At 42.2% G+C, this 57,943-nt stretch overlaps 2 protein-coding genes across 2 annotated transcripts; both read left to right on the top strand.

The window, feature by feature from the left end:
* Window positions 1-29,144: 29,144 nt before the first annotated feature.
* LOC112221476 (homeobox protein aristaless-like 3) lies at window positions 29,145-41,943 on the top strand. Its single transcript, XM_042304240.1, is given in 5 exon segments — window positions 29,145-29,605; window positions 39,123-39,400; window positions 40,452-40,559; window positions 40,756-40,938; window positions 40,941-41,943. Coding segments are annotated over 5 exon segments (1,110 nt in total). The 5' UTR covers window positions 29,145-29,241; the 3' UTR covers window positions 41,118-41,943.
* Window positions 41,944-51,247: 9,304 nt separating this feature from the next.
* Window positions 51,248-56,846, top strand: LOC112222409 (RNA-binding protein 15-like). Its single transcript, XM_042304218.1, has one exon. It carries the CDS (start codon window positions 51,397-51,399, stop codon window positions 53,998-54,000), a length of 2,604 nt encoding a protein of 867 aa, XP_042160152.1. The 5' UTR covers window positions 51,248-51,396; the 3' UTR covers window positions 54,001-56,846.
* The last annotated feature ends 1,097 nt before the right edge of the window (window positions 56,847-57,943 follow it).

Raw genomic sequence — 57,943 nt, 5'->3', positions numbered from 1 at the left:
CTGGTGAGAGGTGGGTAGCGAGATATCAGTAATCAATTGTAATCACATACTATTTCTTCTTAATTATGGTCATTCGAGGACAGTACATTTTCATTTGAGACCCAAATCGGTTATTAACATGTCATAGGTGGGTTGCAAGATATGAGTAAACATTCAGAATTATACACTATTTCTTCATAATGTTGGTCGTTCTAGGTCACTACATTTCTCATTTGGCTCTCGAGCTTAAAAATGCAAAAACTTCTGAAACAGCAGATGAATCAGTTAACAGACGTTTTTATTGATTAGCATCTGGGATAATGTATCCAAGTCTTTACTGTGTTGTAGTGTTAACAAATTGCATATCTGGTTTCATTGGACATCTACATAGGTTTTGAAAACTAATTATCACTAATCAACGGCTTTGGATGAGAAAGTGTCATTCTCAGAACGTTCAACTGTATTTGCCTAAGACCTAATATTGAATTGCACCCAACCTTTTGCAGTTGAACGTTCTGAGAATGGCACATTCTCCTCCATTTGTAATTGGTAAATAATGCTTCCGCATTGTGCTGTTTATTTCTGATAGTTTTCAAAACCTTTGTAGATGTCCAGTGAAATTAGATATGCAAATTGTTGACACTACAACACAGTAAAGACTTAGATACTCTAAGGGGTGCGTGCGTACTGGCGGCAGAGAAGTCAGACACAGGAGAGCAAAAACTGTGTTTCCAACGGCGCAGTTTAATAATAAAAACCCACCGGAAACCAGTACAATCAATAAATGGGTACAAAACCCGACCCACAACAGACATAATGTGCACAAGCACGTACAATAAACAATACCGGACAAGGACATAGGGGGAACATAGGGTTAAATACACAACATGTAATTGATGGAATTTAAACCAGGTATGTGGGAAGACAAGACAGAACAAATGGAAAATAAACGGTGGATCGGTGATGGCTAGAAAACCGATGACGTCGACCGCCGAACGTCGCCCGAACAAGGAGACTCCAGCCAAAGACAGGAGTCACAAAAAGAAATAGAGATCAAATTAATAACTAACCTTTGATGATCTTCATCAGATGACACTCATAGGACTTCATGTTACACAATAGATATAATGTTTTGTTAGATAAAGTTCATATTTATATCCAAAAACCTCAGTTTACATTGGCACCATGTTCAGAAATGCCTCCAAAATATCAGGAGAAATTGCAGAGCCACATCAAATATCATAAATACTCATCATAAATTTGATGAAAGATACATGTTTTACATAGAATTAAAGATACACTTGTTCTTAATGCAACCACTGTGTCAGATTTCAAAAAGCTTTACGGCAAAAGCACAATATTCAATAATCTGTGAACAGCATTCAGCAACAGAAGGAAGCCATTCAGTTACCCGCCAAAATGTGCAGTCAACAAAACTCATAAATAGCATTATAAATCTTCACTTACCTTTGCTGATCTTCGTTGGAATGCACTCCCAGGACTCCCACTTCCACAAGAAATGTTTGTTTTGTTCGGTAATGTCCATCATTTACGTCCAAGTAGCTATTTTTGTTAGCGTGTTTGGTAAACAAATCCAAAGTCAGGAAGCGCGTTCACTAAAAGCAGACGAAATGTCGAAAAGTTCCGTAACAGTCAGTAGAAACATGTCAAACGATTTATTGACTCAATATTTAGGATGTTTTTAACATAAATCTTCAATAACTTTCCAACCGGAGACTTCCATTGTCTTCAGAAGTGCGATGGAACAGAGCCCCCTCATGTCAACGAATCATAATGACGTCATTGATCTTCAGGTCGTAGCTCTAGAAACAGGCCGGATTTACAATTCGTATTTACAATTTGTATGGAACTCACTGAAGTCAAGTTTTCACAGTTCCAAGTTAACAGTTGTTTTGAGCGCAGCACAAATCATGCTTCATTGACAGCATGGCCAATGCTGAATGTTTATCATTTTAAAATTGGAAATTAATCCAAGATTTGTGACCACACAGCCACACCACTGAATAGCAGGCTAGTGATTGCTTTGCAATGCTTGCAGTTAGCCACTGTCACTGATTCCTTCCATACCACTCATTGTTGAATTTACAATTTCCAACTTGTTGTGTAATGTTCATGTCCAATGGCTGATGAGAACCAATGCGTTTCATCTATAATTTATCTTCAGGATTAAAAAGGATTTGCCAGTGGATTGCCAACTTGATTCATGATGATGACTGCTAGCCACGATTTTGAATGTATGATGTTGACATGATCACTCCAATCAAAGCTACTGTACATATAACGTGATTTGACATAATTTAATTAGTGGTCAATGACCTTGAGCCTTCGGGGATGGGCACTTCTAATGTAACTCTATAGCAGCACCAAAGGGGCTAGAACTTTCTAGCTCTACCCTTAGACTTGATGGTGACGTTGTGTTCCCATGAGTGACAGAACACTGTGCCAATGACGGTGCAACGCTCCGTATTTTCTGATGGCTTGCTCCACCACCACAGGAAGCACTGAGCTAGGCTGAAAAACCTGCATTTTGGAGCTGCCATAATCATGAAAACAAAAAAGATACCATGTTTTTATGCAGGCTTTATTAACTCGTATTTTATTTTACATTGTTTGCAAACTGATATGTGACACGTATTAATTCCAAACTAACATGCAAAACAGACAAGCCCCCCCCCAAAAAAAAAATGATGGGTCGCCACTGCGTGTAACTACATATTAAGAAATTGTTCTCAGTGTAGGGCTATTAGGTTGTTTTTGTGCTCTCAAAACAGTGAGTTTATAAAAGTTCTTCCTCAAGAGAATTGTATTATTGAAAATGAAAGAGTTGGGAATGTTGTTCAATTGTCATATTAATGCTACATGTACTATCAATATAGAATACAACATATTTTCTAGATGGTATTTTGGGGATTATTTTTCGCAAATGTTTGGTCACGACTGAGACAACCTGGTTCAATTTAGGTCCCGAGGCAAAACCAGTTCAGACCCACTGCTGAGATTCGAACTCAGGATGTCCTGTTAACCGTTAATACATTATTGATTGCGCGTCTGAAAAGCAACACATATTTTTATTGAAACCGAATCTTATTTATTTAACCCATATCTTTGTCCAGCAAAAGAAAATATCCTGAAAGTTTAAGAACCTCTGGACTAGCAAATTAATCAAATGTATTAACCTACTATGAGCTGAAGGACTGTGTCCAATAGCAGGGTTGTCTCATTAGTTAGTTAACTTACAGTTACTAGAACAGGCACATGCGTGTGTCCGTGTGTGCCATCGCCCGCATATTGATTTTGTATATCCACACCAGACGCAATCAGGACACGGAGGTTGAAATATCAAAACAAACTCCGAACCAACGATATTAATTTGGGGAGAGGTTGAAAAGAGATTAAATATTTGTGGCAATTTAGCTAGCTAAATCAGATGTCCTGATCGCGTCTGATCTGGATGGGCAAAATCAACATGTGCGCGATGGCGCATGCGAACGCCTGGTCGAGTCAGCATGTTAGCCTTACCAGTTAGATTAAACGGAATGTTTTAACTTCAAAATACAGCCCATTTGCCAGGACATCGCAATGCTGTGACTCGGATTTAAATCCGGGGTTGCAGAGTACTAACTACTATACGATCACGGCGAGCTACCAGAGCTTGATTGTAGAGATGAGATACTGGGCTACTCAAACTGGCACTGTGACATGTACAAGCTGGCTAAATGCTTGAGTTGTTAGCCAATTCAGCTAATGTCACAGTTTGTAGTTAGATTTACAGTTTAGATTTACACAGTTAGTGCATTTTAATTCATTCGAAAAGAGCCCTTTTGTCGTGACATTGGGAGAATCTCAATTGCATTACTCCTCACGTTCACTTTCCTCTCTCCTTCCCTCCTTCTCAAAACTCCTTCTCCCCGGGTGAACATATTATATTTTTTACCCCCTTTTTCTCCCCAATTTCATGATTAGGATCTTGTCTCATCGCTGCAACTCCCCAACAGGCTCAGGAGAGGCAAAGGTCCCAAAACATGACCCACCAAGCCACGCTTCTAACCAACCACTCAACCCAGAGGCCAGCTGCACCAATGTGTCACAAGAAACAACATTCAACTGACAACAGCCTGCAGGCACCCGACCCACCACAAGGAGTCTCTAGAGTGCAATGAGCCACGTAAGGCCCAACCAGCCAAACACTCCCCTGGGCCAATTGTGTGACACCCTATGGGGCTCCCGGTCATGACTGGGATCGAACCACAGGCTGTAGTGACACCACAACACTGCTACGCAGTGCCTTGGATCACTGCGCCCCTCAGGAGGCACACATTTAGATTTTTGACCTTGCACTAAACATTTGATTCAAATAACCAACAAATGATCAAGCTTTGATTATTTGAATCAGCTGTGTAGTGCAAGGGTAAAAACCCAATCTTGCACCCATGAGGGGGAGGTCATGGGCAGCTACTATGATCTGGGGGAATTTGGCAGGGTTGCCTAGTTATTTAGCTTGCACAGCAAGTTTTAACTAGTTCAGAATACAGCCTTTTGGCCATGACATTGTGTAATGCAACGCCATGATCAGGACTCAAATCTGCTGCAGCCACAAGACAGAGTACTAACCTCTATACTATCACAGCGAGCTACCTGAACTTGAGCATTAGAGGGAGATATTGGGGAACTCAATAATACAGTGATGTAGACAAGCCACAGGGGAACACTCTGGCTGAATGTCAAAGTTAGCTTGTTAGCTAGCTCACTTAAAAGGAGTCCTCCTCGCCTCCTCAAAACCCATTGGATGAGAAAGCCAGAGATTCCACCCCTCTAACCTTCTCCCCCAATGAGATTCAAACTCAGGAGTTCCTGTTTTCAAGACATGTAATTCAACCAGCTAAGCCACAGCGCTCACAGTGTAGGTACATTATATTTTGTGAGTGGGAAAACCACACATATTTTGAATCGAAACAGAATCTTATTTATTTAACCTAAATCTCTTTCCAGAATTTATTTTTAGAAAACAAAAATCCTAATATTGGAATTGATACGGACACCTTCGATTTGACTAGCAACAGGGTTTCTTAAACTATGGGTGTAAACCCAAAGTGGGCCTTGAGCATGTGAGAGGTGAGGCGCGAGATATGAGTAAACATTTCTAATCACACACTATTTCTTCTTAATTTGGGTCGATCGAGGACAGTACATTTCTCACTTGAGTCTCAAGCTGGATAACCTGAAGAAACTCTGATATAGAGAGTTAGGCCAGGTTCTAGAACGGCCGCCATGTTAGCGCCCATATAGATCTTTGTTCATGAAATGTTGGTGATGTAGCAATATGTCATGTTGGTGATGTAACAATATGTCATGTTGGCGAATTAACAATATGTCATGTTGGTGAATTAACAATATGTCATGTTGGGGATGTAACAATATGTCATGTTGGGGAATTAACAATATGTCATGTTGGAGATGTAACAATATGTCATGTTGGTGAATTAACAATATGTCATGTTGGTGAATTAAAAATATGTCATGTTGGTGATGTAGCAATATGTCATGTTGGTGATGTAAAAATATGTCATGTTGGTGATGTAAAAATATGTCATGTTGGTGAATTAACAATATGTCATGTTGGTGAATTAAAAATATGTCATGTTGGGGATGTAACAATATGTCATGTTGGTGAATTAACAATATGTCATGTTGGTGATGTAACAAATTGTCATGTTGGTGAATTAACAATATGTCATGTTGGTGAATTAACAATATGTCATGTTGGTGATGTAACAATATGTCATGTTGGTGAATTAACAATATGTCATGTTGGTGATGTAACAAATTGTCATGTTGGTGAATTAACAATATGTAATGTTGGTGAATTAACAATACGTCATGTTGGTGATGTAACAATATGTCATGTTGGTGAATTAACAATATGTCATGTTGGTGAATTAACAATATGTCATGTTGGTGATGTAACAAATTGTCATGTTGGTGAATTAACAATATGTAATGTTGGTGAATTAACAATACGTCATGTTGGTGATGTAACAATATGTCATGTTGGTGAATTAACAATATGTCATGTTGGTGAATTAACAATATGTCATGTTGGTGATGTAACAATATGTCATGTTGGTGATGTAACAATACGTCATGTTGGTGATGTAACAATATGTCATGTTGGTGATGTAACAATACGTCATGTTGGTGATGTAACAATATGTAATGTATTGATGTTCCCGATTAAATGACCCACTGTAAACAAGCAGAACAGAGCAGCAGATTTAACAGATGTTTTTATTGATTAGCATCTGGGATAATGTATCCAAGTCTTTACTGTGTTGTAGTGTTAACAAATTGCATATCTGGTTTCATTGGACATCTACATAGGTTTTGAAAACTAATTATCACTTATCAACGGCTATGGATGAGAAAGTGTCATTCTCAGAACGTTCAACTGCATTTGCCTAACACCTAATATTGAATTGCACCCGACCTTTGGCCCTGAGAACAACTTAAAATATTCTATCCATGGACTCTACAAGTTGTAGAAAGTTCCACAGGGAAGCTGGCCCATGTTGACTCCAATTCTTCCCACAGTTGTGTGAAATTGGCTGGATGTCCTTTGGGTGGTGGGCCATTCTTGATACACACGGAAAACTGTTGTGCGTAAAAAAAACAGCAGCGCTGCAGTTCTTGACACAAACCGGTCACCTATTACCATAACCCCTTCAAAGGCACTTAAATCGTTTGTTTTGCCCCTTCACCCTCTGAATGGCACACATACACAACGCATGTCTCAATTGACTCAAGGCTTAAAAACCCTTCTTTAACCTGTCTCCTCCCCTTCATCTACACTGATTGAAGTGGATTTAACAGGTAACATCAATAAAGGATCATATCTTTCACCTGGATTCACCTGGTCAGTCTATTTCATGGAAAGAGAATGTTTTCTTAATGATTTGTATACTCAGTGTAAATGGCTCTGTGCTGGAGGCTGTAGCAGCATCCAAAGAGATGACCTCAGCTATCCTGCAGTGCTGGGTTTACACAGCTGCCTCTGATTGGCTAGGAACAAAGGCCTGCGATGGCTGCACCCGCGTTTGGCAAGTACGTAGCTACACAGAGCTACAGTCAACCCAAACCCAAGCCCAGACCAGAGGCTATTGAGCTGCACTTTATCTAGATACTAACCATCCTATTCCCTCTCTCCTTCTACCAAGCTGGCTCTCTGCCTCTGCCCCAAAACAAATATGACTGAGTGGTTTTTAAACAATATGGAATCGTTCTGTCAAAGAGAGAACTTGCTTTCGTTATATTCTTGGCTCTGTAGGCTGAGCACCTCCCAATCATGTCATGTAGACAGAATGTGAAGATACGGAATAAGGCGTCGTTATAACAGTGTCAGGTTTCAGTTGAGGAATTGTTATAACACTGTTATAATAAAGTATCATCAAGCCTCCTACTTGATCCGAGCATCTGACAGCAATCTCTATCAGTCTGTAAAAGGAGAAAGAAGAAGTCATCTCTTTCTTTTAGGCCTTGTTTAGACTCATATACTGAACTGTACTATCTTCCTGTATTACGTTTCAGCTCTGCAGATAGAGAGCGAAGCACAAGAGCCCACCCCCATAGTGGTTAGAGCGTTGGACTAGTAACTGAAAGGTTGCAAGATCGAATCCCCTGAGCTGACAAGGTAAAAATCTGTCGTTCTGCCCCTGAGCAAGGCAGTTAACTAACTGTTCCCCTGAGCAAGGCAGTTAACTAACTGTTCTCTGGGCACCGAAGACGTGGATTTTAATTAAGGCAGCAGTTCTTGACACCTCTCTGATTCAGAGGGGTTGGGTTAAATGTGGAAGACACATTTCAGTTGAATACATTCAGTTGGACAACTGACTAGGTATTCTCCTTTCCCTTTCCATAGGGCACTACTTTTGACCAGGGGCTTATGGGTCCTAGTCAAAAATAGTGTACTACATAGGGAAGTAGTGCATTACATAGGGAGTAGGGTGTCATTTGAGACTGACTTCTATAGGGCACAACTTTAAATTAGCCATTTTCTTTTATCACATTTTCCTTTTATACTTAATCTTGCTGTAAAGGAAAGCAGGGTGTTAAAAGCAACCCACAGTTCGTCTTCAGGGTAGGCCTATCATTCCCCAGATTCAAATCAAATTGTAATTGTCACATTGATTAGGCCTGCCACCGCTCTGTATCCCACCCCGACTTTGTTGACTGTCCTCCACCAGCCTGACTTTTGATTGCTATTTGTGGCTAAATAATTGCAAGGAGATTCCTGTGTAAAATTGATAATTTTCCTCAAATGTTTAAATTGTATCATAGCTTTTAGGGGCCAAAATGAGTCTGGGACATTACAAATTATCCAGAGAAAAACGTTCTTAAAAACATCACTTGTTGTGCAGCAAAGTGTTCCTGTTGTTGTCAGCACGAGTCCTGGACGCTCAGCCTGGAGTTGAGAAGAAAAAAATACGCAAGTAATTATCAGTGTTAACTCTGTAGACTTCGTAACGATTTATCCCGAATTTTGCTGACAGTGTTAAGCCCTGTTTCAATTCTTTATTCTCAAATATATAAGCAATATAACAATGGTCCCCAGGAACTTGTTCGCGTGAGGAGTGTTCTCAAGTGATGTCCGTCCCGAGACCGCGGGTGAAGCTTTAAGCACGTTTGGCTGTTTACCATCGCTGCATTTCGATGGCCTGTTATGAAAATATCACCCCTAAATATTGAAGACACATTCCACAACACTAGTAAAGGCATAACATTTTAATGTTTAGATGAGACATTTGCCCAGTTTCAGATGATTTAACCAATTTTACAAACTTTCTTATAAAATAATTACAACATGATTAGACTATTGTAGGCCTAATATAGTAGGCCTAACTGAGTACATTGCAATGGGTATTGCAATATTGTCACACTGCTGGATAATTACACAGTAATAAGTCCTGTTAAAACATATTTTAACTCTTGACTTGCAGCCTATTCAACAAGTTATTGTAATAGTCTATTTTATGCTATTTTAGTTTCTATGACAATTTTATATTCTCTCTAACAGCAACGTCCTATGCTGTTATGCTGTTTCGATATTTAGATCAAATTTGAAAATAATTTGGAAACATGTATGCGCTTCTAATATAATTATCTTTAGTCTGTACTGAATAATCTTCTAATTAATTATTTCTGAAATTACTGTAAGCACATTTGAGTGTATTCAAATCCATGTAGGCTTACATTTACAATAGGCCACTGCAAAAAAAGCAACTCAACAAAAATGAAATCTCTCTCAATAGTGTCCCCAGTTGAACTTCGTTTGCTCGCTATATTTTACAAAGGTTTAATCGTTTTCATCATACATTATGTTCAGCCACTCTGTGATAAATCATTGGTGTGGTAATGATGGCAGAAAACTGCCATGAATGTCGTGTAGCGCTCTGAAGACGCTAAAGCCTAGAGCTCATCCGTTCTGCCACGTCAATATAAAGAGACTCTCTTTTCCTCTCATTCATGACTGGATGAATCAGACAAATATGGCTCCCGAAAATAATGTTTGATTGTGTTGTGAAATGTCTAGTCTGAAAAGCTTGTGACATTGGAGCCAGAAACAGATATACCACTTCATTATTTAGATTTAATGTTTTTCTTCAGAGTTTATTTGATCACAGTGATGTTTTTGATAGCCAACACATATTTTCAATCAGTATGGCTATATATTTATTATAATATTAGTTAATCATTTTTGTTCATTTTTGTTGGTTTATTTATTTTAGAAGACACTTCCCTCTGTATTTTAGGCCTGTATTTGGTTGTAACAATTATTAATGTAATTTTAATGCACTTCTACATGTGGATGATGCTTCCTCTCTTTCTGTTTTAGGCTATTCTCTTAACAAGTCCTGAAAGGTGATTTAATCCTCTCCTTCCACAGGTGCTGCTCTCAGTACTCTTTCCCCATGTGTAATGGCTTAAGATGTTCTACCAGTACCTTGTATCCGGGGGAAGAGGTGAAGCGTGACAACAGGTTGGAGGTTAGAATAGGAGGACCCGAGAGGAGGTTCCTGTCCTCCGGCCTAGGACGCCTAATCAAAATCCCATGGCCTTGCATCCTCACTCTCTTGCTCTCTCTCTCTCCCACACACACACACACACACACACACACACACACACACACACTGTTCTGGCTCTACTGCAGCTTCATGGTCATTGTTGGTTTGTTCCTCCGACCACCTCTAATTCAATCATGTCCCTCGGGCCATGGGGACGTATCGCCAGAGGTCCAATCCACTATAAACACATTTAGGGATGATTTATTTTTAGCTTTAGCGCGGGTCCACTCAGTACTCTCCTGTGTTCGGGCCTAGCTAACCGCAGCTACCCCAGATGGTTCTGCTAAGGTGGCTGTTTATGGATTCTTGCAGATTGTGGGTTGTAAGTGAAGAAAGGGTTTCTCTCTTTTGGCCTGTCCTTCATTAGGAGAGAGGTATTTATCACAATCGGACTGACTGACGGAGCTTAACCCTTCTGGTCCTCCACACACAGCACTATGCTACTGTTCAATGATGCAGAAAAAAAAAAAGGTTTTACGTCGTTTACATGGAACAAGAAAATGTAGTCAGAGTATCAGTTACCTTACGCAGCTTCCTCCATAGCTCAGAGGCATGTGGCAGGGTCTACAGTCAATCACGGACTACAGGAAGAAACCCAGCCCAGTCACGGACCAGGATGTCTTGCTCCCAGGCAGACTAAATAACTTTTTTGCCCGCTTTGAGGACAATACAGTGCCACTGACACGGCCTGCAACGAAAACATGCGGTCTCTCCTTCACTGCAGCCGAAGTGAGTAAGACATTTAAACGTGTTAACCCTCGCAAGGCTGCAGGCCCAGACGGCATCCCCAGCCGCGCCCTCAGAGCATGCGCAGACCAGCTGGCCGGTGTGTTTACGGACATATTCAATCAATCCCTATACCAGTCTGCTGTTCCCACATGCTTCAAGAGGGCCACCATTGTTCCTGTTCCCAAGAAAGCTAAGGTAACTGAGCTAAACAACTACCGCCCCGTAGCACTCACATCCGTCATCATGAAGTGCTTTGAGAGACTAGTCAAGGACCATATCACCTCCACCCTACCTGACACCCTAGACCCACTCCAATTTGCTTACCGCCCAAATAGGTCCACAGACGATGCAATCTCAACCACACTGCACACTGCCCTAACCCATCTGGACAAGAGGAATACCTATGTGAGAATGCTGTTCATCGACTACAGCTCGGCATTCAACACCATAGTACCCTCCAAGCTCGTCATCAAGCTCGAGACCCTGGGTCTCGACCCCGCCCTGTGCAACTGGGTACTGGACTTCCTGACGGGCCGCCCCCAGGTGGTGAGGGTAGGCAACAACATCTCCTCCCCGCTGATCCTCAACACTGGGGCCCCACAAGGGTGCGTTCTGAGCCCTCTCCTGTACTCCCTGTTCACCCACGACTGCGTGGCCACGCACGCCTCCAACTCAATCATCAAGTTTGCGGACGACACAACAGTGGTAGGCTTGATTACCAACAACGACGAGACGGCCTACAGGGAGGAGGTGAGGGCCCTCAGAGTGTGGTGTCAGGAAAATAACCTCACACTCAACGTCAACAAAACTAAGGAGATGATTGTGGACTTCAGGAAACAGCAGAGGGAACACCCCCATCCACATCGATGGAACAGTAGTGGAGAGGGTAGCAAGTTTTAAGTTCCTCGGCATACACATCACAGACAAACTGAATTGGTCCACTCACACAGACAGCATCGTGAGGAAGGCGCAGCAGCGCCTCTTCAACCTCAGGAGGCTGAAGAAATTTGGCTTGTCACCAAAAGCACTCACAAACTTCTACAGATGCACAATCGAGAGCATCCTGGCGGGCTGTATCACCGCCTGGTATGGCAACTGCACCGCCCTCAACCGTAAGGCTCTCCAGAGGGTAGTGAGGTCTGCACAACGCATCACCGGGGGCAAACTACCTGCCCTCCAGGACACCTACACCACCCGATGCTACAGGAAGGCCATAAAGATCATCAAGGACATCAACCACCCGAGCCACTGCCTGTTCACCCCGCTGTCATCCAGAAGACGAGGTCAGTACAGGTGCATCAAAGCTGGGACCGAGAGACTGAAAAACAGCTTCTATCTCAAGGCCATCAGACTGTTAAACAGCTCCACTAACATTGAGTGGCTACTGCCAACACACTGTCAATGACACTGACTTTACTCCAGCCACTTTAATAATGGGAATTGATGGGAAATGATGTAAATATATCACTAGCCACTTTAAACAATGCTACCTTATATAATGTTACTTACCCTACATTATTCATCTCATATGCATACGTAGATACTGTACTCTATATCATCGACTGCATCCTTATGTAATACATGTATCACTAGCCACTTTAACTATGCCACTTGGTTTACATACTCATCTCATATGTATATACTGTACTCGATATCATCTACTGTATCTTGCCTATGCTGCTCTGTACCATCACTCATTAATATATCCTTATGTACATATTCTTTATCCCCTTACACTGTGTATAAGACAGTAGTTTTTTGGAATTGTTAGTTAGATTACTTGTTCGTTATTACTGCATTGTCGGAACTAGAAGCACAAGCATTTCGCTACACTCGCATTAACATCTGCTAACCATGTGTATGTGACAAATAAAATTTGATTTGATTTGATTTGATTTGAATGGACTTTGGTGGGTTTTACCAGGGGCAAATCTGAAATGTCATCCTATTTCCTAAGTAGCATTATGTTTGGCCTGAGACGGTGCCATTTTGGACACAACGCAGCATTGATGTTTTACTGGCAGACGGATGTGTTACTGGCAGACGGAAGTGTTACTGGCAGAATCTAGAAAATAACACACTGTAGCCCGTCTCTCTGATGTAGTCATCTGTGAATGAATCACATTCACTGATTCACTGGACCTCAGTGCCTCAGTGTATTTGGCCTCATTTGAATAAAAGGTCAGAGAGAGGACAGAACACCCCATGTCTCCCCTCTCCCTTCATTCACTATTCTCCACACAAAACCAACTACAACTCCTATTTCCCAGCCTGCACCTCTCTTCCTGTCTGAGTGCTGACCCAGGGGTCGGTAGCTGCCAGTCACGTCCCTCAGCTGGCCTCCGAGCCTCTCCTCTCACGAACCGCTGACCACAGACTGGGCTCTGTGAGGGGACCTCTGAAGGAAAGGCCCAGGCCGGTCATATGGGATCATCTCTGTGCATTCATGGTGTGTAATTTAATTACCCCTTCCCTCCTCTTTCTCATGTTTCCTTCTCCTATCCTAATGCAAACCCCAGGTTGGACCGACCGTCACCCTGGTCTGTAGTGAGAGGAAGGGCTTCAGGGGCTGACAGCCAGACAAAGACAGACACATGTTGACAATGTGTATACTCAGGCCCTGACAGAATTTGGGTTAATAGTGGGAGTCTTGTATGAGGATCGACTGACGAGCAGCTTGTCAACTCTCCATCTACATGCTGTTGGAGGATCACCCACCGTGTCCATGGAAGGAAGAGGTCAGCTCTGTTGCTTTTCTTTCTTTGCAATTCAATGTGATACAATAGGCCTGTTAACGTCCCGCCTACTCATCCATAACCTGCTGTACTACTCATTCATAACCAGAGGATATGCAAACCTTTGACCTCCTCTCTTTGTGCTTTGACTGTGTCGCATTATTTGAGCAATTGTCTGAAAAAAACTAGTGCCTTGAGATGTGTGTGTGTGTAGAGAGAGTAAGACAGACAGAGAGAAAGAGAGGGGGGCGAGATAGAGGGAGGAGAGAGAGAGAGGAGGGGAGAGAGAAAAATAGAGAGAGAGGGAGAAATTGAGAGAGAGAGAAATAGAGAGCGAGTGAGAGAAATAGAGAGAGAGAGAATGAGAGAGTGAGAGAGAGAGAATCACAACAATAACAAGAAAGTGAATGCAAAAGAGAGAGACAGGAAGCAGCCTATGGCCTGGGGCTACTAGGGTGAGAGGGAAAGGGCTCAGAAGGTTGGGGTCACCCTACTTGGCTGTCTGTTTGTCTGTCTGTGCCTTAAAGCCAGGACTAAGACCACAACCATGGAGGGCAGCAAGGAAGTGGAGAGGGCCAGGACAAGGCAGGGGGAGGAGAGTGCAGGGGAGCCCTTATCCAGTATCGGGCAGAGAAGGGGGAAGGGGCAGGAGAAGGGAGCCCTGAAACTCCCAACAGGCTGAACTGATTTCCTGTGTGGTGTCATGCCAAGGGTAGGTTCAGATCAGAGAACCGACCGGGACTTTAGGCTTTAGAACCCAGTGACGTGTGGTGAGGTCTGAGGCCGTTTTGGCACTTTCTATTGAGCTTCTTAAAGGCTCATAATGCAGATTTCTGCTGATGTGTTTATTGCTATAACACGACCACAAAGATAATCATCAAACAACCACAACCAACCACCATACAGCAGCAGGTAGGTGGTGTAACCATTACACAAACATTCACATAGCTTGTGCCCTACACAATTGCCCTGCACAAACAGGCGACTTTCAGCACCACAGACAGCAACCCAAATGCCAGTGAGTTGGCCTAGTTGTAGACAGTGACCCAAATGCCAGTGAGTAGGACTACTTATAGACAACGACCCAAATGCCAGTGAGTAGGACTACTTATAGACAATGACCCAAATGCCAGTGAGTAGGACCACTAGTAGACAACGACCCAAATGCCAGTGAGTAGGACTACTTATAGACAACGACCCAAATGCCAGTGAGTAGGACTACTTATAGACAACGACCCAAATGCCAGTGAGTAGAACTACTAGTAGACAACGACCCAAATGCCAGTGAGTTGGCCTAGTTGTAGACAGTGATCCAAATGCCAGTGAGTAGGACTACTAGTAGACAGTGACCCAAATGCCACTGAGCAGGACTACTAGTAGACAGTGACCCAAATGCCACTGAGCAGGACTACTTATAGACAGCGACCCAAATGCCAGTGAGTAGGACTACTTGTAGACAACGACCCAAATGCCAGTGAGTAGGACTACTTGTAGACAGCGCCTAGTAGTCACCCCTACTGATTGTGCTACACACTTAGTGGCCAGTTTATTAGGTACACACATCTAGTACCGGGTCAGACCCTCCTTTGCCTTCTGAACAGCCTGAATTCTTCAGGGCATGGAAACGTTGCTCCATTGGTATTTTTTTATTTCACCTTTATTTAACCAGGTAGGCAAGTTGAGAACAAGTTCTCATTTACAATGCGACCTTAGTCAAGATAAAGCAATTCAGTTCGACACATACAACAACACAGAGTTACACATGGAGTAAAACAAACATACAGTCAATAATACAGTAGAAAAATAAGTATATATACAATGTGAGCAAATGAGGTAAGATAAGGGAGGTAAAGGCAAAAAAAGGCCATGGTGGCAAAGGAAATACAATATAGCAAGTAAAACACTGGAATGGTAGATTTGCAGTGGAAGAATGTACAAGGTAGAGATAGAAACAATGTTGTGCAAAGGAGCTAAATAAATAAATACATACATACAGTAGGGGGAGAGGTAGTTGTTTGGGCTAAATTATAGATGGGCTATGTACAGGTGCAGTAATCTGTGAGCTGCTCTGACAGCTGGTGCTTAAAGCTAGTGAGGGAGGTAAGAGTTTCCTGTCACGGCCCCTCCTCTGCAGTGCAGGGGCGGTTCCTCCTGCAGGCAGAGGAGGGTCATTAGTGATTGGAGTCACCTGGGCTCAGGGCATTTAAACTGCTTCACTAACCACTCTTGTCTCTCTCTGCTCCTCCAGGTATGATCCTGTTGTGTTTGTTCCTTTGTAGTTTTACATAGTTTTCACTCAGTCATTCACACACACAGATTCACGCATCCCTGCACTTTACATACACCTTACATTATGATACTTTCACACCTTATTCCTTTTTCTTTGTTTAAAGTTAATAGTTTTGGTTTACAATAAATAACCTTTAAATAACCTTTTTGATTGGCCTATACCTGTTGTTCGTGTCCCCTCATTTTTGCCACAGGCTATGAGCTGGCCTTCAGAGATTCAGTTTCAGAGATTTTTGTAGTTCGTTCCAGTCATTGGCAGCAGAGAACTGGAAGGAGAGGCGGTATCAAGGGTATCAAGGGACCTAAGGTGAAAACATTCTCCACACCATTACACCACCAACCTTAATCTACCTTAATCTATGTACACTAAGATCAGGCAATTATGGGCAGCTGAATAGCATGTCCCTCTGGGGAATCTAGTCTCAGGGAGACCTGATGCAGAGAAAAAAAAATGTGAATGATCATCAGCATAGCTAGTCCAAACCTAGCTCTTACCGACCTAGCTCTTACCGACCTAGCTCTTACCGACCTTGCTCTTACCGACCTTGCTCTTACCGACCTAGCTCTTACCGAGTTGGTCAGTAGGAATCAATAAAACATTGAACATCAGAGTATCAAAGACACAAAAAAAGAACTACTAACACACAAAACTGTCAATGGATTTAAGGAAGGGGTAGTTCTGCTCTCTCCTTCCCCTGGGATGTGGCAGAATAGGTCACCGGTAACTCAGTGGGTGGCCAAGCACTGCTGTAGAGGCCATGCATCAGGCCATTGACATGTTTCAGGAACTATTAAGACAGAGACAAATCAAGAATAACCATTAAGTTCATTAACCTAGCTACTACAGAAAACCTGTCTTTACTAAGTTAGACTTAGCCCAGCAAGTACATTGATTATTTTTTCCCTCATCAATCTGGCAGCCAGGCAGACAGATGGAGAGAGATAGACAGCAAACCACAGAAGAATATTAAAATATGTGGTTTTCGGTGATGTCACGTGTGCTCCGGCCTCTAGGTCACCAGGCTGCTCGTTATGGTGCACACCTGTCACCATCGTTACGTGCACCTGTGCGTCGTCAGACTCACCTGGACTCCCATCACTTCCTTGATTACCTTCCCTATATCTGTCACTCCCTTTGGTTCCTTCCCCAGGCATCATTGTTTCTGTTTCTGTGTCATGTCTGTGCGTTGTTCGTGGTTTCTTGTTTTGTACATGTTACATTTATTTTATTAAAACACACTCCCTGAACTTGCTTCCCGACACTCAGCTCACTTGTTACAGGTGAAGGCTTTATGGGATAGCTAGCAACTTGTAAACAATTACCCATTTATATTATCTTAAGGATTGGCCCCTTTTTTTGTTGTTGCCTAAAATGACATACCCAAATCTAACTGCCTGTAGCTCAGGTCCTTAAGCAAGGATATGCATATTCTTGATACCATTTAAAAAGAAACACATTGAAGCTTGTGGAAATGTTAAAGGAATGTAGGAGAATATAACACATTGATCTGGTAAAAGATAATACAAAGAAAAAAACAACTGTTTAAAAAAAATAGTACCATCGTCTTTGAAATGCAAGAGAAAGGCCATAATTTATTATGCCAGCCCAGGTGCAATTTATATTTTGGCCACTAGATGGCAGCAGTGTATGTGCAAAGCTTTAGACTGATCCAAGGAACCATTGCATTTCTGTTCAAAATGTATCAAGACTGCCCAAATGTGCCTAATGTGTTTATTAATAACTTTTCATGTTCAAACTGTGCACTCTCCTCAAACAATAGCATGCTATTATTTCACTGTAACAGCTACTGTAAATTGGACATTGCAGTTGGATTAACAAGAATTTATCTTTCTGCCAATATCAGATATGTCTATGTCCTGGGAAATGTTCTTGTTACTTACAACCTCATGCTAATCGCATTAGCCTACGTTAGCTCAACTGTCCCGCAGGGGACGCACCAATCCTGAAGCAGTTTTAAGCCAATTATATTATGACTGTTGCCTCCCGTTTAACTTTATTGTGATGGTAATGTAATTTGTTATAAAGTTAGAGAAACAAAGTTTAGAAAAAAGTAACTGAAGAAAACATGTTTTATCACCTGAAACAATACAGTTATCCTGTCTTAAATCAAATCAAATGTATTTGTAAAGCCTTTTTTTACATCAGCAGATGTAGTAACAAAGTACAGAAACCCAGCCTAAAACCCCAAACAGGATGCAATGCCGATGTAGAAGCATGGTGACTAGGAAAAACTCCCTAGAAAATTAAAAAAAGTAATATCTGCCAAAATATACTGAACAAAAATATAAACACAACATGCAACAATTTCAAATATTTTACAGTTACAGTTCATATAAGGAAATCAGTCAACTGAAATAAATTCATTAGGCCCTAATCTATGGATTTCACATGACTGGGAACACAGATATGCATCTGTTGGTCAAAGATATCTTTTTTTTTAACGGGCGTAGATCAGAAAACCATTGAGTATCTGGCATGACCACCATTTGCATCATGCATCTCCTTTGCATAGAGTTGATCAGGCTGTTGATTGTGGCCTGTGGAATGTTGTCCCACTCCTCTTCAATAGCTGTGTGAAGTTGCTGGATATTGGCTGAAACTGGAACACGCTGTCGTACACGTCCAACCAGGGCATCCCAAACATGCTCAATGGGTGACATGTCTGGTGAGTATGCAGGCCATGGAAGAACTGGGACTTTTTCAGCTTCCAGGACATGGGGCCGTGCAATATCATGCTGAAACATGAGTTGATGGTGACGGATGCCATCGATGAAATGCAATTGTGTTCATTGTCCATAGCTTCTTCCTGCCCATAACATAACTCAACCACCACCATGGGGCACTCTGTTCCCAACATTGACATCAGCAAATTGCTCGCCCACACAATGCCATACACGTGGTCTGCAGTTGTGAGGCCGGTTGGACGTACTGCCGAATTGTCTAAAATAACGTTGGAGGCGGCTTATGGTAGAGAAATTAGCATTAAATTATTTTGCTCTAGTGGACATTCCTGCAGCCAGCATGCCAATTGCACGCTCCCTCAAAACTTAAGACACCTGTGGCATTGTGTTGTGTGACAAAACTGCACATTTTAGAGTGGCCTTTTATTGTCCCTAGAACAAGGTGCACCTGTGTAATATTCATGCTGTTCAATCAACTTCTTGATATGCCACAACTGTCAGGTGGATGGATTATCTTGGCAAAGGAGAAATGCTCACTAACAGGGATGTAGACAAATGTGTGCACTGTTACGTTCCCCAGATTATGTGTTGTAGTTTGTGTATTTACATGTGTTTATTTCAGGAAATGGCTTCCTGAAATCCCTCAAGCAGCTGATTGGTCGACTCCAGGGCTAATTGGAGAGCTGACCCCGCCCCCTCGTCAAGACGCAGCTGTCTCCAATTACCCATTCCTTCTGACACTATATAAAAGCCAGTGTTCTGTTCAGGGGGGCAGATCTCTTCTTTTTGGAGGTAGAGATTTTGCTGAAGGTAGGGATTGCTGAGGTTGATTGTGATAGAGGTTGATTGTGATAGAGGTTGATTGTGATAGAGGTTGATTGTGATAGAGGTTGATTGTGATAGAGGTTGATTGTGATAGAGGTTGATTGTGATAGAGGTTGATTGTGATAGAGGTTGATTGTGATAGAGGTTGATTGTGATAGAGGTTGATTGTGATAGAGGTTGATTTTGTTGGAAAGTGGTATGTTCTGTGAGTTTGTTGCTCAGATAGAGCTTATTTGACATCCTTTTGTTTCTTAGTTTGTTTAAAATTGTTTAATATTCTGTATCATTTGTTCCCAGGGGGGAAGGGGAAGGCACCTAGGGAGTGTTTAGGCAAGAGGCCCGCGGGCATACATATACCCGTAGCATATTCGCTGTCTAGACACACTAGGTAAGACCTGGGCGGACCACCCCTTGTATTTTGGTTAGGGCACCAGGTGGTGCTAAATTAGGTAAGTAGTGGGTAGGCAGGTAAAATAGGAGAGGGGGGGGCTTTGAGATTTACTTTCTTTGCTTTGGTTCCGTCCAGCCCCTTTTCCCCATATTACTGTGTAAAGGAATAAAGTCCTTGTAAACGGTACCACATTCTGCCTGTTGTCATTCTTACTTGCACCTACAGTCCATACCTTTTTCGCTTCACAGAGAGTTTAGTTGTAGCAGGGTGTTGCGTTCCCTCTTCATAGAGGCGTGCGTAACATGCACAACATTGGAGGGAAATAAGTTTTTTGTGCATATGGAACATTTCTGGTTTCTTTAATTTCAGCTCATGACACATGGGACCAGCACATTACATGTTGCATTTATATTTTTGTTCAGAGTGCGATCTCTGACGAGAGATCTCCATCTTGCGTTGCAAACACTACACATCTCCATTCAGTAGCGGGGCAACTCTGTGAAGATGGCGTTCGGTGTGTGAAGATATACAGTGTAATGAAATATGTTGTGATGTGTACAGGGCATTAGCCAGAGCGCTAATGTTAGCTAGATAAAATTAGCCAGCTAACTAGCTAGCAAAACTTTTCTTGACGTTCTTCTCACCAACAAACCGTCGCTTTACTTACAAAAATAAAACCAGAATGCAGGAGAACAGGAACTACCACTTAGCAGTCTTTTTTTTTTTTTTTTTAACTCTTTAAAGTTTAAACTGTTTTTAAAGTAACGTCCCTTTTTCAGGACCCTGTCTTTCAAAGATAATTTGAAATAACTTCGAAATAACTCGAAATAACTTCACAGATCTTCATTGTAAAGGGTTTAAACACTGTTTCCCATGCTTGTTCAATGAACCATAACCAATTAATGAACATGCACCTGTGGAACAGTCATTAACAGCTTACAGACGGTCGGCAATTAAGGTCACAGTTATGAAAACTTAGGACACTAAAGAGGCCTTTCTACTGGCTCTGAAAAACACCAAAAGAAAGATGCCCAGGGTCCCTGCTCATCTGCGTGAACGTGCCTTAGGCATGCTGCAAGGAGGCATGAGGGCTGCAGATGTGGCCAGGGCAATAAATTGCAATGTCCGTACTGTGAGACGCCTAAGACATCGCTACAGGGAGACAGGACGGACAGCTGATCGTCCTCGCAGTGGCAGACCACGTGTAACAACACCTGCACAGGATTGGTACATTCGAACATCACACCTGCAGGACAGGTACAGGATGGAAAAAAAACTGCCCGAGTTACACCAGGAACGCACAATCCCTCCATCAGTACTCAGACTGTCCGCAATAGGCTGAGAGAGGCTGGACAGAGGGCTTGTAGGCCTGTTGTATGTCAGGTCCTCGCCAGACATCACCGGCAACAACGTCGCCTTATGGCACAAACCCACCGTCGCTGGACCAGCCAGGACTGGCTTTTTGTCTCACCAGGGGTGATGGTCGGATTCACGTTTATCGTCGTTTATCGTCGAAGGAATGAGCGTTACACCGAGGGTTGTACTCTGGATCGATTTGGAGGTGCAGGGTCCATCATGGTCTGGGGCAGTGTGTCACAGCATCATCGGACTGAGCTTGTTGTCATTGCAGGCAATCTCAATGCTGTGCGTTACAGGGAAGACATCATCCTCCCTCATGTGGTACCCTTCCTGCAGGCTCATCCTGACATGACCCTCCAGCATGACAATGCCACCAGCCATACTGCTCGTTCTGTGTGTGATTTCCTGCAAGACAAGAATGTAATTGTTATGCCATGGCCAGCGAAGAGCCCGGATCTCAATCCCATTGAGCACGTCTGGGACCTGTTGGATCGGAGGGTGTGGGCTAGGGCCATTCCCCCAATAAATGTCCGGGAACTTGCAGGGGCCTTTTTGGAAGAGTTGTGTAACATCTCACAGCAAGAACTGGAAAATCTGGTGCAGTCCATGAGGAGGAGATGAACTGCAGTACTTAATGCAGCTGGTGACCACACCAGATACTGACTGTTACTTTTGATTTTGACCCCCCCTCCCCCCCTTTGTTCAGGGACACATTATTCCATTTCTGTTAGTCACATGGCTGTAGAATTTGTTCAGTTTATGTCTCAGTTGTTGAATCTTGTTATGTTCATACAAATATTTACACATTAAGTTTCCTGAAAATAAATACAGTTGTTTTCCAGCTGCGTTGTTGTATAGCCTATTAGGCGTTTTGTCCCAATAGGCAGTATGGAATGTTGACGGATGTGCTCGAGCAAGCAGGCTACAACAGAGATCTATTGCTAAGCGAGGCATAGATTCCCAAACCAAGATTAAGCTGGAAATTATATGCCTACCTCATTATTTAGCTACTGATATTACAATTAAACATTTCAGCACACATTATGTTAATGCATTATGTTAATTGCTTAAAAGCTTTAAGGGAAAATATAATTGTCATATTTTCAGGGATAAATTCAGGTGCAATTATTTTTGACTAATTATTGATGGAAATGCTTAGGGTCAGTGTCCATTTGGAAGACCCATTTGCGGCCAAGCTTTAGCTTCATGACTGATGTCCTGAGATGTTTCTTCAATATATCCACATAATTTTCCTGTGTCATGATGCCATCTATTTTGTGAAGTACACCAGTCCATCCTGCAGCAAAGCACCCCCACAACATGATGCTTCCACCCCCGTGCTTCACGGTTGGGATGGTCTTCTTCGGCTAGCAAGCCTCCCCCTTTTTCTTCCAGACATAATGATGGTCATTATGGCCAAACACGTCTATATTTGATTCATCAGACCAGTGGACATTTCTCCAAAAAGTATGATATTTGACACATGTGCATTTGCAAACCGTAGTCTGGCTTTTTTAATGGTGGTTTTGGAGCAGTGGCTTCTTCCTTGCTGAGCGGCCTTTCATGTTATGTCGATATAGGACTAGTTTTACTGTGGATATAGATACTTTTGAACCTGTTTCCTCCAGCATCTTCACAAGGTCCTTTGCTATTCTTCTGGGATTCATTTGCACTTTTTGCACCAAAGTACGTTCATCTCCACGAGACAGAACGTGTCTCCTTCCTGAGCGGTATGACGGCTCCTTGGTCCCATGGTGTTTATACGTGAGTACTACTGTTTACACAGATGAACGTGGTACCTTCAGGCGTTTGAAAATTGCTCCCAAGGATGAACCAGACTTGTGGTGGTCTGTAAAACAAATTCTGAGGTCTTGGCTGATTTCTTTTGATTTTCCCATGATGTCTAGCAAAGAGGCACTGAGTTTGAAGGTAGGCCTCGAAATACATCCACAGGTACACCTCCAATTGACTCAAATTATGTCAATTAGCCTATCAGAAGCTTCTAAAGCCATGACATCATTTTCTGGAATTTTCCAAGCTGTTTAAAGGCACAGTCAATTTAGTGTATGTAAACTTCTGACCCACTGGAATTGCTATACAGTGAATTATAAGCGAAATAATCCTTCTGTAAACAATTGTTGGAAAAATTACTTGTGTCATGCAGAAAGTAGATGTCCTAACTGACTTGCCAAAACTATAGTTCGTTAAAAAGAAATTTGTGGAGTGGTTGAAAAAAAAGTTTTAATGACTCCAACCTAAATGTATGTAAACTTCCGACTTCAACTGCATGTCACATATCAGTTTGCAAACAAGTAAAAAACTTATTACATAATTGAGTTAATACGTGTTTTTTTTCACGAGTTTGCCCCATCAACATTTACATGCTAAAATCACTAAATGAAGCTACCAGATATCATTAATTAAACAACCATGTTTTAATTGTACTGCAGTTTTACTGTATTTTAAAAGCAGGGAATTTTTGTAAGGGTATCCTGTATTATTGTGCATGTTTATCTTAGGCTATGTGTTGGTAGCCTAGAACAAATGTCATGGAAGTGAATGTGCACCTTTCAATTGGGTGGACTGCAACTACAATAAACCATAAAGCCATAGCCTGTAGTAAATAAAAAGTGTTTACGGTATCAGGATTCTCTAAATTAGGGACCATCTCTGATAGCTATAGGACTGCAGAGACCGTCACAAATATTTACTTTCTAATGACCTAGCAAATTCGATGACTTTGATGTGAAATATGTCATATGTCATATTTATTTTTATTTCAACTGGCATTCCATCACCTGCTGAATAAAAAGCTCAAATGGCCCTACTCCTGAAAAAATTAATCGGGGGGGGGTAAGATGAAGTGGACTCAGCCCGAACATAGCCCCAGGGAAGTGGGGATGCTGAGGGTGTTGCAGCCCCTGATAAATCAAAATAATAATACAAATAATAATAAAAAGCTTACAAATATTTTAATCATAGAATTTGTGAACTAAGGCCTTTATTACTCCTGTGAGCAGACAAAAGTACTCATCAGCAGGATGCATGTTTTGGAATATTTTAATTACGTACAGGTTTCCTTATTTTCACTCTGTCATTTTGGTTTGTGGAGTAACTACAATGTTGTTGATCCATCCTCATTGTTCTCATATCACAACTACTAAACTCTGTAACTGTTTTAAAATCACCATGAGCCTCATTGTGAAATCCCTGAGTAGTTTCCTTCCTCTCCGGCAACTGAGTTAGGAAGGACGCCTGTATCTTTGTAGTGACTGGGTGTATTAATACACAATCCAAAGTGTAATTAATTGATTCACCCTGAGTTCTTTTTAACACATTTACCAATCGGTGCCCTTCTTTACGGGGCATTGAATAACCTCCCTGATCTTTGTAGTTGAATCTTTGATTGAAATTCACTACTTGATTGAGGGACCTTACAGAGAATTGTATGTGTGAGGTACAGAGACGAGGTATTAATTCAAAAATCATGTTGAGCACTATTATTGAACACAGAATGAGTCAATTTAACTTATTATGCGATTTGTTAAGCAAATTTGGGCCCGAGTATCATAAGCCGGAGCCCAGAGTAATATAATTATGTCGGAATCAGGAAGAGCTCACATGAAGCCCAAAAACACTATGCACATGTTTATATAGATTGGTGGGTCAAGGTGGGTCAATGTGGGTAAAGGAGGGTCAAGGTGAATCAAGGTCAAGGAGGTGGAGGGGGTCAAGGGGGTCAAGGAGGGTCAAGGTGGATCATGGTGGGTAAAGGGGGCATTTGGATGTATAGTACACTCTTAGAAAAAAGGTGCTATTTGGCTGTCCCCATAGGATAACCATTTGAAGAACCCTTTTTGGTTGCAGGTAAAACCATTTTCTACAGAGGGTTCTATGTGGAACCAAAAAGGGTTCTCCTATGAGGACAGCCAAATAACCCTTTTGAAACTCTTTTTCAGCCAAAGAACCCGTTTGAAACCCTTTTTTTCTAAGAGTGTATATACCTCTGGGTCAGGTAGGACTCCCTGCAGCATATACAAATAGAGACCTGGCTAGGATTCCCTGCAGCATATACAAATAAAGACCTGGCTAGGATTCCCTGCAGCATATACAAACAGAGACCTGGCTAGGATTCCCTGCAGCATATACAAACAGAGACCTGGTTAGGATTCCCTGCAGCATATACAAATAGAGACCTGGCTTAAGAAACCCCTAGCCTAGGCCAACAACACAGTGCACAGAGGTACACAAAGACTCATATTTCCCATAACCCTCAACAACGTCCTCTCTCTTCCAACATTATCCTCTCTCCTCCTCTCTCTTTAGGCAAGATTTGTGAAAACCCTGTTGTTACCTGAGGAAATACTCCAGAGATCATAGCAGCACAGAGATTTCCCTCCTCTTACTCTGCATATCTGGAATGCATTTACTCAGCTGGGTTTTTGAGTTCCAGAGCTCTCTGTCGCCTCAGGCTGAGTGGACATGGTTGTCATGAGATTTAAGCAACAACATTTTAACCGTGTCCTCCTGTTTCTATCTTAAAACGTTTATTTTCCTTCTCATTTCTCTATAACAATCTTAAAGTCCCAGTGCTGTCAAAAACGTGATTTTCCTGTGTTTTCTAGATATTTTCACACTGATGTTGGAATAATACTGTGAAAATGATGATAATGACATTTTAGTGTAATAGATGTTTGAAAAGACCACCTGAAATTTCAGCCTGTTTTGGTGCGATGGAGTTTTGGCCTTCCTGGTGACATGACTAGTGGTAAATGAGTTAATAGACCAATAAGAAAGCGCTCCAAACCTCTCTGCCAATAACAGTTCGTTTCCAATTTTCCCCTCCCCACTCAGACCACTCCAAGACAGTCCTAGCAAAATTCTTGCTTGAGAAATTTCTCTCTGCTAAGAAGCTTTTTTAAAACATTTTTTTTAGAGTATAGTACTTCATTATTGCCCAGAAATAATTTCATATTGAGATTTTTTTTTTTTTAAACATCCGCATTGGACATTTAAAGCAGCCAGTCTTGTTAACTTGTTAAATAATCATGTCTTTGTAATTTGTGTGAGCAACTTTTAGAACCAGCTCGCACTATGGCTTTGCATCATGACTGCTCCTTTTGGGTCCATAGGGTAAAAGCTAAAAATGCAGATGTTTGTTTGTGAGTGTTGCATTGACATTTAATTGTGTTATCAAATGACCAACTTGGGAGTGTGGCTGGTTGTGGATCATCAAATAGGTTGGTGGAGGCTGTAGTCTGCACAGAAAAGTGAATTTAGGCATAGTTGTTAGTAATACAGTATAAACTAGACTAGAAACTAGAAAACGAGTTATTCAATGGTAGACATGTTTTTCCTATAACTGCACACGTCATGCAATGTTGGTCTGTTATAGTGAAGTGATACGCTCCCCTTCTCTGTCGACAGTTGTACTTTTTTGGCCTCCACACTAAATAAAACGACGCTTATGTCCCCTGTATAGCCAAATGGACCGGGTGTTTACACACTTGTCCATCAGTTCAGGCTCCATGCGGCCTCCATAGGTATTCAGAAAGATTATGAGACGTCTTCAAAACCAAAGTTGCCATTTCTGAGCTCCGTAAGTGCACCGTGTTTAGAGATGGAGGCGCAGATTAGAGATCCCATGTCAACCTCAATAGTCAGATTCCTTTAATCTTACAGGCTACAAGTCTCTACAAAGTAGTCAAACTGTGTGTGTTTTATATTTTAGAGTGAACATTTTAATCAGAAAATGAGTGCATGTATGTCTTGTTTGCTCATGCGTCAACTTTATTTTGCCAATCCTGTAGCTATTATTTCTTTTAGAAACAATAAATAATAGTTTACCCTGGACTGCCATAAAAACGTTTTCATTTTAAGAGCGTGTTTATAGGTCTATTTGTATAGTGACATTTTGTTTGTCACAGTAAAGAGGTAACTTTTTCAGTATTTCCAGTAACTTTATAGTTGTTGTCAAAAACTCAAGTTCCAAGCACAATTTCACTAGAAGCTGACGTTATTCAAGGTTCCTTCCATTCACATTGAAATATATTTTGAATTAATTGAATTTGAAAGCTAACTGGGAAGCATTTAATTTTTACAGTGTCCTAAATTGGTTAATCTCTTCTCGTTCAGTTGTATAGGCCTAAAAATTATTCCCTTACAATCTAATATATGTTCAATGAAATCAAAACTTCGGTGATTTTACACTCCAATTATTAACTAAAGTTTCAGGTAGTGGCGATGCCCACCTGCACTATTTAGCCTCGAAAATAGGCAACAAAAATTGAGTGATGTGCTTATTATAAAGTATCCTATATAGCCTAGGCCCTAGTGATCTGACAACTATTTAACGAACCTTTTTTAAATAAAGTCTTTATTTTCAATGTAGCCTATTATGGCTAGTGATTTACGATGTTTTGGTGTAAATACTGTTTCATTAGGCCTAATGAATCAGAGTATTTGTATGTTATATGTTTGATCGTGTTCCACGGACATTTCTAACACGTGTAGGGTCTTTCTAATGTATCTGGTTAATTTAATTCGATATTTTGAATTGGTATTCTGAATATCTTCCGTTTCTATTTACCTCGGACCTTTGAAATAATCAACTCCCTTTTTGTTTTGACCTTTCTGATTTGCAATTCTCCAATTGCAACTGAGTTATTGCAAAACATTTGTTAAATGTCCTTTTATTTGATGCCCGATTTGATTCCGTGCTATTTCCTTTATAAAACCTATATATAAATGAATACAAGCAAACGCCACAAGAATGCAAGAAATAGCTATATTGATTTTTTTTTTAAATCCCCACAAATAGTATTACCATTACCCAACTAAAACATGTAATAAGATCAACAATTTCACACTGACAAAATGAAATGTTGGTCTCATCATATCGATATATTTGACAATATAGACTAGGGAAAGAATATTCACACTGGTCTTAAAATATTTTGTTAATTACATAGCTATTATTGTTCTTATCATTATGAAAACAAGTTTCTTGTAGGCCTTAGAAAACAGAGGTTGCACATGACCGACGCTGTCAACACGCTCAGATTGGTCCAGAGACTTTGGCACATAGAAGTGGTCAAAAATAATTAATTGAGTGTCCGTTTTATTTGTACTATATGCATTATTCAACTTCCCCAGAAGTAGATGGTCAAATCCTGTTGATATTGCTTGAACGATTGGTTCTATGATGGCCTGCGTTTTATTCAATGATGGGCAAAAAAAAACACAAAAAAAAGCTATCGCATTACTGTTATCTGGTCTATTTAGCAGATTTTCGGTAATATTTATCTTCAACCAAAATGCTTTAGTTCAATTTTGTTGAAAATGTAGCCATGTCGTTTCAATGTTCTTTTTTTTTTGCCTAACAAATGGTACACCATTATTTTTCTTCAAATCGCTCAATCTGTTTGGGCAGTGTTATCCTGAAATGATGTATCTAATGCCATTTAGATTAGAAATGCGTACAAAAAAACAACATCGAATTTTATGGTTGCTTATAAATCAAGCGTTGTGCATGCATTAGCCAATAGATTATGATCCAAACTAATACAATAGATATTCATAGATATCCCCTACATTCGCTGACCTCAATCACTATAATTTACTGTTACATTGCCATTTAATAAACCCAGGTAATGTAACAAGAATGTTACCTGTAAACCCAGTGGAAAAAATTAGGGCATCATTGGCAACATTATTTTCCTTGTGCGTATTTGGCCATTTAGCACTGAACATAACAAAAGGCCTGGATCTGTGCGTAATTCGCCTTGCGTAAAATGCTCTCTCTATCCCTGCCCCGATTTGTAATATGTTTGCTTTTGCAACAAAATGAAAGAGGAGTTCGATTGTTAATTGTAGCGACAGGAATCACACGTGATTGAATTATTGGCGGATCATAGGCCTATCTGCCCGCTGTCCCGCCTGGTCCTCCCTGTTTCACGGGTCTTTGTTCCTGATCTCCTAAATCCCACCCATTTGAAATGAAGAGAAGAAGAAAAAACCCACTCTCTCGGGCTCGCACAGGCGCCTTGCTTTCACTGTAACCGGTAGTCGTTAAAGTGCGTTCCGGACCAACCTCATGATGGAGACGGATAGTTGTTTGTCTTTCTCTTCGCAGCCAAACCGGACACCACCAGAGAACTCACCGGGTTTGGAACAGCATAGTTCCTCGGGTTCGTTTCTTCCCTGTGACGAACTTCAGAAAAACGTACACCTTCCTCTCGCGCACCGCCTGAGTCTCCGGGGTCAGGGTGACTTCTACAGCTCGAGCTCCATGGGACGATTTAATGACGGCGCGCCCGCGGACTTTACGCACGGGGCAGCTCCCACGAACCCTCGCGCCTCGCCCAACAAACATAGCAAATATATGGAAAATATGAATCAGGATCAAAATGGTTTATCAATAAGCGGGAAGGGCTCGTTTTATGAAAACAACTCCGAGGGTAAGTGGAGATTTTATTTTTTTGTAAATTAAAAAATTACGGCCATCAGTGTGAGGCTAACTGTGAAAAGGATATAGCCTCTACGAAAATAGGGGGAAATGCAATAATAATACTCACAATAATTATAATAATTATGTATTTACCTAAATGGTATAGGCCTAACTGAATAATGTTCTATTGCGTGTGGAAACCGTTTGACTTGTCAAACATTATGCAATATCCATTCTGAAGAAGATACATACCCGTGATAAGATAATTGCGACCAACATTTGTTGTCAGCTACTTCAAATTGTTTCAAAATTACATTTTCACCTATTTTGTAGACCAGTGGATAAATATATTTTCAGGGTTTCTTTGGCGCTGCACATAGCCTATGCATGTGTTTCAAGGGCTTGGATAAAAACTTTGTTAACACTGTAAACAATATTGTGCTAGTTCTACCTTTTTTAAAAGTACGTAACTATTTACATCAGCTTTTTTAGTATTTCCAACATGAGGTATTCTGATGTATAATATACTTCACTTTTGCTGTTTCACAAACACTAATAAATTAAGTCCAGCGTCTAAAAAAAGGGCGTAGTTCCAACAGAAGTGTATTAATTCCCAAACTGTTATTATTCGTTAGATCTACTTCCTCTTTTTGATCAGTTTACTTTCAGTGATCATATCTTAATGTTGATTTGTTGTTGTTGCCATTTTAACACACTTTATTACGCATTGCTGAACACGGAAGTGGAGGTGGAACTGCAAGCATAGTAAGATGCTTAATGTGCCTCCAGCATGAAGTATTATGCGCAGTTATGCGCATGACCTTGTATAAAGTGGGAATGGGTCATCTCATTTTTCAACGTAAATTTGCATATAATGTTGTTTAAGAGTATAATAAAAGTAACAACAAAAAAATGTATTACCTACAAAATTGAGCTACACGGCAAGTACTCTCAAATTCTTAAATTGAGAGTAAATATCAAGACAAAAATTGTAAATTAAACAATACATTAAATTGAATTAACACATTCAAATATTGAAGTAAAACCAAGAACCTGCGTTTTTATGTGAAAATCCTACATTTTTTGGGGTTGGGGGGGGGGGCCTGAATCATTATGTACAGTCTAATGATCGTGATTCCTTTTCACCAAATGTCTGTTTTTAATTGTTCACCTAATTATTTAGCTTGTTTTCTATCATTTAGGATAACGTTCCAAAGGACCATCAAAGGACGGGTGTTTATTAGTCCACACAGCAGGCCCCGGCTGAAGAAATCCCTCAAAAATAACGGAATGACTTTGTAGATCTGGGCCTCGTTTCCCAGTTGCGATGTAATTTAACCATTACGATGATCGTACCAGTTGCATCATTATTTACGAGCCAACTTTCTAAGTGTGTCCCAAACAAACAAGTAGAGAGTACCTTCGCTAAGTGCATCGTTAGACCATGTGTCGTGTGGTTAGTAGGCCTATTGATTGGATCGAAAGAAAAAGCCGCGCTGCTGTCGGATCAGCTTTCTCCATTCAAATATTACTTTAACATTCGGATTATTCCACAATACTGACGACGGATTAGCTCCTAGAGAGATATTACCATCTATGGCTGCAACTATTGAGGTGGCGTATTATGTTTACCCGATAATAATGCACTAAATCACATTGGGCACATGTTGTTACACATGAAACATATTGAGGCAAAAAAAAAATACAGACAGTAGCCTAGTGGCAAAATAAAGCTCAATATGATTGAAATATATCGACCCATTTAGGCTTAGCCTATTTACATTTCAATGTTGTCATCACGGTTTTCGTTTGAAGATTTGTTTTATCTTTCACTTGTTTGTAACAATTGCAAATACTTTGGCAACTTTGTATTTGTAGTCCACTTCGCTCTGAAGTTATCAGCCGTCAAAGTCAGACAGATACCCAGCCTAAACACAGGCAGGACAGGTCACCCGTGATGCAAGTCAGTATTCAACGGTCATCCATGTCTGGGGACATCGGGAGGCAACAATGAGCGCTGTTACCTTCAAGCATCTGTCTTTGATTCCAAAGGTTACACTTTCGAATCAGGCGATAGAAAGTTGTTTTTGGGATGTTTTTTTTTAAGCCTATCCCAAACCTTAGCCCTTACCTGAATTTACCTGAAGTCAGAGTTAATACCTAAATTAAGATTTCGGAATATTGCCTAAACTTAACTCTAACATACTGACCACTCCGCTCGCGTTACTAGCTGAGATGTCTGTGAATAAAGTGACGCGGAAGGGCCAAAAACATCTAATGGTGCACTTTGGCTTCTCTGTGAGTGGTCTGGATCACTCGTATACGTGTGAACATTTTTAACAGCAACGTTACTAACGAAGGTTCTGGGAAACAGCTCGGCTACTAAAGATACATCGTAAAATGGTTCTAATTATGATCTATCTTAACGCTACGAAGGCTCTGGGAAACGAGGCCCTGAATGCTGCTATGCCTTTGTAGAGCGAACATCTTGAATTTGGCCTGTTATTTTGTTCCTTGTGAGCTCCTTTTCAGAATTTAGTTGTTTTGGTGAACCTAATATCCCCAATGTTGCGCTTTCGAATTATTAGAAAATAAAATGTGAATCAGATGTTAAAACACGATTTTAAAGTCATGGAATATTATAGGCCTAGACGACGACTACAAAATAATATAGCCAGCCCACCGAAATTGGCAAGGCCGACTCAAATGAATGTGCAACGACATCAAAAAACGTCATTATTTTAGCCTGAGCGGTCTAGGTGCGTGATTACGGCGTCGGTGGAGGGAGCTTCCACCGTGCCATACACATCTTATAAACACACCAATCATATGCATTCTGTACAAAATACAGTAATAAACGAAACAAACAAAAACCAAATACAACTTGAGTTCATTTTAAATTGAGAAGGTTTCTTAATCAAAATGTTCTGTTTTGTTTCTGAAGCGCAAAAAAAAGTTACACATTTCCTAATTAGATTCTCAATATGTGTTTTATGCAACAGGCCCTATTTGCAAATATTGACTCTGGAAGACCCTGTCCTTTTTTTTTATTTTTTTTTTACATCATAATATTTTTCAGGTGCAATATTATCTATTATATTTAAGCACATTCAGAACATTCTCTAAATAATAATAAACTTAAAGAACTAGATTAACTTAAAGATAAAGATGATTTTCTTCGGCCTGAGACATGCACCAACACAGCGTTCCAAGTTGAAACACTTTAGTAAACGTAATATCCCGTGAACTCGAGTCTTAGGAAATGACGTGGTTCTTCAGTATTATTTATTGACATTTGTAATCTATCCTCTAAAGTTGCCTTTATTAAGGGATGTGAGTTCTGTTAAGGACAGTGATATATCTGTGTGTGCAGAATAACATACAGCAGTCCGATTCATGTTATTGCCAAAGACAACCGTGGATAGAGATACTCTATCTCTACAGTTAATCTTCATCTAGATAATAGCATGGTCTGATTTAAAATGAATACTTTTCAATTTCTTTGGTCTTGAATTAATACTTTCTATACACATGCAAACACACACACACACACACACACACACACACACACACACACACACACACACACACACACACACACACACACACACACACACACACACACACACACACACACACACACACAGTGATTAGAGCGTTGGACCAATAACCGAAAGTTTGCTGAATCGAATCCCTGAGATGACATGGTAAAAAAAAACATGTCATTCTGCCCCTGAGCAAGGCAGTTAACCCACTGTTACCCAGGCGGTGTGTCTGTCGATTAACCCTTGTGTAGTCTTAACATTATGTATACTCCCCTTGTCCTAAGGGTAAAAAAAAATGACCCGCCTTCACTAAAATAAAGCAGCTTAATTGAATGTTAAACCCCAAATCTATTTTGCATGAAGAAACTTTGTGAATATCTGGGTTTTTCCCTCTTCACAATGCAGAAAGACTGCACTTAATCAGTGGACACCCCTTGTTTCTATTACAACACACCTGTCATAATTGTTTGCTGTTGAACATAGTGGCGGGTCATTTTTTACCCTTAAGACAACACAAGGGTTAAGGCAGCCCCTTGCTGAAGACACATTTAAGTTGTATAACTGACTAGGTATCCCCCTTCCCCTTTCTGTTGTACAACTGACTAGGTATCCCCCTTTCTGTTGTACAACTGACTAGGTATCCTCCCTTTCCCTTTCTGTTGTACAACTGACTAGGTATCCTCCCTTTCCCTTTCTGTTGTACAACTGACTAGGTATCCTCCCTTTCCCTTTCTGTTTTACAACTGTACAACTGACTAGGTATCCCCCTCCCTTCCTTTCCTGACTTTCTGTTCCTGTTGTACAACTGACTAGGTATCCCCCTTTCCCTTTCTGTTGTGCAACTGACTAGGTATCCCCAACTGACTTATCCCCCTTTCCTTCCTGTTGTACAACTGACTAGGTATCCCCCTTTCCCTTCCTGTTGTACAACTGACTAGGTATCCCCCTTTCCCTTTCTGTTGTACAACTGACTAGGTCTCCCCCTTTCTGTTGTGCAACTGACTAGGTATCCCCCTTTCCCTTCCTGTTGTACAACTGACTAGGTATCCCCCTTTCCCTTCCTGTTGTACAACTGACTAGGTATCCCCCTTTCCCTTTCTGTTGTACAACTGACTAGGTCTCCCCCTTTCCCTTTCTGTTGTGCAACTGACTAGGTATCCCCCTTCCCTTCCTGTTGTACAACTGACTAGGTATCCCCCTTTCCCTTTCTGTTGTACAACTGACTAGGTATCCCCTTGACTAGGTCTCCCCTTTCTGTTGTGCAACTGACCCTTTCCCTTTCTGTTGTACAACTGACTAGGTATCCCCCTTTCCCTTTCTGTTGTACAACTGACTAGGTATCCCCTTTCTGTTGTACAACTGACTAGGTATCCCCCTTTCCCTTTCTGTTGTACAACTGACTAGGTCTCCCCCTTTCATTTGTACAACTGACTAGGTATCCCCTTTCTGTTGTACAACTGACTAGATATCCCCATTTCCCTTTCTGTTGTACTGATACCTAGTCAGTTATACAACTTAAATGTGTCTTCAGCAAGGGGCTGCCTTAATCGACAGACACGCCGCCTGGGTAACAGTGGGTTAACTGCCTTGCTCAGGGGCAGAATGACATGTTTGTACAGAAAAAAGTTTTAAAGGTATCAGAAATACATCAAAACACAATCATATTGAAGTATAAAACCCCTGCCAACTAATATCAACACATATTGCCTTGTGCCTTGTAATTCTGTTACCAAACACCCACTTAACTTTAAGATATATTTTAGTTTCTCTCGCTCATGAGGAGGGAGGATAATGAAAGTTCACAGGAGTAACAAGTAAAGGTAGACCTACCAATCAATTATAGTGATTTTACTGATATCAAGTTTGTTTATGAATAATTAAGTGATTCAAACTTGTAATTCTGTTACCAAATTGGCAACGGAATTACCAAAAAGTAGAGTACTGTACAGTAGAGTTGAGTACAGGACAGTACAGTAGAGTTCAGTACTGTACAGTACAGTAGAGTTCACTACTGTACAGTAGAGTTCAGTACATTAGAGTAGAGTACTGTACAGTAGAGTAGAGTTGAGTACAGTACAGTAGAGAAGAGTACTGCACTGTACAATAGAGTACAGTTCAGTACAGTAGAGTACAGTATTCAGTACAGTAGAATACTGTACAGTTCAGTAGAGTATAGTACTGTACAGTTCAGTACAGTAGTGTAGAGTACTGTACTGTACAGTATAGTAGAGTCCAGTACAGTAGAGTCCAGTACTGTACATTAGAGTTCAGTACAGTAGAGTAGAGTTCAGTAGAGTAGAGCACACTAGAGTAGAGTACGGTACAATGTACAGTATTGGACATATTTACTGTACTGTACTGAACTCTACTGTGCTGTGTTGTACTGTACTCTGCTATGCTGTGACGTCCAAACTTGTGAAACATAGACATTTATGATTGGTTCAGATTTTTCAATGTAAATTGTCCAAAGTAGTCCTTGTGCATAGTGCACAGTTTGTTCAACTTTAAAATCAATGTTTTTTGTATGGCATACATGTCAAAGTGAAAAATCTGTGTCAAATCGCAATTCTGTTACAATGGAATTGCCCTTTTTTTAAACCCTTAATGAAAGGGTTTTCATTCAACTTTTTTTTAAATATGGGGTTGTGGACAATATAAGAATGAGATACAGAAAGCCCCAAATATTGGTACGATTAGAACACTTTTTTTGGGGGACAAGATAATCCATTTGGCGTCAGTCTGTCTGTGAATTTAACCTGAGTGTTGTTTTTCTGACTCAGATTTGAGTAGAGATATGTTGTGTCCACATGACACTTGATTGCTGTCCAACATTCTGGGACACAGTCAGACTCACACACCTTCAAAGGCAGACTAGTCTTCCTGTTTTGTCTATTGGTGCTTGGAAGGGGAGAGGGTTAGGGTTTAGAGATTGAAAAGCAGGGGGGATGGTATAGCACATAGCCTAAAATGTTATATAAAGAAGTATATAAGTATAGTGAGTTAGAGGGATGATGAATTGACTTGATATTCCTAACCCACAGATCTCATCCATGTTGACATTTCTTTAACTGCACAGTCTAAAAATGAATAATACAAAATTAAAAAATATATATATATTTTAAATTCTAAGAAACCATTAAACGCAATTCAATGCTCCCGAAATTTGACATTTTACCAAAAATATGTCTGACAATGCAGCAAAAGCATAATGCAGCAAAAAGCTTATTTCTCTCAAATTTGTTTACATCCCTGTTAGTGAGCATTTATCCGTTGCCAAGATAATCCATCCACCTGACAGGTGGGGCATATCAAGAAGCTGATTAAACCTCATGATCATTACACAGGTGCACCTTGTGCTGGGGGACAATAAAAGGCCATTTTCAAAATGTGCCGTTTTGTCACACAATACCACAGATGAACTATGGTGTGAGGTTGGATCTATTCTAAACCAACATCAGGGGTGCGTCCCAAAATGACTCCTTATTCCATAAATAGTACACTACTTTTGAGCAAAGACCTATTGGCCCTTGTCAAAAGTAGTGCACTCTGTAGGGAATAGGGTTTTTCAAAGAAAATACTTCTCTGTTTGGGACAGGAAGTTAATTAGGACTATGCTGAATGACTGATCTCAACTGTCCTCTGAGTGAGCCTAATGATAGGACATGGGGAAAGTCTAGATAAGACAAAGGGGACCAAGAGAGAATAATTATCTTCTGGGACCCCATCATTAACATGAAGAACAACATCCAAACACAGCCCAAGTGAAACATCCAAAATGTTTTAGTCCAGTGACATCCATAATGGTACTGTCCAGTCATCCAAACACATCCAGTCCATAATGGTACTGTCCAGTTAACCAAACACTCCCGGAGTCCATAATGGTACTGTCAAGTCATCCAAACACTCAGGGAGTTGATAATGGTACTGTCCATTCATCCAAACGCACACAGAGTCCATAATGGTACTGTCCAGTCAAACAAACACTCAGGGAGTTGATAATGGTACTGTCCAGTCATCCAAATGCACACAGAGTCCATAATGGTACTGTCCAGTCAAACAAACACTCAGGGAGTTGATAATGGTACTGTCCAGTCATACAAATGCACACATAGTCCATAATGGTACTGTCCAGTCAAACAAACACTCCCAGAGTCCATAATGGTACTGTCCAGTCAACCAAACACAGGGAGTTGATAATGGTACTGTCCAGTCATCCAAATGGACCCAGCCCATAATGGTACTGTCAAGTGATCCAAACACACCCAGAGTCCATAATGGTACTGTCCAGTCATCCAAACACTCAGGGAGTTGATAATGGTACTGTCCAGTGATCCAAACACACCCAGAGTCCATAATGGTACTGTCCAGTCATCCAAACACTCAGGGAGTTGATAATGGTACTGTCCAGTCATCCAAACACTCAGGGAGATGATAATGGTACTGTCCAGTGATCCAAACACACCCAGAGTCCATAATGGTACTGTCCAGTCATCCAAACACTCAGGGAGTTGATAATGGTACTGTCCAGTCATCCAAACACTCAGGGAGTTGATAATGGTACTGTCCAGTGATCCAAACACACCCAGTCCATACTGGTACTGTCCAGTCATCCAAACACTCAGGGAGTTGATAATGGTACTGTCCAGTGATCCAAACATACCCAGTCCATAATGGTACTGTCCAGTACAGTTACAAGGAAGTGACTTGTATCACATAAATGAATAGATGGTCTGTGTGTCATATCAATCATAGTCATGAAATGCATATATTTGACCATGCCTTATTATTTTATACACACAATGATACTTTGTATCAAATTTGGTCAAATGTCTAACTTTCTAAATTGAATTAAAAACTCAAATGATTTGGGACTCACAATGTCAAAAATGTGTTCTTGCAATAAGAGATATCACATAACGAGATTTTCAGTCTTCAAAAATAAACTTTGAACTTGTTAAATTAGTTGGAAGAATCTGTAGTATATTCTGTCCATAACATGATCCCAAAACACTAGGTCCATGTGAAACCTCCTCAAACCCAAAACACATCAGTTTGAGTTCTGCTCAGGGGGTCTTGACCTTCATTTAATGCGGGTCAAAACAAACAGTGTTGCAGTGGTCTGGAATGTTGTGTCTGGTCAGATCTGATTAAAACCATAACAAGGAGACTTCAAACTAAAATACTAAATTAAGAGAAAAAAAAGCAAGTTTTAAAAGCAACGCATGTTTATTTCCAACTCTATCTCATACAAATTTGTGCATAACTGTAAAACAATTCCGTCAGCAGCTCACTTAGTGTTTTTCACATATAGTTGCTTGTCTTGTATTCGTGGCTCATCTGGCCTGTTTTTCTCACCTCTTATCAGGGGTCTGTAAGAGACCAGTGGGACCCCTGAGACAACATAGGAACGTTCACTCCTTTCCAAACCAACGTCCTCCTTCAGATCTTAGTCACATCTCCTGAGAAAAGACAAGTCTACATGGCTGAATCCTTTTTATTATTCATGGAGAGTATTACGTTGATGCCTCTTACAGTGGACGTTAATGAATCCTGTTTATTATTAACGGAGAATATTACGTTGATGCCTCTTACAGTGGACGTTAATGAATCCTGTTTATTATTAACGGAGAATATTACGCTGATGCCTCTTACAGTGGACGTTAATGAATCATGTTTGTTATTAATGGAGAATATTACGCTGATGCCTCTTACAGTGGACGTTAATGAATCCTGTTTATTATTAACAGAGAATATTACGTTGATGCCTCTTACAGTGGACGTTAATGAATCCTGTTTATTATTAACGGAGAATACACTGATGCCTCAGTGGACATTAATGTTAGGTTGGCTGTTTAATCTGAATATCTCTGTGTGACAATGTTACCACTGGGAGACATCAGAGCCTCGCTTAAACACAGCAATTTACTTTTTTCTTATAGTAAGCCCTATCTTCCTCCTTTCTCTCTCTCTACCTGCCCTCAGCCAGAGAGAAGGTGGGTCCCAAGCCTATGGGCTACCCAGTGATTGGTTCAGACTTCTGCATCAAGCTGAAGGAGCCAACCAATGGTCTCCAAACAGGGGACTCTATCGCAGACTCCATCGACCTATCGGGCAAGAACAAGAAGCGTCGTAACCGTACCACGTTCAGTACCTTTCAGTTGGAGGAGCTGGAGAAAGTGTTTCAGAAGACTCACTACCCTGACGTTTACGCCCGGGAACAGCTGGCCCTTAGGACCGAACTGACAGAGGCCCGTGTACAGGTAATCCCCCTCTCCATCACATCCTACACATCCTACAGTCCCCTATCCTGGCTGCTACAGTAACTATCTCAGTCCCCTATCCTGGCTGCTACAGTAACTATCTCAGTCCCCAATCCTGGCTGCTACAGTAACTATCTCAGTCCCCTATCCTGGCTGCTACAGTAACTATCTCAGTCCCCATTCCTGGCTGCTACAGTAACTATCTCAGTCCCCATTCCTGGCTGCTACAGTAACTATCTCAGTCCCCATTCCTGGCTGCTACAGTAACTGTCTCAGTCCCCATTCCTGGCTGCTACAGTAACTGTCTCAGTCCCCTATCCTGGCTGGCTAGTCCCCTAGTAAATGGCTCAGTCCCCAATATCCTGGCTGCTACAGTAACTGTCTCAGTCCCCTGGCTTAACTATCTCAGTCCCCAATCCTGCTGCTACAGTAACTGTCTCAGTCCAATATCCTGGCTGTCCCCAATCCTGGCTGCTACAGTAACTATCTCAGTCCCCAATCCTGGCTGCTACAGTAACTATCTCAGTCCCCAATCCTGGCTGCTACAGTAACTATCTCAGTCCCCAATCCTGGCTGCTACAGTAACTATCTCAGTCCCCAATCCTGGCTGCTACAGTAACTATCTCAGTCCCCAATCCTGGCTGCTACAGTAACTATCTCAGTCCCCAATCCTGGCTGCTACAGTAACTATCTCAGTCCCCAATCCTGGCTGCTACAGTAACTATCTCAGTCCCCAATCCTGGCTGCTACAGTAACTATCTCAGTCCCCAATCCTGGCTGCTACAGTAACTATTTCAGTCCCCAATCCTGGCTGCTACAGTAACTATCTCAGTTTGCAACTGTAATAGTTTGCAGTACCATCCTGCAAACAGTTAATACATCCAGATTATAGGCTACAATATTTATGTGCAGAAATGCAAAGTAGATCTGCTGCTCAGTCCTTTTAAATTAAGATTTTTGTTTGTTGCCTTACAACAAACGTTGGCATTTGAACGTGAATTACAGTAAGTGGCAGATGTCCTCTGATCCTTTTCTCTCTCTCTCCATTCAGGTGTGGTTCCAGAACCGACGGGCCAAGTGGAGGAAGAGGGAACGCTACGGGAAGATCCAGGAGGTGCGAAACCACTTTGCTGCTACATACAATATCTCCACCTACCAGGTACACACTGACACACATAGTTCTCTTTGCTACTACTTAAGATATCTCCAATTACCAGGTACACACTGACACACATAGTTCTCTTTGCTGCTACATACAATATCTCCACCTACCAGGCACTGTCTTCCGACAGGTGGCGTCACTCCTACGCACGCTCATCCCTCAATCTAATCTGACGTACTCTCTTCCTCTCTAGATGCAGAGCAACCTGTGGCCAGGAGCTGGTGCAGGAGGGGGCGGGGGGTCCGGCGGGGGCTGTGTCCTGAGCCCTGACACCATGTCTTCCTCTTGTATGAGTCCCTACCCCCATCCCCACAGCAACCTCTCCTCCATGGGCTTCATGGGCATGCCCCCGTCCTCCAGCCACCCCCACCACCCTCACCATCACCCCCACACCACCCTGGCATCAATAGCCTCTACTCTCTCCACAGCTTCCCTGGGGCCCTCGGGGGCCACTCCTTTGAGCCAGGGCCCGAGACAGAGTATAAGCCATCCAGCCTGTTGGCCCTGCGGATGAAGGCTAAGGACCCTGGGAGTCTTCTATCCTGGCCTACATGATCACCACAGTGTCAGGGCCCTACTATGTACTGACTGAGCCAATGTACACACACACATTCAAACTCAATCTTGTATACTAGCTACACCATGGATAGTTATGGCCACATGTGTTTGTGTTACTGCATGTTGATAACAGCAGAAGTCAAAACTCTCTCCTGTGGTTCACTATAATATGTATACACACACTCTGCTATTTTTCTCCCGAAAACGTAAACCCACAGACTTCAAAACATGACATGATCAACCTTTGAGTTTGTTAGATATTTTGTCCCTGGGCATTTCCATGTAAAAAGGACCAACATATAAAGTTAATACGAACAGGTAAAACTGGGTGTCAAATGAAAACTAAGAGTCTATATTTTTGTGGAAATGAATGCATAGAAACCATTTTCCATCTTAAACATTTGTCATAAAGTAAAAGGCTTTGATTTCTGGACAAACAGATGGACAAAGGGGTTCTTAGAAAACATCTACCAGAAAAAAGGTTTTAAAGGTATCAGAAATACATCAAAACACAATAATATTTTGGTATAAAGACCCCTGCCAACTAATATCAACACTTACTTTTAGTTTTGGTTAAATGTACCATCTGTAAGTATAATAAATATTTCCTTTGTAATTGTGATTTGTCATTCCGTTACCAAACAGCCACATATCTCCTTCATGAGACATACCAATTAGTTATAGTGATTTTACTGATATCAAATATTGTTTTTGACGTATTAAGTGATTAAAATTCGTAATTTGAAATACCAAGCAATCTGTAACGTAATGACTGCAACTGAATTGGCTACGATAGGAAATCGTAGTAGTCACAAACCACAGTTGGATCACCTGTTACTGTCCTCCCTTCCACTGACATACTGTTATGTTCAGCTCATAGTGTCTCCTGCTACTGTCCTCTCTTCTACTGACTGTTATGTTCAGCTCATAGTGTCTCCTGCTACTGTCCTCTCTTCCACTGACTGTTATGTTCAGCTCATAGTGTCTCCTGCTACTGTCCTCTCTTCCACTGACATACTGTTATGTTCAGCTCATAGTGTCTCCTGCTACTGTCCTCTCTTCCACTGACATACTGTTATGTTCAGATCATCATCTGGTGGTCAAAGCAAGAGTGTTAAAACAGTCTGTCTGGACAACCGCCCTCTCTCTCTTTCTCTCTCTCTCTCTCTCTCTCTCTCTTTCTGTCTCTCTCTCACTTTCTCCCCCTTTCCCTCTGTATGTCTGTCTGTCTGTCTGTCTGTCTGTCTCTCTCTCACTGACACCTACCCGTGAGCACCCTCTCTTTCCATTTACTGTAACAAGCATTCTAATCCACTGAGCACCGACCAACACAGGATGTCCATGTAGTACAGTGCAGTACAGTACAGTACAGTGGAGTACAGTGCAGTACAGTGGAGTACAGTGCAGTACAGTACAGTGGAGTACAGTGGAGTACAGTGCAGTACAGTACAGTGGAGTACAGTGCAGTACAGTACAGTGGAGTACAGTGCAGTACAGTGCAGTGGAGTACAGTGCAGTACAGTGGAGTACAGTACAGTACAGTGGAGTACAGTGCAGTACAGTACAGTGGAGTACAGTGCAGTACAGTGGAGTACAGTGGAGTACAGTGCAGCACAGTACAGTGGAGTACAGTACAGTGCAGTACAGTGGAGTACAGTACAGTGCAGTACAGTGGAGTACAGTGGAGTACAGTGCAGTACAGTGCAGTACAGTGGAGTACAGTGCAGTACAGTGGAGTACAGTGGAGTACAGTGCACAGTACAGTGCAGTACAGTGGAGTACAGTACAGTGCAGTACAGTGGAGTACAGTACAGTGGAGTACAGTGGAGTACAGTACAGTGGAGTACAGTGCAGTACAGTGGAGTACAGTGCAGTACAGTGGAGTACAGTACAGTGCAGTACAGTGGAGTACAGTACAGTGGAGTACAGTGGAGTACAGTACAGTGCAGTACAGTGGAGTACAGTACAGTGGAGTACAGTGGAGTACAGTACAGTGGAGTACAGTGGAGTACAGTACAGTGCAGTACAGTGGAGTACAGTACAGTGCAGTACAGTGGAGTACAGTACAGTGGAGTACAGTGGAGTACAGTACAGTGGAGTACAGTGCAGTACAGTGGAGTACAGTGGAGTACAGTGCAGCACAGTACAGTGGAGTACAGTACAGTGCATTACAGTGGAGTACAGTGCAGTACAGTACAGTGGAGTACAGTGCAGTACAGTGGAGTACAGTGGAGTACAGTGCAGCACAGTACAGTGGAGTACAGTGGAGTACAGTGCAGTACAGTGGAGTACAGTGCAGCACAGGACAGTGGAGTACAGTGCAGTGCAGTGCAGCACAGTACAGTGGAGTACAGTGCAGTACAGTACAGTACAGTACAGTACAGTGCAGTGCAGTACAGTACAGTACAGTGAGTGTAGCACAATACAGTACAGTAAAGACAAGTAGAGTATAGTACACTGTACTGAACTAAATTATACTTTACTGTAGTGAATTCTACTGTACTGTTAAATAAAATAGTTGTGGTCATTTACACATTATGTTATTGCAGGTGCAGTAATGCCTAACAATACAAACAATACACACAAATTCCAAAAATAAAAATGACGAAATATCCGAACTAGCAATGTCAGACTCCAGAAAATAAATATACAGTATATATACACTACCGTTCAAAAGTTGAGTCACTTAGAAATGTCCTTGTTTTTGAAAGAAAAACACATTTTTGTCCATTAAAATAACATCAAATTGATCAGAAATACAGTGTAGACATTGTTAATGTTGTAAATGACTATTGTAGCTGGAAATGGCAGTTTTTTTAATGGAATATCTACATAGGTGTACAGAGGCCCATTATCAGCAACTATCACTCCTGTGTTCCAATGGCACGTTGTTTTAGGTAATCCAAGTTTATCATTTTAAAAGGCTAATTGATCATTAGAAAACCCTTTTGCAATTATGTTAACACAGCTGAAAACTATTGTGCTGATTAAAGAAGCAATAAAAGTGGCCTTCTTTAGTATCTAGTTGAGTATCTGGAGCATCAGCATTGTAGGTTCGATTACAGGCTCAAAATGACCAGAAACAAAGAACTTTCTTCCGAAACTCGTTAATCTATTCTTGTTTTGAGAAATTAAGGCTTTTCCATGCGAGAAATTGTCAAGAAACTGAACATCTCGTACAACGCTGTGTACTACTCCCGTCACAGAACAGCGCAAACTGGGTCTAACCAGAATAGAAAGAGGAGTGGGAGGCTCCGGTGCACAACTGAGCAAGAGGAGAATGACATTAGAGTGTCTAGTTTGACAAACAGACGCCTCACAAGTCTTCAACAGGCAGCTTCATTAAATAGTACCCGCAAAATACCAGTCTCAACGTCAACAGTGAAGAGGCGACTTCTAGGCAGAGTTCCTCTGTTCAGTGCCTGTGTTCTTTTTCCCATCTTAATCTTTTCTTTTTATTGGCCAGTCAGATATGTTTTTTTCTTTGCAACTCTGCCTATAAGCATCCCGGAGTTGCCTCTCCACTGTTGATGTTAAGACTGGTGTTTTGCGGGTACTATTTAATGAAGCTGCCAGTTGAGGACTTGTGAGGCGTCTCTTGCTTAGTTGGGCATAAATATATATATTAAATATATTAAATATATTAAAAATATTGTTTTCTTCATAAATCTATACACAGTACCCCATAATGACCAAGTGAAAACAGGTTGTTAGACATTTTAGCAAATGTATTAAACATAAAAAACAGAAATACCTAATTTACATAAGTATTCTGACCCTTTTCTATGAGACTCGAAATGAAGCTCATGTGCATCCTGTTTCCATTGATCATCCTTGAGATGTTTCTACAACTTGATTGGAGGCCACCTGTGGTAAATTCAATTAATTGGACATGATTTGGAAAGGCACACACCTGTCTGTATAAGCTTCCACAGTTGACAGGGCACGCCAGAGCAAAAATCAAGCCATGAGGTCGAAGGAATTGTCCGTAGAGCTCTGAGACAGGATTGTGTCGAGGCACAGATCTGGGGAAGGGTACCAAAATATCTGCAGTACTGTACTTTTGGTAATGTACGGTATGTTCGTAGAACATTTTACACATTTATAAAAAATAAAAAATGAAAAGCTGAAATGTCTTGGGTCAATAAGTATTCAACACTTTCAACACTGAATAAGTTCAGGAGGAAATATTTGGTTAACAGGTCCCATAATAAGTTTACTCTGTGTGCAATAATAGTGTTTAACATGATTTTTTTTAACGACTACCTCATCTCTGTATCCCACAAATACAAATATCTGTAAGGTCCCTCAGTCGAGCAGTGAACTTCAAACACAGATTCAACCACAAAGACCAGGGAGGTTTTCCATTGCCTCGCAAAGTAGGTCACCTATTGGTAGATGGGTCAAAATAAAAAGCAGACATTGAATATCCCTTTGAGCATGGTGAAGTTGTTAATAACACTTTGGATGGTGTATCAATACACCCAGTCACTAGAAAGATACAGGCGTCCGTCCTATATCTTCCAGTAGCCGGAGAGGAAGGAAACCGCTCAGGGATTTCACTATGAGCCCAATGGTGACTTTAAAACAGTTAAGAGTTTAATGGCTTTAATAGGAGAAAACTGTAGATTAATCAACAACATTGTAGTTACTCCACAATAATAACCTAATTGACAGAGTGAAAAGGAGGAAATACAGAATAAACAATATTCCTACACAACATCCAGGTTTGTCCATTGAGGTGTGCTGAGGGAGGGGCTCTGTGTGTGTGTGTGTGGTGTGTATGTAGCAGTATAGCTGGCCTCACATCAAGAGGCCTTCGGATGGCACCCCATGCATCAGTTTAAAGTGGTAGGCCTATTAATGAAAAACTAACTGAGCGACTGCACTATGCCATTGATGATGAAGTGTAGGCCGGCTATCAGGCATCCCTCCAGAGTCCCCGCTCCGTATTGAGAATGCAGGGTCTACCTAGTTCACATCTGGCAACAGAGAGGGTCAACCCAAAAACTCAAATGAATGATGAGCTATGAAGAAATTGGGGTTATAATTCCCTGGTCGTTTCTTCATTTTCTTTTTATCACAAGGAGTATTTTATGGAGAGGTGATTAATTACTTGATAGGCCCTTGACTTGACACAGTGGTGGTGTGGCATGATTTTCCACATTACATATGGGTTTCAATGACCCAGGGAAAGCCTTCATGAGTTATTGTAACTTATGGAGACAATGGCCGAACGTGCACAAAGATGTTGGAGTTCAGACATGACGTCATTGTTTTAAACATATCCAAATGGTTTTCAAACTAAGGCATGGTTCAATGCGCCAATAAATCCTCACAATCCACTTTACATGTTCTTTTTTAAATTAGCGATGTCTTGGCGCTAATATTGGGATCATGTATACTGTGATAATGACCCATACAAAAATAAATGTAATGGAGAGCAATGTATAAGAAGGGATTGTTGGTAAATGCATGGCCTTGTCATTTTTATACGCTATCGTTATTGGGGTCTCCTTAGACCAGAGGGAAGAGTGGCCCCTACTGGCCCTCCAACAACACTTCCAGCAGCATCTGGTCTCCCATCCAAGGGTCGAACATGCCCAACCCTGCAGGGCAGTTTAGCTTCAGAGGCAAACAAGCCAGCAGTAGGATGCAGCAGGATGGTGTGGTTGCTGGCTACTATTGATTGGAGGAAGATGAAGATAACTACATGCTCTTTCTGTGTGTAATGTCTTCTCATCAATGGCTGGTGCTGCTCTGAACTGTAGAGTTGCGTGGCACCACCCCATCTGGTAAACATGACAAGATGATGAACATGACAAGATGCCCAATACGTGTCAGCTAGCCATACCAGACAATCTGGGAGATTTTTTTTGGTAATGCATCTTCTCTGGGTTAAAATGATTTACAGTGAAAGACAGATCCTTCAAAGCTACTTTGCTTCCCCAAGTGGTTAGATTGCTATGGGCAAATATTTGGTGCTCTCTCTCTTACTCCCATCCTCCCTTCCCTCTCGTTACTTCAGTACTATGACAGCAATGCTGGAACAGATTAGCTGCCAGCCAGTCCCCTCCCGGCCTCCCCTGATCTGTGCCTTGTTTTGTGTAAGCCGACATGTGGTTTCAATAGAGGAGCTGAGCATAGTAGAGGGAGTGAAAAGCAAACCCGTCAGAGACACTTTCCACACCCACATACAGCTTTCAAATTCCAGCCAGACCCTAGGAGACAGCAGCAGCGCCATATTCATTAGGCACCAAATGGAAGAAAGCTGACGGAAACAGGGAGGGACGACTACTTGGACTTGTGCAATAAGAAATGCACATTCTCATTTTCTGTTTCAGACTGTTTTAAAACGTTTTCCCTTGTGAGTCCCAATGAATACACCCCGGCATTCACTCTCCAGCTGCACAGCCCCAGCACTGATTAAACCTCAGATGAAGTGGAAGAGATAAGAGGAGCCTTCAGAACAGAGCAGAAATTAAGGAGACGGATGAATGGCCTGTGGAAACCAAGCAGAGGAAATAGTGTAATAGTGTATAGGCCTCCGACTCACAATGAATGAGTCATGTGGTCTCTCAAAGTAACATTTACTGTAATGTTTAAAGGTGCGGTATCAGACTCTCAAAATAGAGGTGTTAAACTATAAAAAACAGACAAGAGTTAACATTACATAGGATGATGCAGTGAAATTGACATGTAAAATGTGTCATTACAGTTGCTTTTACTTCAGGCGATTGTAAAAAACCCCAGTCAGTACAGTGAGTACTATAAACGTTTTGTATTAAAATGACAGTAATTCTTCATCTGTCCCTATTCATTGCAAAATACTCTGGAGACAAGATGACTCAACATTTCTCTAAAGCCTGGTCAGTCAGAGTGAAAATGAACTATTTTAACCGGAAAATAGTGTGTAGAGCTCATTGATTAGCTACTTAAGTTGCATTCCAATTAAACTCAGGAGTACAGGAGCTAGTGTATCTTAACTCAGTAAACCAGGCTAAAATATGCAGGCCTACCCTGCGTTGCTGTTTATCATTAGTGCAACAGTGTCATCCATCAAAAACACCATAGAGTGGAAAATGGCTTAGGTCCTAGGTGTGCGACAAACGTTCCTCATCCATGTCCGACACACACACACACACGCGCACACACACACACACACACGCACACACACAGGCTCTTTATTCGGGGTCATTGGGTGAGGGCTGTCACTGGCGCCTGTACATACATATATTGACCTCATTACCCAAAGAAATACCTCTGAACGTGTCATTAAATCTGCAAAGCTGTCGTTCCGACCGTAGTTTCAAGAAGTACACCAAGCTTTTGATCTATGCCACAGACGTACCTTGACTGCCCTGAATCATAAACTAGTGATGCCGTGTCTGTGCTGCTATTCTGAACTCTCACATCATGCTCATGATCAGGCATCTAAGCCACAGGAGGCTGCTGAGGGGAGGAAAGCTCATAGTAATGGCTGGAATGGAGTGAATGGAATAGCATCAAGCATACAGAAACAGTGTTTAATGTGTTCAATACCATTCCATTTAATACCGTTCCATTTAATACCGTTCCAACTGCTGTGATCTAGGCCAGTAATCATTAAGCATCTCAGATTAGGCAGATGACAGATATAGGATCAGTTTAGCATTATTATAATTTGAGATTAAAAAATTTTTTTTTAAATGAATAAAATCATAAAATATAAGGGCAGGGGGAAACTGATCCTATAACAGCAATCCTACTCTGAGACGCTTGATGTGATTAATCGGCATTAACAGTTTTGTACCTATAAGCTCATAATCGCCAGCATGCGGTGTAGGCCTAAAGGGCCCTACTGTAACTGTCAACATGAGAGGTAATAGAATTAAGGTGAGAGAGAGAGCTCAGCTATAAGTGTCAGGTTGCTTTGGGTTTTATTTCAAAGGAGAGAGAAGACAGGGTAGAATAGATTTAGCAGCTGATCTGAAGGGAGGGGGGGGTGAAGTTAATACCTAGTTAAGACTTACTAGGTATCAACAAACACTGCTATCAAAACATCGAACATCTCATTACAAAATCATTGGCATTAATATGGCATTGGTCCCCCCCACCTCGCTGCTTTAACAGCCTCCACTCTTCTGGGAAGGCTTTCCACTAGATGTTGGAACATTGCTGTGTGGACTTGCTTCCATTCAGCCACAAAAGCATTAGTGAGGTCGGCAATTAGGCCTGGCTCGCAGTCGGCGTTCCAATTCATCCCAAAGGTGTGTGATGGGGTTGAGGTCAGGGTTCTGTGCAGGTCAGGCAAGTTCTTCCACACCAATCTCGACAAACCATTTCTGTGCACGGGGGCATTGTCATGCATAAACAGGAAAGGGCTTTCCCCAAACTGTTTCCACAAAGTTTTGAAGCACAGAATCGTCTAGAATGTCATTGTATTGAACTAAGACGCCTAGCCCAAACCATTAAAGACAGCCCTAGACCATTGATCCTCCTCCATCAAACTTTACAGTTGGCACTATGCATTCGGGCAGGTAGTGTTCTCCTGCCAACAGTTAAACCCAGATCCATCCGTTGAACTGATGGTGAAGCGTGATTCATCACTCCAGAGAACATGTTTCCAGAGTCCAATGGCTGCGAGCTTTACACCACTCCAGCCGACGCTTGGCATTGCACATGGTGATTTTAGGCTTGTGTGTGGCTGCTCGGCCATGGAAACCCATTTCCTGCAGCTCGCAATGAACAATTATTATTATTGTGCTGACATTGCTTCAAGAGGCAGTTTGGAAATGGGTAGTGAGTGTTGCACCCGAGGAAAGACGATTTTTTTTACGCGCTATGTACTTCAGCGGCTCCATTCTGTGAGCTTGTGTGGCCTACCACTGAGCCGTTGTTGCTCCTAGACGTTTCCACTTCACAATAACAGCACTTACAGTTGACTGGGGCAGCTCTAGCAGGGCAGGAATTTGACAAACTGACTCATTGGAAAGGTGACATCCTATGATGGTGCCACGTTGAAAGTCACTGAGCTCTTATTTTGATTGAACCTTTATTTAACTAGGCAAGTCAGTTAAGAACAAATTCTTATTTACAATGACGTCCTACCCTGGCCAAACCCTCCCCTAACCCGGACGACGCTGGGCCAATTGTGCGCCGCCCTATGGGACTCCTGATCACGGCCGGTTGTGATACAGCCCGGGATCTAACCAGTTTCTGTGGTGACACCTCTAGCACTGAGATGCAGTGCCTTAGACCGCTGCGCCACTTGGTAGCAAAGTACGGGCAATTCTACTGCCAATATTTGTCTATGGAGATTGCATGGCCATCCGCTCGATTTTATACACCTGTCAGCAACGGGTGTGGCTGAAATAGCTGAATCCACTAATTTGAAGGTGTGTCCACATACTTTTGGTCCTGTAGTGTATCTCAATCTTGAAAAAACTAACAATGATAGCCAGTTAACACATAGGCCTGCCTACTTAGTACAATCGACCCCATCCCAAGGGGAAACACTGACCAAAACTAAGGTTCCTACCCTGTCACATACAGGCCGATATAGGCCTACTGAGACTGACTATTGGCTGTCTTATAAACATTTTGACCAAAAGCACTTTAAGTATATTCTGAAAAACACAACACATACAGTAGTTAATGTATTTGCTTAAGCCGCTACTGCATGGTTACAAGACACTAACCACTGCATGGTTACAAGTAAGTTTTAGTGTGCTACTCAGATGGCACCATCATGTGGAGAGATTGCAAAAGTACCGCTTTAGACAGAGAAAATTGGAAATTAAAAAAATATTGTCAATTTTCTAACCCCACTGAAATAGTTTTATACAATTCATTTAAAAAAACTCTCACAATGCATGCCTTTTAAAAACCTAAAATAGAATGGTGTTGTATTCCTCCTTTGTGCAGTGTTTTACAAATAATGTGTAGTACACTTTATTATGATCAATAATACTAGTTATTTAAAAACTTAGATAACTAAATATAAAACGCATGGCTGTATGCTAAACAACTTTTAACCAAAACAAATATTGTTCGAGTTTCTGTTATTTCTGATTTGACTGACATCCACTGTAAACATGGTGGTTGTTTTCCACACAGTTTTCAGTCCAATCAGCTCGAAGGGGCGGGCTCTGATAGGATTCTAGACAAAATGGCGGATGTTGTTGATTTGCGGCAGGGTCAGTGATAATCGGAGTTCACCTTTTCACTGATTTACTGCAAGACATTATACAGAAATAATATTAGACAAGTCATAATCGTTGTATGGTGAGCTGCAATGAAAGGCAAAGAAAGGTCACCGATTAAAAAGCGTTCTCGGGTTTTGGATGATATCCGAGACAGGGGAGGAGGCCACCCGCCCAGCAAGAAAATGAGGGCTATCTCGGTTTCCAGTGGGAGTAATAATGGAAATAGCTCGACTAAAAGTGACGGAGGATCTACGAGAAGGAGTTTGTTGGGTGACAAGAGAGGCCGGGATTTTGATGGACATGTATCGAGTCGAACCGGTGGGAGTAACCATAGCTATCCCGTTGCTGCTGCAACCTCTACCGGTAAGAACCACAACCTGGGTTTGACACTCGATTTAGCCGCGGCAAGGACTAATGCTCGCGGCGAGCGTGTTCCGCCTCCACCTAACAACAACGAGAGTGAGTACAAAACTCTCAAAATCAGTGAACTGGGCACCCAGTTAAGTGATGAAGACATAGAAGATGGACTTTTCCACGAATTCAAAAAATTCGGGGACGTGAGTGTCAAAATAAGCCGCAGCAACGACGAGAGAATTGCGTTTGTGAACTTCAGAAAGCCCGAGGATGCCAGAGCTGCTAAACACGCACGGGGCAGGTTAGTACTTTATGACCGACCTCTGAAAATCGATGCAGTGTACATTAACAGGAGGAGAAGCCGTTCTCCAGTTGAGCGAGTTGACAGAGACCCATATGTTGGAGCCCCAGGCCACAGACACTTACACTCCCAGAGACCCCTCTCCCCATCTGTGCTTGGATACAGAGACTACAGACTACAGCAGCTGGCCCTTGGGCGCCTCCCTCCTCCCCCACCCCCTCCTTTGCCCAGAGACCTAGAGCGGGAGAGGGAGTTTGCCCTGTTTGAAGCCAGGGTGCGCCCAGGTCCAGCTTTCATTGCAGAGAGAGCTTCTGCTTTCCGCGATGAGGATTTTATCTCCCCAGAGGATGACCAAAGAGCTAACAGAACGCTGTTTCTGGGCAACTTGGACATCACTGTTACAGAGACAGACCTGAGACGGGCCTTCGACAGGTTTGGGTTGATAACAGAGGTGGATATTAAGCCCACACGGGGACAGACCAGCACATACGGGTTCCTCAAGTTTGAGAATCTCGACATGGCCCACCGCGCCAAACTCACCATGTCTGGGAAGATAGTGGGCCGGAACCCCATAAAGATTGGCTATGGTAAGGCCACCCCCACCACACGCCTATGGGTGGGTGGGCTCGGACCCTGGGTCCCCCTAGCAGCATTGGCCAGAGAGTTTGACCGCTTTGGTACAATAAGGACCATTGACTACAGAAAGGGGGACACCTGGGCTTATATACAGTACGAGAGCCTTGACGCTGCTCAGGCTGCGTGCACTCACATGCGTGGCTTCCCTCTGGGTGGGCCCGAGAGGAGACTCAGGGTGGACTTTGCAGACACAGAGCACCACTACCAGCAGCAGTTCCTTCAGCCTCTTCCTCTACCCTCCTTCGACATGGTGGCAGAGGCTTTCATCCACCGCGCCATAGCTGAGCCCCCGAGGGACAGGGAAAGGACTCCACCGCTTCTCCACTTCAGAGAGAGAGAACTGGGTTTCCCCGGGGCCGAGTGGCCCCCCATCCCGGCTATGCGTGAGCGGGTACGTCCCGGGACCTTTGAGCCGCTGGAGCGGGACCGGCGGCCGGGAGGGAGGGAACCCTGGTCTCTGGAGCGAGAGCTGGCGGGACGCAGCTGCGACCCAAGACGGAAACGACACCTTATGGATGACGGTCGCCATCTTGACGTCTCTCCTGACAGCACTGACCGCACGGCACGCCGACACCGAGGGGGTCCAACCCCAGATGGTAGCCCCAACGGGGGCCGCTTCAGTGATTCAGAGCGTACCCCTCGAGGCGGCGGCGACGACAGACCCTCCCCTGGACGAGACCGTCGCCTCAGTCTGGAGCATCCTGGCGGGGGGGACAGGAGACTAAAGAGCCAGGGGAGTCTTGCTGAAAGAGGGGCCTCCAGCAGTGGCCTCTCATCCTCAGCAGGGGAGCGGAAACGTAAAGCCGGCGACAGCAGCAGCAAAGGACCCGGAGCTAAGAGGGATCACTCCTCAGACCAGGGCGGCTCTAAAGGCAGTCAGTCATCCAAGCTGAGCCTGGCCTGGCATGGCATGCTCCTCCTGAAGAACAGCAACTTCCCCGCCAACATGCACCTCCTGGAGGGTCACCAGGGCGTGGCCAAGGACCTCCTCGTCGACGGCCCCACTGGGAGACAGGTTGGGGAGCTCAAGATCACCCAGCGTCTCCGCCTCGACCAGCCCAAGCTGGACGAGGTCTCCAGACGCATCAAAGCGGCCGGCCCCGGCGGCTACGCCGTTCTCCTGGCGGTTCCCGGTTCCGGCGGCGAGGAGGTGTCGTCGACGGACCCTGCAGCTTCCACCCAGCGTCCTCTCCGAAATCTGGTGTCCTACCTGAAACAGAAGCAGGCAGCCGGAGTCATCAGCCTGCCCGTTGGAGGCAGCCGGGATAAGGACCACCAGGGTGTTCTCCATGCGTTCCCTCCCTGTGAGTTCTCACAGCAGTTCATTGATGCCTCGGCTAAAGCTCTGGCCAAAACCGACGAGGACTATCTGGTGATGGTCGTGGTGCGAGGTCCATCATAACTACAATCAGATAGAGGAAGCAAAACATCAATGATATTGTAAAAAAAGAGAAAAACAACTACTATTGCATGCTGTGTGTTGAGTTCTGCCTAATGAGGTGCTACTTAGCCTATCCTCCCCATAACCCTACTCTCTATGTCACTATTTTTCCCCACCAAAATAAGTAGAAAATGTCCCCCTGAAAGTCAACAAATGTGTAATTTTGGAACCCTGTTTTATAAAGGGTGTGATCATTTCTAGCCAGTATATGCAGAAACAATTCCGCTGGAATATTATAAAAGGGGGACATTCTATGAATTAAAGGAAAAATCTACTGTAATTTAAAATGAGGTATAATGGCCCCTTTTTTTGTTTTCATTTAGGAAAACTTGAACCAACCACTGTTTGTAAAAGTCTAAACTTCTCTCCCTAAGATTTGCTCTGCTGTTAGTGTTTGGTTGTATTATGTATACGTTATACTACTTTATGCTTATTGCAATCAGTTGGCGTCATTTAAAGTTAATTATATATTTTTAGCAAAATAGTCACCTCAAAACCCTTTGTTCAATAACCATTTCTTTATTCTAAATGTCACATTTTGAGAAAGATACCATCAGGCCCTGTTTTGACTGGTATGGTGAGGCTAAAAATAATTCAGTTTGGATTTCTCATAAAAAAAATTATTGGGGACATTAATGTTGGGATATGTCCTTACTGGCTTTCTCTAATACATGAACATGTTCTAAACCTAGAAATCTGAATGTACCTATATGCACGGTAGGCTATCTGGTGTTCGGTTACACTTGGTGTTTTACCCTGTGTAACTGGTTCGGTTACACCTGGTGTTTTACCCTGTGTTAACTGGTTCGGTTACACCTGGTGTTTTACCCTGTGTAACTGGTTCGGTTACACCTGGTGTTTTACCCTGTGTTAACTGGTTCGGTTACACCTGGTGTTTTACCCTGTGTAACTGGTTCGGTTACACCTGGTGTTTTACCCTGTGTTAACTGGTTCGGTTACACCTGGTGTTTTACCCTGTGTAACTGGTTCGGTTACACCTGGTGTTTTACCCTGTGTAACTGGTTCGGTTACACCTGGTGTTTTACCCTGTGTAACTGGTTCGGTTACACCTGGTGTTTTACCCTGTGTAACTGGTTCGGTTACACCTGGTGTTTTACCCTGTGTAACTGGTTCGGTTACACCTGGTGTTTTACCCTGTGTAACTGGTTCGGTTATACCTGGTGTTTTACCCTGTGTTAACTGGTTCGGTTACACCTGGTGTTTTACCCTGTGTAACTGGTTCGGTTACACCTGGTGTTTTACCCTGTGTAACTGGTTCGGTTACACCTGGTGTTTTACCCTGTGTTAACTGGTTCGGTTACACCTGGTGTTTTACCCTGTGTAACTGGTTCGGTTACACCTGGTGTTTTACCCTGTGTTAACTGGTTCGGTTACACCTGGTGTTTTACCCTGTGTTAACTGGTTCGGTTACACCTGGTGTTCTACCCTGTGTAACTGGTTCGGTTACACCTGGTGTTTTACCCTGTGTAACTGGTTCGGTTACACCTGGTGTTTTACCCTGTGTAACTGGTTCGGTTACACCTGGTGTTTTACCCTGTGTTAACTGGTTCGGTTACACCTGGTGTTTTACCCTGTGTTAACTGGTTCGGTTACACCTGGTGTTTTACCCTGTGTAACTGGTTCGGTTACACCTGAAAATCCTGTGTGTTCATGGAATGGTTAATGGAATACTACAAAGTGGATTGTGACAAATGTGTAACGGAGGTTGAAACACCTATACATGGGTTTTAGTTGCTGAGTGTAAATTCTTAACTTGGCTGTGGTGTAGCTTAAATACAGTGTGTTCAATCGGTTTTCAGATGTGTTTTAATGTTTAAGCGACTCTCCAGTAATATTTGGACATATTGAGAGGCTGAATGAGGAATTTAGAAGTGATTTTTGCCCAGCTGATATAGATGGGTCCATCAATGCAATGACGCGACAAACATATAGCCTACTAAGAGAGATGCTACGGGTAGATTTTATTGTGTACATTGTCTTTAGCACCACTTGACCCTTGGTAGTACGTTGTGACCTATAACCTTTGACCTATAATGTGTGATAAGATTACACTAGCGAAAAAACAGACTTTTATTTGTTGGTCCGGTTTCATTCAATCAATATGCTCTGTCGCCAAGTTTGTCTGAATATGACAATATTTTAATGCTATTTGCTAACAAATTATATACAGTAAACCTAATAATCAATAAGTAAAAAGGTATTCAATATATAAACGGATCATTTAGTTTTTTGGGGGGGGGGATTGTACGTTTTATAAGTTGTAGTGCTATTATTTTGTAGGATTTTTTTTTTTTTACCACCGTTTTCCCCTTTGTCAGCCAACAGTTATATTTTTAAGACCTATATTTATAGCCTACTGTTGGTACCATTATATGACTGTTTTAAGATGAGGTAGGGTTTAGTTTTATCTGTTGACAAAATTGTCTTGAGAAAAAAAAAAAGCTGTATTTGTCTCCCAAGTTCACTGCCTCAACTGTGGACTTTTTTTTATGGCTTTAAAACCTTTACAGGAAACTCTGAAGAGAAGGAAACTACTTAGTATTTGTTACATTTTCACTGAGAAGGCAGCATTTAAGTTGTGGTGTCATTTTGTGTTGTTTAAAGTGGAATAATTAGGACCCTCTCGCTTTGTGCTTGTGTACCTGATTTCATTGGGAAGACAAGAAATGGAAAATCCTCTTCCCACACTCGTCTTACTGCCAAGTTGTTTAAACAATCAAAGAGAAAGTGCATTTACGCACTTATTAGTCCTCTAAATATCAATAAATTGTTTCATTTGAGGGAAACCTGTTTCTGCCCTGGAAATGAATTGAACAGAGGGAACTACTCTACATCTACCACATCTATTGTGTTTCCAAACAGGAAATGGTTTATCACTTTGAATTGTTGCACAAGAGAAGGGAACCAAACACCTCTTTGCTGATTGTTAGAGACTGATGATCGCCTGTGTGTGTTCTCTTATACACACCTTTTTAGGAGCTGTTGGTAATCTGTTTAGCTAAAAGGCGCTGTTCAGAAGTTGTTGCTAATTAATAGCATACCTTTTGAACCCAGTACCTTTTTTTTTTTTTTACCCCTCCAGGGCCTGGCTCCTCGTGTTAGTCCTACTGCCCTAGCAGGTGAACCCAGTACACAGTGGGGCAGGAATCACAGGATCAATGGAGGAGCCTCCCACTGTGCCCACTGTGTCCGTGTCCTGCTGGTTTTCAACCACCAGCCCATGTCCTGCTGCTCAGCTGTGTGGAACAGTGGCAGGCTGACACTAGTGCAGTATGTGGGAGAATGGAGCTGGAATACAGTAGCAGCTCCTTTTCATTTCATTGTCCTCTACAAGGTTTGAGTCTTCACAGGCTGGATTTGCAGCATGCCCCCATGTCTTTCACTGTTGTCCTCTACAATGCTGGTCTGTTTGAGTTGACCACAGCCTGGGGTGTGTCTGTGGCTCCGCCTTGTCCACGGTTCCCTACACAAGCAGAGGTCCTGTCACCGGCTGCCACGCATAATGCACCTCTTTGGGTGCAGTTTCTTAACTCGCACAGCAGCTCTACAGTACCACTGCAAGCTGTTGCACTGCTGAGGGAGTCACCTTGACCTGTGACCTTTTCCAAGTGACCTGTCAACATCTCCCAGAAGAATGATTATTTGTTGCCATTATAATTTAGATTTCTTCAGTTTATGATTTGACTCCCATGTATGCAGTGAATGGATGGAAGATCGCCCCCTTGTCATGAATAGGAATATTGTTTATTGTCGCTGTGGTTTTATTGATTGAATCTTTTTCCTGAAAGAGGATCAGGAGTATGTTTGTTCTGCTACGGTTTCCCACGACGACCGCAGAATAACATCCGACATCATCAACTTCACATTTCACGTGAACAAGGGG

The sequence above is a fragment of the Oncorhynchus tshawytscha genome, linkage group LG22 (genome assembly GCF_018296145.1).
Source record: "Oncorhynchus tshawytscha isolate Ot180627B linkage group LG22, Otsh_v2.0, whole genome shotgun sequence".
Taxonomy (NCBI): Eukaryota; Metazoa; Chordata; class Actinopteri; order Salmoniformes; family Salmonidae; genus Oncorhynchus; species Oncorhynchus tshawytscha.
The sequence above is the reverse complement of the archived record's forward strand: the minus strand, read 5'-3'. Positions and strand labels throughout refer to the sequence as shown.

Excerpts from the sequence above, each read along its gene's own strand:
- LOC112222409 (XM_042304218.1), top strand. The coding sequence starts at position 51,397 with ATGAAAGGCAAAGAAAGGTCACCGATTAAAAAGCGTTCTCGGGTTTTG.